Source organism: Lathyrus oleraceus, chromosome 3 (assembly GCF_024323335.1).
Source record: "Lathyrus oleraceus cultivar Zhongwan6 chromosome 3, CAAS_Psat_ZW6_1.0, whole genome shotgun sequence".
Classification (NCBI taxonomy): domain Eukaryota; kingdom Viridiplantae; phylum Streptophyta; class Magnoliopsida; order Fabales; family Fabaceae; genus Lathyrus; species Lathyrus oleraceus.
This window is the reverse complement of record NC_066581.1, coordinates 238908900-238980988: the sequence shown is the minus strand read 5'-3', so window position 1 is coordinate 238980988 and position 72089 is coordinate 238908900. Positions and strand designations below refer to the sequence as shown.

At 36.1% G+C, this 72089-nt stretch overlaps 2 protein-coding genes and 1 non-coding gene across 6 annotated transcripts; 1 reads left to right on the top strand and 2 right to left on the bottom strand.

Moving 5' to 3' along the window:
* Positions 1–13202: 13202 nt before the first annotated feature.
* LOC127126580 (peroxidase 44) lies at positions 13203–14590 on the bottom strand. The gene is made up of 2 exons (XM_051055529.1): positions 14351–14590; positions 13203–14113 (listed from the first exon to the last, which is right to left on the bottom strand). The coding sequence occupies exons 1-2, from the start codon at positions 14543–14545 to the stop codon at positions 13364–13366; spliced, it is 945 nt and encodes a 314-aa protein (XP_050911486.1). The 5' UTR covers positions 14546–14590; the 3' UTR covers positions 13203–13363.
* Positions 14591–18128: 3538 nt separating this feature from the next.
* Positions 18129–22324, bottom strand: LOC127126579 (tRNA-specific adenosine deaminase TAD2). 4 transcript variants are annotated; one of them, XM_051055527.1, is made up of 8 exons: positions 22044–22324; positions 20458–20634; positions 20092–20158; positions 19493–19559; positions 19105–19264; positions 18923–19019; positions 18739–18821; positions 18129–18517 (listed from the first exon to the last, which is right to left on the bottom strand). In XM_051055527.1, exons 3-8 carry the CDS (start codon positions 20115–20117, stop codon positions 18474–18476), a joined length of 477 nt encoding a protein of 158 aa, XP_050911484.1. In that variant the 5' UTR covers positions 20118–20158; positions 20458–20634; positions 22044–22324; the 3' UTR covers positions 18129–18473. The 4 variants fall into 4 exon arrangements, with proteins under 4 accessions (XP_050911484.1, XP_050911483.1, XP_050911481.1 ...); XM_051055526.1 differs by having other exon boundaries at positions 20092–20129; positions 20458–20587; XM_051055524.1 differs by having other exon boundaries at positions 20092–20129; positions 22044–22323.
* Positions 22325–55930: 33606 nt separating this feature from the next.
* LOC127133688 (small nucleolar RNA R71) lies at positions 55931–56037 on the top strand. Its single transcript, XR_007807638.1, has one exon. It is a non-coding gene; the product is annotated as a small nucleolar RNA R71 (small nucleolar RNA).
* The last annotated feature ends 16052 nt before the right edge of the window (positions 56038–72089 follow it).

The window sequence follows — 72089 nt, the reverse complement described above, 5'->3', positions numbered from 1 at the left end:
TAGGATTCTCTCAATGTCTTTGATGGGCCTTAATGTATATTAAATAAATGGGTGGCTGACAACCTTCCGTTCCTATTTGCGGCGAATTGGTTGACTAGCTTTTTCACCAGGTCTTGGTAGCTGGTGACTAAGAGCCTAGGGAGGCCCATGTACCATCTAAAGTGTGCATCCCTGAATATGTTAGATAAGAGCTTACGCTTTAGGGAGTCAGGGAATCTAATGATTTCCATTTAAGTGTTGCTAGTAACATTCATGCTCCCCTAATTTTTATCAAGAATTAATAGGGAAAGGTGATAAACATGTTAAAGTGCAAGACTTTGCATTCTTGTATTTTGACAAGGAAAGGGTAATGGCTTCTCCAAAAGGGAGAAAGTCAACATGGTTATTGTGGGCAACTCGTTCCAAATTTCGGTTTCTATCTTCCTATTATTCATGATTTGGAGGTCATAATCCCTTTCACACAGTTTGAGGTTGAAGTCTTGTCGACCGCCAATGTCGCCCCTTCCGAGATCACGCCTTACGTTTGGGGTATTATCATAGGATTTGGAATTATATGTCATCGGCTGGAGGTTACTCCAACCGTCAGGATATTATTTTCTATCTTTAGTGTTAGACCGATCCCTACAAGCATCCTAGTGACTTTCTTATCTTTCCAGGGAGATAGCTATTGGCGCCCTACTTCAACCCTTTTTCTGATTGGAAGGATATGTTTGTTAGAATTGGGGGTCTAGATGGCCCTTCAATGCTTACCTTTGGGGTGACAAGAAAGCCCCCCCCCCCCCTCTCTCACTTTCCATTGTTCTGGAACAGTGATTCAAAGATTTCCATCGGATTCTCCTCTTAAGATCTTACCCCCTTTTAATGGAAGGTGGTTTAGGATTTATCATGCTTCCAGTTCATGTCCTCTCATACCTTGATCTCCTTGGATATAACGGATGATATTAGGATATAAGAATATATCGGTGAGTCTATTATTGGATATTCTTCTTGTTTGTTCCTTGAATATTTTCTTAACTTCTTTCCTCTCTATCCTTTTCCTAGGAAAAATATCAACGAACCCTTTAACTGATATGAAGGAGCGCTTGAAGTGGAGGAGGGCCGAAGGAAGATTGTCCCTCGCCCTTCCATATCGTCTGATCAATCATATTTCAAAGGAGATCTCAACATGTATCGAGGATCACCTTATCTTTGATGAACCTCCTCACAAGACTCTCAAGCGAGGGGAAGACTCTTCTCGAGCTCTTAGGGACGAACAAGTAACAATCAATTAGGATAGTATAGATTGAGGCGAGACCCTCCTAATAGAGGATGGCTTCCACCCCTTTCTTATACCTTGGGAGGGACGCTTTTTTTGATGTCGTCAAGTTTACTAAGAGCCACCTGCCCTTCTTCGAGGATTTCCCTAAGGATTATCAAAAGCTTCATAACAGCTCATCTGAGGAGTTGTCCAATGTGGAAAACGCATGCATGTTAAGGATTTTTCTTATAGGGCGAGTTTGTAAGAACATATTATTCATCAACATGGTAAAACATATTAATACTCAAATTTGCTCATGAACAGGGTAAAAAAATTATTATGCATGATCAACATTCCTCATCAATAGGGTAATAGTAATATTCTATAACTCTCACATTCAACGGGGTCAATTCATAACCCATCAGGCAACTCAATACAACACATTATTTTTTACGTTCAACTCTAACATTCTCAAAGGACTCTAAACTCATCAAAAGGAAACAAACGGTCTCCGGAATCATAAAACTACTTAAAACTCGATGAACTCGATCGTGAAACTCGCCATCACCGACCCACCGATCGACTTTTTGGCTTTTCCTACTTTTTCAATTTTTTTTATTTTTTAGACTTTTTCGACTCTCTGAATTCTCACCCTATTGAACATATCTAAACTCATAGGCAACCTTCATACACAAACAATATATAATTATCAATAATGCATCAAGAAGGCATCAACAAGGTTATCAATCATAATATATATCAACTAAGAATTCATATCATATTATTCAAGAATAAAAGATAACATTTATCAATCGATCACCTCAAAGGGTTTTTCTCAAACGCTCTTTGGCCACAAACATCAATTTTCATATTAAATGAAAAGAGAGAAGACATAATGGTAATGAACCCTCATTATCCCTCTGTTTAGTCACCCATATATGAATAATCTCCCCATTACCTCAAAATTGCATAGTGATAAAACTCCTCCTTTTGGGATTCCCTATGATCTTCCAACGCTATCATAGGTTCCTTTCTGCCTCTTTTCCAACTTTTCACGTACTACTCAAATTTCCTTCTAACTTCTCTTTATAAATAAAAATAAACACAATCTCATAATCTCACCACACCCCCACCTTTTACTAATCTCACCTTTTCTTCCTTAATTTTAATTAAATTCCATATTTCTCCCCAAACTAATTATCTTCACAATTTCTATTATTTTAAATACTAAACTAATTCTTAATAAAAACGCAACCACAAAATAATTATAATATTGATTTAAGCATATCAAACTCAAATAGTTATAAAATAAATAATATTAAAATAATACTAATAATATTAAAATTAAAACTAGAGTGTTATAACTCTCACCCACTTAAAGAAATTATTGTCCTTGGAAATTATCTAAAGGAAACAGCTTCGGATAAGATCTGACTCTCCAGTTCCCACGCCACGCTTCCTCCAGCAGGTCCTCACCACACCACCTTCACTAAAGCAATCTATTTACCTCTCAAATGTTTCACTTCTGATTCTCGATTTGCAAGGGGGATGCCTCAATCGTCAAGTTCTCTCTCACTTGCACATCATCCAATTGGATCGCATGAGATAGACTAGGAATATACTTTTGAAGTTTAGAGAAATGAAAGACACCATAAAGATTCGAAAGAGATGGTAGTAAGATAATTCTATAGTCCATTTCTCCTACTCTTTGGAGGATATGATACGGACCAATAAAATGAGGTGTGAGCTTTCGAGACTTCTGCGCACGACCAACACCAGTCATCGAAGTGACTCTCAAGAACACATGATCCCCCTCTTAGAACTCAAGTGCCTTCATTCGATTGTCATGATAACTCTTCTGTCTACTCTACGATGCCTTCATCTTCTCCTGAATCATCTTAATCTTTTCAGTAGTCTACTGAATAATCTCAGGTCCAAGCATAACACTCTCTCCTAATTCATACCAACTTAAAGGTATCCTACATCCTCTACCATACAGTGTTTCAAAAGGCATCATTCAAATAATAGAATGGAAACTTTTGTTATAGGTAAACTCAATCAAATGCAAGTAAGTATCCCAACTACCTTCTTTCTCCAAGACACAAGCCCTCAATAGATCTTCCAAAGATTGGATAGTCTTTTTCGTCTAAGTCGGTATGCAGATGGTAAGCAGAACTCAAACTCATATTGTTTCCTAAAGCTTCCTGCAACCTCTCCCAAAATATTAGTGTGCACCTCAGATCTCTAACTGAAACAATACTCAAATAAATACCATGCATTTTCACAATCACACTGATGTAGATCTCTAACAACTTCTATAATGGGTAACTGATCTTTATTGGAATAAAATGCACTGACTTAGTCAGTCTATCCACTACAACCCAAATAAAATCATTTCCTCTTTTAGTCTTCAGAAAACCCACCACAAAAATCCATACAGGTGTTATCCCACTTCCACTCAGGAATACTCAAAGGTTGCACCAATCCTGAAGGCTTCTGATGTTGGATTTTTGACTTTTGACAAGTTAAGCAAGAATACATAAACTCGACTACATCCTTCTTCATATCTCAAACTACTCTTCAGATCTTGATACATTTTAGCAACTTTGGGATGAATACTCAAACTACTATTGTGACTTTCTTCAAGTATTCTCTTCTTAAGCTCTGGAAAATCTGGCATGCAAAATTTGTCTCGAAACCTCACGACTTCATTACCATCTACTCTGAAGTCTACCTCTCCACCTTGATTGATTAACACTAACCAATAAATTAATCCTAAGTCCAACTTCTGACCTCTCTTATCTCTTCTAGAATATTGTTAGTTAACTTTAGCATACCCAACATCACACTTCTTGGCGTCACCTCACACACCAAACCAAGATACCTAAACTTCTCGATCAAATCCATATCTCTAACCAACAACGCTAACATGTGAAATTATTTTTAACTCAAAGCATCTGCTACCACATTAGCTTTTCCAGGGTGGTAACTTAATTCAAAATAACATTCCTTCAAAAATTCCAACCACCTCATCTGCCTCATATTCAGCTCCTTCTGATCAAACAAATACTTCAAACTCTTATGATCACTGAAAACTTCTAACCTCGAACCATACAGATAGTGCCTTTAAAGTTTAAGCACAAAAACCATTGTTTCTAACTCTAAATCATGGGTAGGATAATTCCTCTCATGAGTCTTAAGTTATCTCAAAGCATACATTATAACCTAACAATTATGCATAAGCATGCCACCTATGTCAATCTTAGATGCATCATAATAAAATATTCCCTAGCATCTGGTAAGATCAAAATTAACGTTATCGTCAACCTCTTCTTCAACTCTTGGAAACTTTCTTCACACTGAACATCCCATACATAAGGTTGTCTTTCCAGGTCAATGGCAAATCTAACTTCGAAAAGCCTTCTATAAATCTTCTGTAGTAACCAGCCAAACCCACAAAACTTATGATCTATGTAACAGACCTAAGAATCTCCCACTGTAGCATGTCACCTACCTTGGGCTGATCAACCACTATTCCACCACTAGAGATTACATGACTAAGGAAACTCACTTCTCACAACCATAATTCACACTTGGACAACTTAGCATATAACTTCTTCTCTTGCAAAGTCTATAACAAAACTCGCAGAGGTCCTACATGCTCTTCGTCTGATTTAGAGTACAACAAAATATCATCTACGAACACCATAATAAACGCATCCAAGAAAAGATGAAAGATCCTATTCATATACTCCATGAAGACAATTGAGGCATTAGACACACTAAACGACATCATCGGGTACTCATAGTGACTGTATCGATTTATAAACATAGTCTTCAAAATATTTTTACCCTTCATTCGAACCTGATGATAGCTTGATCTCAAATCAATATTTATAATCACACAAGCTCCAACCAATTGATCCATAAGGTCGTGAATTCTAGGAAAATGATACTTGTTCTTGATAGTAACCTTATTCAGTTGTCAATAATCAACACACAACCTCATGTTACCATCCTTCTTCTTAACGAACAATATTGGCACTCCCCACAGAGATATACTAGGCTTGACAAACTTCTTCTCTAGCAGATCTTCTAATTGCTTCTTCAACTCGCCCAACTCTGATGTAGACATTTGATATGGTGTCATCGGCATAGGTCTAGTACCATGTACTAAATCTATGGTGAATTCAACTTCTCTCTCTGGAGGCAAGTCATAAACATCCTCAGAAAAAACATTAGGAAATTCACACACCACAGGCATATCATTAGCCATAACATATCTTTCCACTCTCAAGGAAGCGAACATCACGAGCACCTGATCATCTTCCCTCAATGACATCTCTACCTGACCGACAAACATGAATATTTAATATGTACTCTCTTTGGGTTCAGGAAACAACACATCCTCATCCAAAAACAAGCACTCTTTCAATCAACAACACACTGAACCAACCATCCACACTTGAAACATATCAGAGAAGCAGAAGCTCATCCCTCACTTATTTCAATCCCGATCCTGCTGGTAAGCGGTTAGGAAATAAAAACGAGCATCGATAGTGTTCACACGCATGTTGTATGCTAGAGAAATAATTAAAAAAGTCACACAACCTAGGCCGAATGGACCGACTTGCACTGATACCAACTATATAACACCCTAAACCCCAAATGCATATTTAATAAGATCATGCAAATTATTTATTTTAAAAATCAGCATAGGGTGTCACACGTCTCTCATAAAACATCTTTCTCAACATCAAATTAAGCAACGAAAATTAAAACTACTTAATCTCAACATAAAAATCTCATATTTTCATGAGACAACTTAGTTCCAATATAAGGAAATAAATCCAACAGATCTCAAGAAAACATCGAACGACTGACAAACCCGCCCCGATGTTACACTATCATAGAAAAATACAGAAATACTAATTATACTAAAAAATAATAAATAAAAATGAAGTAGGCATCTAAAAATGAAGTAGGCATCTACGTCAATCCTTCCCACAACAGAAGCTAATGGTCCTCTACCTGGTTATTTGTACCATTGGTACAACGAGCCACACAAACAAACAAAAAGGGGTGAGAAATATGTTAATAGTATTAACGGTATATATAAATAATTAGGATAGTTCAACAACAATATTCAACAACCACATACAATAGTTCACATACATAGAACAATCACATATGCAACTTTATATAATGCAATGGGACGCATCACTCATAACTCAACATGCATGTGGTACCAAGTTTTTGGATTTCAGAGTTATGTTACTGATTGATCTCTGGCTATGGTTCCTCATTTGAACCAGCGATTCAACTAATGAACATGAGGCCCGCCTCTGGTTCCTCATTTGAACCAACGATTCCACCAATGAATATGAGGCTCGTCTCTGGTTCTCATCTGAACCAACAATTTCACCAATGAATTTGATACCACCAATGAACATGATGCATGAAATGCAACTAACAAAATCAATATACTACTCAACAATGGTTCCTCATCTGGACCGACAACTACACCAATATCAAACCACCAATGTAGTTCCTCATCTGAACTACTCATCTTTACAATATATATTCAACATTACTCACCAATAGGGAAAATATTTAACGTATATGCTCAACAATACTCATTAACAGAGTAAACATATTATTACTCATGTAAGTTCTCCAACAAGGTAAGAAAATTATTATACATGCTCAACATTACTCATCAACAGAGTAAAACATATTATTACTCAAATATGCTTACCAACAGGGTAAGAAAATTATTATACAAGCTCAACATTACTCATCAACAGAGTAACAGTAATATTCTACAACTCTCACATTCAACATGGTCAACTCACAACCCATCAGGAAACTCAATACAATACATTATTATTTACCTTCAACTCTAAAATTGTAAAAAGGACTCTAAGCTCATCAAAAGGCAACGAACATTCGTCGAAAAAAAACCCATTAAAAACTCACCGAACTGGACCGTGAAACTGGCCATCGCCAACCTGTCGACCGACTTACCAACTTACAGACTTTTTGACTTTTTCAACTTTTTCGACTTTTTTTTACTTTTTCGACTTTTTCCCAATTTTTCGACTCTCTGAATTCTCTCCCTATTGAAAAAAATCTAAAGCCACACGCAACTGCCATACGTAAATAGAACACAATTATCAACAAGGCATCAACAAGGCTATCAAATCAGAGTATATATGAACTATGAATTCATATCATATTACTCAAGAACAAAAGGCAACATTTATCAATCGACCGCCTCAAAGGATTTTTCCCAAACCCTCTTTGACCACAAACATCAATTTACATATTAAAGGAAAAGGGAGAAGAAAGGAAGTTAAGGAACCCTCATCATCCCTCTATTTAGCCACCCGTATATGAATAACCCCTGCCTCAAAATTGCAGAGTGATGAAACTTCGCCTTTTGGGATTCACTCTGATCTTCCAGCGCTCTTTTAGGTTTCTTTCTGTCTCTTTCCCAACTTTTCACGTACTATTCAAATTTTCTACTAATCTCATAATATCACCACACCCCATCTTTTACTAATCCCACATTTTCTTCCTTAATTTTAATTAAATTCCATATTTCTCCCCAGACTAATTATTCTCATAATTTCTATTATTTTAAATATTAAACTAATTCTTAATAAAAAATCAACCATCTAAAAATTAAATAATACTCATTTAATTGAATAAAAGCATATCAAAATCAAATAGTTATAACATAAATAATATTAAAAATATTAAAATAATACTAATGATATTAAAATTAAAATTGGGGTGTTATAGGGTTCAGCGAGAGAAGCATGCAAAGTTATTGAGGACTTCAAGTCCAAACTCTCCAAGGCTTAGGAAGCTATTTTTCTACACCATGAGAGAGTAAAGATCTTAGGACATGAGAAAGATAATTTGAAGGTCTTACTAAAGAATATGTCATTGGAGGCACGAGTTCATACTTTTGTCGCCGCCAAACTAAAGGGCTCGTTAAATGAGGCCCTAAATTCTATTAAGAAGTTTTAGGAAGAAATATTCACACTCAAAGGCCACTTGGTAGAGAATTTTGATCTATACTTCGAGTGGGTGAAGGAGCATGTGGTATTTTTGTATCCAGGACTGGACTTAAACTAGATGGATTTATTTAAGGTAGTCCAGGGAGGCCAACTGGTAGATGAAGAGTATGTACCACTCACTGTAACAAATGGTTCTTAGGAAGGAAACACTCTTTCCCTCGGTGATCCTCTAGAGGACTGATGATTTTAGTGTCTTGCCCTTATATTTTTTACATCTTTGTAATATGTTGCCCATTTTTGGGTCTCTAATCAATAATATTCTCGTAACTTGTCTACTTATATTACCTTATCAAGAATTTACAATTTTTTATTTTACGTGAGAAAGTATCCTTCTGGAGATGCCTTTATTGTTCCCGTGGTGTCAAAGGTTTCCCTCAAGGGATTGTGTTTGTTGTGTAGGCTCCTCCAAGGGTAGTTAGTTTACTCACATAAATGGGTGGCAAGGATTCCTACATGAGGTTTCATCATGTAATAGGCTTGAGAGGCGACAAGATTCCTTCTTGACGATCCAACATGGAATTTCCTCGAGGGGCACAACAAATTCCTTTGTGAGGATACAACATGTAATCACCTCGAATGGCGGAAAGGATTCCTACATGAGGATCCAACATGTAATCGCCTCGAGGGGTGGCAAGGATTCCTTCATGTGGATCCAACATGTAATATCCTAGAGAGGTGTCAAGGATTCCTTCGTGAGGACTCAACATGTAATATTCTCGATGGGCCACAAGGATTCCTACATGAGGATCTAGCATGTAATTGCCTCAATGGGTAGAAAAGATTCCTTTATGAGGATCCAATATGTAACCGACTCGAGGGGCGACAAGGATTCCTAAGTGAGGATCCAACATGTAATCGCCTTGAAGGCGACTTTGATTCCTTCGTGAGGATCTAACATGTAATTGCCTCGAGGGGATGCAAGGGTTCTTTCATGAGGATCCAACATGTAATCACCTCGATGGGCAACAAGAATTCCTGCGTGAGGAAACAACGTGACATTTCCTCAAGGGGGGAAAGGATGGATTCATCAACATTTAGCATGTGATCACCTTGATGGGCGACAAGGACTCTTACGTGAGGACCCAACATGTAATTTCCTCGAGGTCCAATAAGAATTCCTACATGAGGGTCTAACATGTAATCACCTAGAAGGGAAACAAGGATTCCTACATGAGGATCCATCATGTAATCGCCTCGATGGGAAGCAAGAATTCCTATGTGAGGATCCAACTTGCAGTCGCATCAAGGGGCGACAAGGATTCATGTGTGAGGATCTAACATGTAATTTGCTCGAGGTAACCTGCATGTAAATCAACAATAATCCAAATTATTACTTAAGTCTAGTGAGGGTCTCATTAAAAACCGTGTGCCAACTTAATAACACAAGAAAAGATTACCCTTATAAAATGTCATTGTTCATAGAAAATGACCAAGAATAATAACTCACATAGGACATACATCAAATAAACTAAAATAAATGAGATCTACTAATTTGACCGCTGCTTCTTGGTGGAGATCTCCCTCACCATATTTCATTTTCTACTTTTGTGGAATGATGAGGTCTTCTTTCTTGGGAGTTTCACCTGGAGGTTTTACCTTCGTGACCATGATGTCCACACCTATTATTCTGACTTTCTTCAGCTTCAAGATCTCAACATAGCATTTTATAACTATCTTCGGGCCCACCGGTATAACGACCTCTCTCTTATCTGGGAGAGGTTACTTCATATATAGATACAAGATGAATAAGACGACTCCCAGCTGATTAAAGGTTGGTCGCCATATGATCATATTATACAATGAAAGTGCATCAATGACTAAATATCTTACCTTTATTTGCTTGACGTTTTCCTTCATCCCAAAAATAATCTTCAATGCTATGTAACCTTTTGCCTGCACCCACTCGTCTGAGAACCCTACGAAATATCCCTAGAAGGGTTTGATGTCATCTAAATCTAGGTAGAGCTTCTCAAATGCATCCCAGTAGAGGATGTCCGTAAAGCTTCCTTGATCAATTAGGACTCTCTTTAATTCCCATTTTTCACATCGAACGAAAATCACCATGGAGTCATTGTTGTGCGGGTGATCACCGATTTCATCCTCCACAGAGAAGGTAATCTTGTCCCTTGGAGCAACGACGTTCTCTGCTTTGAAACCAACATGAGGACTGTCGACGTAGAGGATTTGACGGGCGTATATTTTCCAATCAGAACTGGTTTATCCACCTTTGGTGAATCGTTCGGAGATGGTGTTGAGTGTGTGGAACAATCATGTTTCCCTCCTTCCCACTCTTTTCCCTTCAGAACCAAATCCTCTTGGTCCTTCATTAGGGTTACACTTAACATATTTCTTCAAATGTCCTTCCTGGATTAACTGATAAATCTCTTTCTTGAGCTGCAGGAAGTCCTTTATGTGGAGTCCCTTTACCATATGGAACTTACACCAATTGTTAAGCTTTGGTCCCATAATGCCTCCAGCTTCATTTCTTCAGAGATGTTATGCATGTGAAGGAATTCACGCCATATTTTCTCTCAGTGAGTGTTTAAAGGCGTAAAGCTCTCTCAATGGGATTTCCATTTTACTTGAAGGCAGTTATAACCCTCATAAGCAATGTATATTGGTTCCTCTGCGGGATATATGCACCAGGGGTGCGCTTATTTGCAACATGGACTTTCTTCTCAGCATTTCTCTTTTCACCCATGATGTAGCATTCTGCTTGCATAATTACCTATTACAAAGACGTTACAGGCCTTTGGGCGAGGGATTCGTCGAATTGTCCCGCCCTGAGCCCATTATGAAATTTTCCTACGAAAATTTCTTAGTTTGGATAGACGACATGTATTTTTTCTTATTTGAATCAGGCAATGTATTTCATCAATGTCTCTTATGGGCCTGGCTTATATTGAACAAACTAGTGGTTGTCATCTTCTGGTGCCTACTTGCGTCAAATTTGTGGACTAGTTTCTTCACCAAGTCTTGGTAGCCGGTGACTGAGTGCTTGGGGAGGCCCATGTACTATGTCAATCTTGCATCCATGAAGGTGCCATATAAGATATTTCACTTCAGAAAACTAGGGGCCACAATGATTTCCATTTGAGTGTTGACGAAGGCCACATGCTCCAACGGATCATTGGGCCTATCAAACAGCCAATGATGGTGGCATAACTTTGGGACAAGCGTCTCCCGTATCTCGCCTGAAAGAGGTTGATGATCCAACACCTCCATTTCATCCACCATATTCATTTCTTGTTGGCGTTATTAAATATGAGCGCCATTTTAACTTGCTAAATGTACAAATGCTTGACAACCCCTTGTGGCTTTCTGGTTGTTAGGGTACTAAGAGCTTGCTCACGTGAGGTGAGAAGCTAATTCTCATGTGTGTTATTGTGTTTAAGTTATCTTATCGCCCGTGAGCATTAGGATGCTGATGTATTTATCGTTCCATAGATATGAATCGAGTCTCCCTAAAATGTAGCAGCCACTACGAGAATGAATGGTTGATTCCCTGAAATATAAGAAGTATAGTTAAGTCTCACGATTCTCTAAGTAACGTCTATTGATCCAATAAAAGTTTTACACATGATTGAGTATTATGGACATAGAAACTGAATGTTTGAGCGACATATCCAAGAAAAAGGTGCTCGATTCAAAATAAGAGTGCTCAAACCATGATAAGGCAACTAAGGAAGACGAAGGACCAAGTGTGTATCGTTTGTCCCGCCCCTAGATATTCCAATTATACCACTACAATATATATATATATATATATATATATATATATATATATATATATATATATATATATATATATATATATATATATATATATTCCTCCCTCGTTCTCTCCTTCTCTCCTCTCAATCTTTATTTATATATATATATATATATATATATATATATATATAAATAAATAAAGAGAGAGAGGAGAGAGAGAATGAGGTAGGGAGAGAGAGGTGAAACTCAACAAAATAACTGCCATAAATGTGCCAATAAAAACTAACAAAGTAACTGCCATGAATGTGGCCAGTCTCATTAAAATTACACTTATTTGATTTCTTTTCACAAAGAACAAAATGACATATACTTAAATTTTAAAGCCTACTCCTAATCAAAAGCGAACTCAAGATTTTCAGAAGTTTAACTATTTTTTTCAATTTTTAAACTCAATTACATTTTTTATAATTTCAATTCAAAGTCCTTTACATTTCAAAAAAATTATCTTTCAAAGCGTTGTTTTTTTTTTAATTTCTTTAGTTTTCTCGCACTTTACATTTAAGTCATTTACAATTCCATGTCATTTATATATTTATTTTTTTTACTTTCATACTCTTTTAATTTAATTAACCGTTATTTTATTCTAAATTGTTTCATTTATTAGCAAACTAATCTTAAAATATTTTTAAGCCAATTTTAACCATAAAACTTGAATTTAATACAAAGATTTTTTAAACCAAACTATCAAACTCATAAGCTGCATATCAACTTGTTGAGACTCTCGTAATTACATAATTAAACATCTACTTATACTCAACCGTTTTGATAACAAATTAAGAACTTTACAAGTTTTAACCCAAAAAAAGAGAAAGAAAAAGTGTGGTTTTTAATTTTTTATTTAGAGTTGAAATTTAAAGAAAATAATCTATGGAAACCTAGAGCAAAACTAATATGGCCAATATTATATTGCACCCTTCATAATTTTTTTCGGATGCAAATCTTGTACAATGGAAGAATAATACACTCATTTTGCCAAAAGATAATACATCTATACATTCACTCTTGCTCTAGTTAATTTATATGCTTGCAAAAGAAGGAACACATGGGAACACACATTAATTTAATTTTGAAACAAAGTCCAAACAGAATTAAAAAAAAATATATAGAAAATATAATCTTTTCATTTCCAATTTTAGAGATGGACAAATATTGCTTGCTCCTAATCTCAATAAATATTATCTTCATTTTTTTTTATATCACGGTAAATTTGATAAAATCACGATATCAATTTGATTTTATCAAAATCACCGCGATACCAAAAAAACTAACTGCGTTTATTGAAAACCCTACAATTCTTGCGAATTTCGCCTTGATTTCCAACCAAAACCTCAACTTTTCCCATCTTTATTATAGCACTTGCAAAACTCTTACCAAACTTGTCACCATTTGAAGCAAAATTTGACACAAAAGTACTTGTGGATTTGTCCAAAGCAAGTTGCTGATCAATCTGCATTACACCTCTCTTAAGAAGAATCTGCTTGTAAAATTCGTTATCGACGACAAACGAAGTATTCTGATCCAAAAATGCAGCAGCATTGCTTGCCTTGCACAGCTCAACAAGCTTAGCATCCAATGCAGGATCCATTGTAGGATCAGGTTTCCCTCTAGTACTAGATAACCTACTAGAGAAAAAACCACAGTGTGCTACACCGACGGTATGTGCTCCCAAAAGTGTCACCATTTCTTCAACTGTGATTCCTTTTGCAGCAAAAAATTGTGTTAGGATTGTTACAGGAATGGTTGGTCCTGGTAAATTAACATCTTTGCTGTTGGAGACTAATCCGTCGCGTCTTCCGGTAGGAACGCTGTATTTTGGTCCTCCTGATAAGGCCACAGCGTCTCTTGTTGCAAGTGCTATGATGTCTGCACATGAAACTGTTGAAGGACATGTAGCTTCGATTGCTTCCTTTACATCGTCGATTAGATCATAGCCTCGAACACTTGCGTTTGCACCGGATTGTTTCTCTGATGTAGTGTTCTTGGTTGAGTCTATGAGGAGGGATGCATCACAACCCTAAACATGAACGAAAATGTTTGATACATATAAATAAAAATTTCAATAAATATTATATAAAAATTAAATCGAAATAATTTTGCAAAATATTAAACTTAGTTTTTGTCTCTATAATATCAGAGATTGGTTGTATAATAGAAGACTGAAATAGATAACTTTTTGTGCAAGTTATATAGTCACTAATTACACAAACTTTCAAACTAACACTATGAATCTATTTAACTAGTTAGTTCTTACTCTGACAAAACAATCATGAAAATGCATGCGAAGCAACGCGGCGGTTATCGTTTTGTCACGACTAAATCGCTTCTGCACAACTTGCTGCACAATCGACTCGGCTTTTCGGCAAGAAGAGGCGTAGAATCCTAATTGCAGATCAGCAAATGCTAAGGGAAGTACAAAGAAAAAGAGGATGATTGATATCAGCTTCATTTTGAGACTTATCTTGATATACTATTTGATTTAATGTTTCATAATACTTTCTTAATAGTTAATATACTCATATAAAGAAAATTTGATTTCTATATATAGGTAAAAGATCAAAGAGGCTTCTCATATTAGTTGAAATTGTCGCCTTTCATAATGAATTGCTGCTACTTGCTAGCTAATATGCTACAAAGTATGCAGCTAATAGAGCCAAACTAAACTATGGATTAAATGATAATACTTTCAAGAATGATTGAGTTAAATTTAGTAATACTGAAATTTGGAATAATTCATTATTCTTTTTCTTGCATACAAAATGGTAGCCTACGTAAATTGTTCACCATAAAATTACAAAAAATTTTTTTGTCGGATTCTTCAATTTCAACCTCTATTTAGAAAAACATATATAGGTATTTTAGTTTTATATGTATTCTTTTACAGCATTAGTCACTTTAAAAATAATGAATTAATAAATAAAAGTAAAAAGGAGATGAGTAAAGTTAACATTAGATGCAATTTGAGTTATACAAGTATTGAAGATGAATACCAAATGGCATTGTAGAATCCGCTGGAGATCAAAGCCTGCAATAACTTTGTATTCCTATCTTAATTTCAACTTCACTTCAAAATGAATATTGCAATTGGGTTATTTTCATGTCCTCAATTTTTTATTGTATAAGTTAAGTTTCAGTCACCAAATCAGATTAAACTTTTATTATTTATATAAGTCGGCAGATTGGAGACCGTTTAGCCTTGTTTTGTGTGTTCTGCAGAAGAGAAAGGATATAGAAGGCATAATTTAGTTTGGTCAACACTCTATCTGATAGAGTATATCACAACATGTTAAGATACTATACCGTACTCATATTTGCACTTTATAAAAAATTCGTACGAGTTCTCGTACTCGTATTTTATAGGTTTTTATACTATTTATCGTAGGTATTTTATGTGGGTGTCCATTAAATATATATAATTGTCATCCCTAAATACGGTTAAAAATTGAGTTGGTTAATAATATTTTGAGTGAATTTTATCATTAAATTACTGATAATTAATTAAACTTTAAAATATTTAAATAATTTTTTCATTACAAATATTTTGTTTTTCAAAATAATTTTGAGAAAAAATGCCAATTTATAAACAAAAGTCAATATTTCATATTTATTAAACAAATTTAAATTTTTGTGTCTTTTTTAAAATATATTTTATATGAAGATCTAAAAACAATTTTGATTGACATGGAGAAAATGAAAGAGAAAGTAAATTAAAAATGAAAGAGAAAGAAAATTAAAAATGAAAGAGAAAGCAAATTTTAAATATAAATTACAATTAATTTTACTTTGAAAAAATGAATTTTTAAAAATAAAATAGTTAAATGAAATAATGTTGATATTTTTTTATGATTTATAACAACGTAAATGAGTGTTGTTTTTTTTATAAATTAATAGTAGTATGCTTTTATAATATTGTTGTTCATTTATTTTACATCATTTTTTACAATGAACAATAAATGAGATCTTAATCGTAAACAATATCAATTACACACAAATTTAACTTCATAAATATATAAATAATACTTCCTTCGTCCTACACGGTGATTTCGTTAACCATTTCACACATATTAAGAAAAGAGAATAAATAAAAGACAGAATGATATTTTTATTAAAATGGATTCTTATTAAGTATTGAGAATAATGAAAGTGATATTAATTAGAGGATAGAATTGAAAAAAAATATATTAAAAATTAAAATAGATCATTCATTTTGGAACACTCTTTTATTTTAAATTGGGCACTCATCGTTAAAAGGAGGGAGTATATTAGAAGAAAAAACTATTAATTTTGCATTGAAATTTTAAAATGATATAATTTTAAATGGATTTTTTTTTTTTATGATTTTAAACAGAAGTAGTATTTCTCTAACTATAATTATTAAAAATATTTTAATAAATAATATTAATTTTATTATTAAAAACAACACAACTAATAAGAACAAAAATCAAACAAAACACTCTTTGAGAAATTGCTAATTTCTTTTTGAGAACACATCAGAGGCACCTGTACACACCATAACTTCATTGGCATATCAGTAGTAACCATTAAACATTGATTGAAAATTTTACAATTTTATAAATATAAGAACTAAAAATCGAAAAAAAGAGACTAAATTGTGTAGTAATAATAAACCAAGGGTTAAAGCCCCCAAAAAAATTATAAATGGAACAAAATATGTTTAGATCCATTATATAATTTCATAATTATATTGTTGACAAGTATTATAACTAGTCACATTGCTCCTTATAATTAACATATCCAAATATACACATATCAACAATCGGCAAAGTGAGTGACACTATCTATGGCATGGTTAAAATTTCAATAATAACTAGCTGTCAATACTATACAATGGTTTAATCATTGAAGAAACTATAGTGTATAAATTGCAAGTGTGGTTAACGTTTACCAAAATAATTCAGAGTCCAAAGTTTGGCTGTATTAAATGCATACCAATCATATCTTATTTTGTGGTAAATCCAATCCAATAATTCACAAATCAGATCTGAATGACAACCATTTTCTTCTTAATTTGTCATTAGCTATTAAACATCACAATTATTAAAGATTCCTTCTCTTAGGGTCTCTTTATGTTCTTGAAAAAATGAGGCTAATTGGTTAAGTTATAGTATGACTTGTAAACCCCGTATATGCTGTTTTCGGCTATTTTCGATATTGTGCAGGCTCTGAATTCAAAGTGCAATCAAGATCTTCCTCATTGGAGAGGTGTTGGTTGAATGGATGGAGCTACATAATATCATTATGCACATCAGTCTGATTCCTGTTTCAGTCGATAAGTTCTTGTGGTGGTTGAATGTCATTGCCTGTACTGATTATCATATTGAGGAACAGTTGTCTTTTGATTCTTAATATTGTGCGGAAATCGGCTGTTCCTAGTAACATTCAAATATTCATTTAGAGATTATCTTAATAGGCTCCAAACAAGAGACGAACTAGCCAAAAGAGGGATTATCAAAAGCACTCATGATCAATCAAGTATGTTGTTTATGCTTCGGGACTGCTGAATCTCATCTACACTTATCCGTTGCAACCCGTTTCTGGACTCTATTATGCGATTGGATCAGCATCAACCCGTGTCTGGACTCTATTCTGCAACTGGATCGGCATTGAAAGGCTTGATATCTCTTTAGGATTGTTTCGTTGTACATCTGAGAGGTACAACTTATAACGTCTTTTATTCTACTTTGTCTCCCTTAGAGCCATTCGGCTAATTAGAAATGAAATCCTTTTTAAAGGTGTTTGTAAAGGTGTAATCGAGATTGTATATTTAGCCAAGTGTTTAGTTTGGGATTGGTTCAGGACAAGAAAAGTTGGTTCATTGACTTGTTTGGAGTAGGTTTAGCCTTTTTTCGGATGGTTGTTTAGTGCATTCTTTGTTGATCCATTGTATTAGAGTTGAGCACCCTTGTACTCACAATAATTCATAATTAACATAAACTAGATACAAGTAATATCATAACAAACTCTAACTCATAATTAACATAAACTAGAAATAACAAACTGATCTCGCAATGTCATATACAAACACATCAATTCCTTGAAATTAATTTGAATGTAACCAATAAAGATTCTTTTAAAATTATAATATTTAATTTAATCAATCACATGTTTTAAAATAAAACATGTAGTTAATTCCCAACCCAACAATGGCTTTGCCCGCGAGTCCATTGGCAACAGTTACTGAACAGAAGACGGCGAGTCCATTGGCAACAGTTACTGAACAGAAGACGACGGAAGAAATACAAACTAGATGCAAGGCTTTCTAGGATTTATACCTAACCATTCGTAAAGAGGGAAGGAGGCTGCCCAAACCAACTCGCGCAAATAAACAAAATGCCTTCCCTTGGTGATATACAAATTCAAGTCGATGCCTGATGTGCTAGAGGCCTGTGGGGTTTTGGAGCTGCGATGAAATGAAAACATTAAATTGAAATTGAAATGATAAAAATAAAAATAAATGAACTCATCCCTTCGAAATCAAAACTCAAGCTTCTAGACCACATATCCTAATCTTGTTACAGTATTACTGCAATGATCTTTCTTATATGGAATGCATGACAAAAGTATCTTAAAGCTTTGGAAGGTTCTGTCAGCTAGAAAAAATATTGAAAAGAATCTTCTTACCTTTTGGATTTCCTTGCTCGTAGAATGTTCGAAAGAGAAGCACGGCTTCTGTTGCCATTATACCTCCAACACATTTGAAACCCCTTTTAATGAGAAGAAAATTAAGAATTACTCATTTATAAACTATAAAGGATGTAGTGGGGAGCTATATGGAGAAGCTCAAATGTTCAGTTAAGATGCATACTTATTAGGTGACACGGCGTCACTTAAATGCAATGATAGTATTGATCCACACCCTCCAAATTTATCATTTGAACAGCCATATATCACCTCCTTTATACCTGACAAATTATTAAATTAGAAAAGATAATATTAAGACAGATACTGCTATATAGATTTGACAATTGATGATATGGAGGAGCATACCTAAATTTGATAAAGCAGATGCGCACATTATGCATGGTTCACAAGTAACATAAAGACTGCAGTTTGAGAATTTTTTAGCAACTTCAGTCATTGAAAGTCCATTTTTCTGCCACTGTTCTAAAAGCACGTCTATAGCTTCCATTTCTGCATGTCTTGTAGCCTGTAAAATATTGATTTAGTAATAATAACAAAAAATTATTTAGCAATATTAACATCTCTATATCTTAAAAGACTAAACTTCCAGAATCCAAATTTCACAAAAGTTTCCAACTTAGAAAGGTATAAAACTCAATAGTAATCCATAGTTCTAAACTATTGATTATCAAAGGAGGTGCTTCGAAATATGATGACCATAGTAAAAACAGAAATGTGACACAGATCAGATTACATTTCGTGTCTCGGTAGTTCGATTTCTTCCTGAGGCTATAACCTTGCCATCCTCAACAATTACACAGCTGTCAACAGATATTAAAGTTTACATAAATATAATAGTCATTGATCAAATTCACTTTAACCAGTTTGATAACAAACAAATGACAGGATGAACACCCGAAAGTACAAGTAAATGTTGAATGCAATTTGTTTTCATAGTTATATCATGTTAATGGATAAATCAATATACCGTAATTATCAAACAAATTAATCTCTGACTTTGCATGAAAATCCATTCTATGATAACCACAAGTAGAACAACAAGACGAAAGAAATAGGGCATTCCTAGCAAACACCTTAATTTCCACGAAAAATACTACTACATCCCAAAATGATAATATCATTTCTGATATCAACCATCTAATTTCAAGCTTGAATTACCATATAAAATGCATTTCCATGACTTGATGCAAAGATCTAGTAGCACCAGGAATCAATGTTGATGATGGCCATTACACTATCCTAACACTTTCTAATTTAAACAAAAACATCACACAATGACAAGTTATACATCTACTGGCATTCAAGCATTTTGAAATTGCAAAGGTAGCTTACCCAACAGGTACTTCGAGAGCATCCATAGCTAACTTTGCCTGTCACATGAAATAAATGGAATTCAATTCTACAAAATAAAAGGTGTGAGAACACACATTAGAACCCAGACTACATGGTCCATAAATGGAAAGCAAAATCAGTACTTAGCATAAAGATGCTATGCAATTCCTCCACTCACACTAAGCACCTTTCATTATTTTTAATTTAATAGTTAGGAAGACCAGAAATTAAAGAAACCCATAACCCACTACACTATATTGTTAATTTATACGTATCAGTTGAGTTTATTACCCATGGAAACACAGCACAACTAGATGCATTATGCAGAAATGAGTGGTGAATACAAAGAGGTCTTAAAAATATTACCTGTTGTATTGCAAGTTCCATGAATACAAGACTGTCTGGAGAAGTCATCTTAAGCTGATTTAGTAGGAACGCAATGATGCAAAGAACAGTGGTTCAGGGGAAATTTTATCTTTTTCTAGAGGCTGGTGTTCTGAATATACAATATATCAGATATTATCGTATATTGACACAAGTGTTCTGCATATACACATAGTACAAGTTGCAAGTTAACTATGACATGTAAATATAAAATTAAAAGCTCTACAAAAATTGAGATTGTGAAGCTCTACAAGGCCGTAAAAATTGAGATCCTACCAAAGATTGGGAAGAAAACAAAAATTGTAAACTGTGATTGTGATACAGTTCATAAGATAAAATCATACAAAATGTCTATGAGCGGAAAAATTCATATATAAGAATGAAAAAGTATAATAAATAAGGAGAGAAAAAAAACATTAACTCACTACTACCACATAGGTTTTCAGTTCGACAAATCCAAACCGGTCTGGTTCATCCCTTATCTAACCAAAGTGGTTCTTTGAACCAGTTCACAGGTTCGATAACACTAACACCAAATTGTAACAAGATGAGCTAGCTTAACCAAACTGCTAATGCATCAATTGAACCAAACATTATTTCTATTACCACAGGTACGAAACGTTTTTTTACTCTGAAACGTTCAAAATATGCTTGTTTTGGTTTTTGACTAGTTCATAAGCTTGTCTTGAAATACAGATAAAACACATCATTCAATATCAAATCAACCTTGGTCATGCATTAACTAACACAAAGAAAAGAACTAAACATTAAGTTGAATATTCAGCATTCCTACAAACCCTGTAATCTGTATGTAATGTTTTGTTCCACTTTTGAGATGGAACAAACATATAATATAACAGAACAACTCATGTAATTTAATACTCCCTCCGTCTAATAAAAAAATGTTTCATTTTCACTTTTTCTCTGTCTCAAAATAAATGTCTATTTACCATACCAATATAATATTTATTATTTTTTTCATCACTATACCCTTATTTATTAACTTTCACTAAATTCAACTACCCCACTAACTATAATTAATAAGGACATTTTAGTAAACAACACTAACTTTATCATTAAAATCAACACATCGATTAATTTCCTTAAGAACCACACATAGCTCAAATCAAACATTTATTATGAGATGGAGTGAGTAGGCAGCATACAGATTTCAAATCTTTTTCACTACTTTTCTTGATTTTTCCTCTTCAAAAAGATTAATCATAAATTAAAGGATATCATGCCAAGCCTGCTCATACCACTATGAACAAACATAAATCCAGTGTATTAATGTGGACTATACTAAGCAAAACTAAAAATTTAATATAACAAATAACAAACAATAAGAATTCTTATAACTAAGAACAAAATAATATTTTTTCCAAATTCTCAGTTCTACTGCTACTATCACCTATCACAACTACCACAATCAACAATAACAACATTAGTATTATAGTGTTCAACTTGAAATTAAACAATACAAAACTAAATTTGCGTCAAAAATGAGTATTGGTCCTTTTCAATTTTCAAAACTTAAACTCAGAATTTCATGAAAGGGAAGCACTCACCCTATATGAGGAAATAAGGACCACGGCAGAGAAAGGTGTGGCGCAATGATGATAACTAAACAATTTCGCGGCGGCGAGGAAAGGATTGTCGGAGGATCTTCAAAATGGCCTTTGTTTCTCTATTGAAAGTTTGAGTGGCCGGAGACGGGGAGGGGAGACGGCGACGCCGTAGCTAGGGTTGAGGGAGAGGAAGATCGTTATTTTGATTTTGATTTTTTTTACCGAACACTTTGAGGACCTTTTTGTTTTGTTTGGTATTCTTACTCGTGTGTTGGACCAATAAGATATACTTTATGTATATTTGAGATTAAAGATACTGCTATGCTCTCTCAGGCTAAACTAATTTTACATTATCAATATACTATCATTCTATAAAATTATAATATTTTATTATTTTATATCAGTATTTTAAGATTAAATATCTGATTTGATGGAATACACATCCGTGATTGATTGATAATATATAAATATTTTACACTGTCATAATATTCTATTTTATTTTTATATATTTTACCATTTATTCTCATATTAAAATTATTTATATAAATAAAAATTTACTTTTGTATCCATAAATTTAAATTATTTTTACAAATTATTTTAAAATTGAAACACCTTAATTGAAAAAATATGAATTATTTAAAAGAACTATCTTTTGTAAATTGTTATCTGATGGTTAATTTTAATAAATCAATAATTTAAAAAAAAAAATTAGAAATGAAGAGTAATAAAAAATAAAATATATAAGGTTAATATTTATTCTCCTTCTGTCATACGAGTCATTTCTGAAAAATTCTCTTATAAAAAAGTTTAATAAAATCCCTCAACATTTGAAGATTTTCTCACTTTTGATCTTCATCGGACTAACTCATCAAAATAGCTTATGTGACAGTGTTTTCTATAATTTTTCCATTTAATATAATTTTTACATGTATATTTCTGTGTGTAAGATGACACAAATACCTCTAATTAAAAAACAAAATATGAGAAGAGTGAGTGAAACATCATTGAACGAAATGCACCTTATTATCATGCTAATTAGCATATTTAATGTGCTAAGTAACTATAGTTTACTTTTAATGGGTTTTTCTAAGGAAGCTCGGCAAAGGATTTTTACTGAGTTGGCTTATCATACTTGTCAGGTGTCAGCTGTTTTGAAATTCGATTTTGCTAGATGAGGAGAAACTTCCGTACCTTATTGTATACGTCGAGAGAGGGAGAAGCTCAAGGAACGAGTCAACAACCTTACAGTTGAGCGGAAACGGTACCTCAAGGAGATCCATAATGCTTCTAGTTCATTCCTGGCTATGGAGGTCGTCATGGAGCCTTTTGAGTACCCCGACATTGTGGTTGAAAAGGTGAAGCTTCTTGCCTGAGAATTAACTGAAAAAATAAGGACCTAGAAGAAGCAAACCGATCTTTAGATTCTACCCAAAAAAAGGATAGAAGAGCTCAAGAATTCTTTGAGAGAGTGTCGGGAAAATCAGAAGAAAACTAAGGATGAACTTCGTATGACACGCCAAGGGAATCTTTAACTCTCTAAAGAGTTCGCTAAGTCATTGCAAGAAGGTTTCTCCATTGATGTGGATGCCTTTGAGAGTGCTTTGAAATAGGTGGAATATTTTTATCCTATCATGCCAATCTTCTGAGATCGAGGTTGTCTTAATCAGACTATTGAGGATATGAATGTGGTTCCTTTGGAAGACTAGTATGTCCCCTTTTTTTGGGTTGACGTACTTATACCTGACATATGTACAACTTTGATGTTTTTGTCTTGTAAAGTATAAATACTCGAGTTTATTATTTATTCATATTTTACTTGATTTGTGGCATTATTTGTGGTTTCGTGTTTATTTCTTCGGGACTCGGCTTTTCCTCTGAGCTTGTGATTAAAGTTTATTGGAAGTCTATAGGGACCATACCCGACCAAGAGTGCCCCAAGGTGAAAATCTGGCTTGGGGTTTATGTATTGGCAAATCCATCGCGGCCTCTAGAGTGGCTAGCTACCAAGAGTGGGTGGGAGGTGGTGAGCCAGTTATTTTCCATTTTGAAGCTTATTTTCTTTGTATGTGTTGAATCATGAGGTTTCGATTGCTTTAGTCATACACCTGTGGCATTTTTGACGACACCCCTGAGTCTTTGTGATGGAACTTTGATCTCTCTAGATGTATCCTAGCCTCGTAGTTACATTTGATAATCACAAAGAAAATAGATAATTTAGTGGAAATTCTTTCTTTCTTTAATCAAACGATTGTAATACATTATGAAAATGTGCCAATTGTTTTTTACAAAGGGGACCAGAATTTAAAATAATGAAGTTTTTATGCCACTACTTGTTGGCTACGGGATACATATCAGTTGTTTCCAGATTTGCTTGGATTAGCCATTTTTGCTTGTCTGGTCGAGACAACTTGATTTACCTGCAGGAGGTTAGATGACCGTGTCTTTCAACTTCCTGATCAAGGAGGCCACTTTAATATCCGTGGAATTAGCTTCACCTTCTTTCTAGTTCTGTTGTAAGGCCTTGAAGATTCTATTCTCTCTAGAAAGGTTGGCGTTAATCATCATCGGCTCTTCCTAAACGTTGTGTTACTTTAGCTTAAGGTGGATCGGGGAAGCCACTGCATCCAATATTGTCGTGAAGGGTCGGCCTATGATGAACTTGTAGACACTCCTGCAAGGATCAACAAGGAATTAGGAATCAATAATCATGGTATCTCTACCTTCCCCCAGGGTGACCATAAGCTTTATGTATCCCCATGGACGGGTTACTGTAATACCCTAAACCCCGACTCTTAAAATAAAAGAGAAAATTCACCTCAAAAGGGTGTTTCATCAATGTATTTTAATACACTATCTTTTACTTTGTGCTAAGACTTTTATATGACTTCTCACATTATTTTAATTGCTTTTAATAGGTTTTTAGAAGTTAAGTTGAGTTCTGCTTATTTTCTGAATAAACTGTTATTTACACATTCTCGTTGTACAGGTCATAACTTGAGCTACAAAAATCGGATTAACACATTCTAATATGTCTTGGAAAGCTTAGAGGATAAGATACAAGTTTCATATTGAAGTCATAAGAAAATTCGAAGTGTGGAAGAGTTGAATAATTTTTTTTCAATTCAGACTTAAGAAAATACTTAATTTTTTAGCCGGTTTTGTACTTTTTTTTGGATCGGTTGCTATTAGCCCCGAATTCTCTTGCTCTATTTAAATAAATTAGTAGTATTAGGATTATTATTCAGCATTCATGAAATAAAGAATAGATCATACAAATTCTATGGAGAGTTAATTCCCAAGGATTAATCTACTATAACCGGTCTCATCCACTTTGAGGTTTTTCTTATAATTTCTAAAGCAATTCAAATTCCTTATCAATTCTTAATGTAAATTAGATTGCCTAATCTTGTTGTCATTGTTTGCTTAATTCAATGGCTGCTTATAGATTAGAATTGATTTATTTCAATTGATGTATGTTCTATAACCGCGTTTGCTTAATTCATGTATGCCTAATCTGTTTGCTTAATTCAGAAATTAGAAATACATATCATATATTAGCGTCAATGTGCTTATTATTGTTACAGTAATCGAAAAGGGAATCAAAATCGTTAGGACTTTGGAATTATATTGATCGATGATAAGTTGGGGACCGAACAGTAGATTAATTTATCAGTATTATTCGTAATCAAATTCTTTTAATTATGATCTTAATCGAAACCTACCCCCTCCCTTTTGCTTAATTATATTGGTTAAATACATTCAAAATCGCAAATTCCTCATTTTTCTATTTTATTTGATTTATTTTCTATTTTTATATCCTCAAAAATCCAAAAAAAAAATTGTAATTTTGTTATTTTATTTAATTTAATTTTTAATCATATTTTCATAATTTTTAAATTTTATTTTAATCGCTTTTCTATTTTTCCATTATTTTTCTCAATAGGGACATTGTTGGTATTTTTGTAATTGTTGCGTTACAGCGTTTTCTGATTTTATTTGATTATGTGTTAATTTGATAATTATCACATGGCTGATCAAATTAGAACATTAAGAGAATTTGCTTCACCTGATTCACTTTTTGCTGATTTCCCTTCTTTGTCTTATTTTGACGATACTTATACTTGTGATGTTTGTACTGATAGTCACTTATGTTCAGTTTGTATTGAAATTGAAGATGTTTTACAAGGTGATACTTCTATTGATATTTATTTATGAGATTTCTATTGACAAAGTTGATGTTGCAGATGTAAATGTAGTTATTGCTGCCAAAATTTGGACATTGATAGAGCAACCATCTGCTTTAGAGTTTAAGCCACCCCCTTCAAATTTAAAATATTCATTTTTAGAATTCAAAGAAAATTTGTGTGTAATAATTTTATCTAAACTTGAACATGAACATGAACATGAACAAAAAGTGTTGTAGATATTAAAGAAACATAAAAAGGAAATTGGGTGGATCTTGACGAACATTCCTAGTATTAGCCCGTCGATGGGTATGCATAGAATCTTACTTGAAGATGGAGCAAAAGCAACGAGGCAGCCCCAAAGGCATCCTAAACCCTTGATTTTGGATGTTATGAAAAATGAGATCTATATTGCATTATAGGACAAAAGAAGACCAATTTCACTTTTTCTTTTGACACTTTTACCTATAGAAGAATGTTCTTTTACCTTGGAATAAAAAACGAAGGCAATGATAAAAATTTCAAAGTTAATGGACACCGCCTCAAGTATTCCATGAGAGCTCCATATTGGAAGAGTAAACTATAGAAGAGCTCTTATTAGGAAAGACTACTTGTGCAGTCACCTATCCGTCTTGACTCTTCGGGTGTTCTTTCCTCTCTCTCTCTCTCTCTCTCTCTCTCTCTCTCTCTCTCTCTCTCTCTCTCTCTCTCTCTCTCTCTCTCTCTCTCTCTTATTTTATGCTTGTTTCTTTCATTGAGAATAATGTGTGTTTTAAGTATGGGGAGGGATGTCATTTACTTTTTTTGTTTGTTTTCTTCATTTTTGTTGTTTTGTTTTCTTCAAAAAAAATTATGCATATTTTTTCGTTGGTTTTTAGGGTTGAGTTATGTAAGTAATTTCTCCCTTCTTTTGACTAAAGATTTATGATTTGATGTGATTGAATTTCTTTGCATTCTTAGTATAGTAAAATAGACTAAATTCTAAATTATGCATCATTTGTGGTAGATCATTACCCTTGCTGAGAACATGCGCATTATAATGGATGACATATAAAATTCCATTTCTTTTTCTTTCTTGTATGGTTCACTTATGTTTATTAGTTACTCTAAAACTTAACTTGACTCATGTTGAAAGTTTTTGTTTACTCGTGCACACTGATATGATAAAGATATTTTGTTTTTGTTTTATTTTTAGTCAGTTAGCCAAAAAGTCAACCCTGAAAAATATCTTCTCTTGATTGAAAACTCATTTGAGCCTATTTATCTCATTGTTTGTTTATAACTCATTACGAGGCTAAAAGTGAAAAAGAATGGTATCACCATAATCAAAGGATTGAAAGAGTCTTGTTTAGAGTTACACGGGGTTGAATAATTATAGTTGTGATATTTCATTCAAAAGTTGGCATAAAATAGAAAAGGAAAAAAATAGAAAAAAAGAAGAAGAAGGATGACAATACATATTCCTTCTGGAAAAAAAAGAAGAAAAAACAACGACAAGGTTGTTGTTTGTAAGTGAATGAAGTTTTATTAAGTTCAACTCCCGCAATTTCCTTCAATTTTCTTTTGACCCTTTGAATTTTAACCTAGTACCCCTTAGGATCTATCTCACCCTTACCTTGATCAAGTTACAACTGAATAAAAGTCTTTTTGTTCTTTGTGTGCATGTATTTCAACTGTGGATGTTAGAGTCTTTTCAAGCTTATGGTAGTGGTAATTATCATGATGTAATCCGTAAATAAGTCAATTAACAAATAAAAAGAGTTAAAATTAAAATTGTGAGGCAAGATAAATAAAATCTAATTGTCTTTTTCAATAATTAAATATTTTTTTTACATTTGTTTTATATATACTTGTGGACTCTACCACCACAGAAAAATATATGAGTGTGAAATCTTGGACTTAGACACTATCTGATAAATAAATGATAAATTTCATATTTTAATTAGCCACACATATTTAACTTTAACTCTTGCCTCATTGAAAAAGGAAATAAACAACAATAATAATCTAGACCAAAAATGAAAACAATAATCATAATAATAAGAATTAAATACTATTAAGTTTTCTTATTTTCTACAGAAAATATTATAGAAAATAGTAGATAAAAGAAGTAAAATTTATATTTTTATTTGTATATATCTTTTTCATAAATTCATTTTCTATATTGATAAATTTATATTTATATTTGTTTCAACAATTTAGATATCTACATCGGTGTGTATCTCCAATTCCTCTAGCGAGAAATCTAATTTTTTTTTATTCTTTTAGGATATTTAATAACAAATCTAGTGGTCATATTGATTAAGCAATACAAGCATTCATACAATAAGATGTATAATCATCCTAAAAAAGGTTTTTTATATTCGTATTTGAATGTGTAAGTGCATATTACTAATTAGATTGTCAAATTATTTGCATGTTATAACTTTTTTTATATGTGCTTCTACCACAACTATTTGTAAAATTACATCAAACACCGACAATCATTTGTAATTTGTCCATATGATAATATGATTTATTAGTTTTGTTCGCTTGAAAATCAACCAAGCGAGTCTTTTAATGACACACTTCTAAGGTAAAATGTATCTTTCAAAATTTATTTTGAGATTTCTCTATTGTTTAACTTTATATATTTACTAAATATAATTAGATTTTTGTTAAATGTTATTTTTTTCATTAAGGATATATATATATATATATATATATATATATATATATATATATATATATATATATATATATATATATATATTAACTGAAATACATTGTCAGTGTAAAAGGGTTTTACACCATCACTTAATTATAGACGTTGGATATTAAAAGAAGTTTGACTTTTATTTTAAAAATCTATAAAGTAATACAAACTGGTGATGGTGGTGAACCGACGGTGTAAAACTTTTTACACTGACAGTGTATAGTAATTAATATCTCTCTCTCTCTTTATATATATATATATATATATATATATATATATATATATATATATATATATATATATATAATATATATATATATATATATATATATATATATATATATATATATATATATATATATATATATATATATATATATATATATATATATATATATATATATATATATATATATATATATATATATATATATATATATATATATATATATATATATATATATATATATATATATATATATATATATATATATATAATTCATATGAAATATCAATAAATTTAAGATAATTAACTTACCTTAATAGATATAAAATTAGGCTTTTTATCCATAATATAGCCAGGATGTTATAACTTCTCTTATTCCTAATGAAAAAATAATAATATTTAACAAAAATCTAATTATGTTTAGTAAACATATAAAGCTAAACAATAGAGAAATCTCAATATAAATTTTGAAAGATAAATTTTACCTTAGAAGACTATATATATATATATATATATATATATATATATATATATATATATATATATATATATATATATATATATATATATATATATATATATATATATATATATATATATATATATATATATATATATATATATATATATATATATATATATATATATATATATATATATATATATATATGTGTGTGTGTGTGTGTCTTTTATTTTTTTAATTTGTAGGTACATCAACAAGACAATAGTTGGGCTTGTGGTTATTATGTAATAAAAAATATGTTTGACATTATCCAGATGAGTATATTTCAAGGATTACATGAGATAATAACAAAACATTTCAATGTTTAATATGTAAATCATATCACTTCATATTTTAACATGTTCTTATTTATTTTATTTTATTGTTTGTATTTATAGATATATGATGATCCATCATCCTATGACAAGGGGAAAAAAATAGGAAATTCAATAAAATATGGCGTTTTATAAGAATTAATATTGAATTATTAATTAACATTGTTTTTAATATAATTTTGTTTTTGAATTTGAAGTTACACTCTTTGGTATAATTTGTTAAATTTAAACCAAAATTTGTGAGTTTAATTTTGATCCGTTGAAATAATAATAAAATATTTACAGGTATCATATGTGACCTCAACTTTATTTAAGATTAAATGGTTACGTTATGTATTTTTTCTCATCCAATTTAGAGAACAATATTTGTTGATGGCTCATTTAAAATCAAATCACACTTGAAGTCATTTATGACACTAACTTCAATAAATAACAGGTGTGATACATACTCAAAAACAAGAGGAGTGAAAGGTTGATTTCTAACCGATTAACTGTTAAACTTTTAACACCTAATTTTAGAGAAAATTGATTACTAATTAAACTCCTTTCTATTAAACTTTAACACTGGTTTTTGAAAAAAAAAAATATGTATGATTTATAAGTATTTACACCTCTTTGAAGGAGAAAAATGTGTCGAATGTTAGTTTTAAGACCAATATGTAACACTTATAATACCAGTTTATCACCGGTGTTAAATCGATTTACCATATCTTTTTTAAAATCGGTGTCAAAATCATACTTACAATACCGATAACAACAACACCGAAAAAATTGGTATTAAATCTCTAAAAAAATGGTGTTAAATCTCTTATCTACACTAGTGTAGACAATCTAAACAATTGAGAGTTGAGAAAATTTTATCATGTGAGAATCTTGTTGCTTATGATGTGTTCTTTAGTAAACTGTATGCTTATTTGCTTTTACTAACACGAAAAGTTACCAACTAACATCATATTCTTGAAACTTATAATTAGGAGTTTTCTTGTCATTTTTTATCTTGAAAACCTTTGAAGTTGCATGTTCTATTTTATTCTTGTTTTTCTGTTATGAATTTGGAATTTGGAATTTTGCTCGGAGTGCAAAAGTTTAAGTATGAGGGAATTTGATCAGTGTATTTTAATAGACTATTTTTTACTTTGTGTTAAGACTTTTATATGACTTCTCACATTATTTTAATTGTTTTTAATAGGTTTTTGGAAGTTAAGTTAAGTTCTGCTTATTTTCTAAATAAGCACTTATTTTCTGAATAAACCATTATTTACACATTCTCGTTGTACATATCATAACTTGAGCTACAAAAATCGGATTATACATTCTAATACGTGTTGGAAAACTAAGAGGATAATATACAAATTTTGTGTTGAAATAAGAAGCAAATTCAGAGTGAAGAAGAGTCGCATAATTCATTTTCAATTCATACTTAAGAAAATATTTAGTTTTTGGGTCAGTTTTGTATTTTGTTGGAATCAGTTGCTATTAGAACTCAATTCCCTTGCTCTATTTAAACAAATTAATAGTTTTAGGATTATTATTAAGCATTCACGAAATAGAGAATAGATCATACAAATTATATGAAGATTTATCTCCCAAGGATTAATCTACTATAACCGGTCTCCATCCACTTTGAAGTGTTTCTTATAATTTCCAAAACAATTCAAAAGGTCACTGACGTCAAAAAATGCTAAAAAAAGTCTCAAAATTTTATTATATCATTTATAACTCAAAAGAGTTCTCAAAAAGCTCAAAAACTACTCAGAACATCTCTTAACTCTCAAAATGATTTAAATAATTCCATGGAGTTCTCAAGAAAACTGTAAACAACTCACCGACAAAACTTGACAATCCTAGGGTAACCCTTGAGTATTCAAAATACTCTAAAATGCTCCACTGACAACTTTCACGAGGGATAACTCTACTGAACTCCTTAGGGATTTCCGGTTTGACTCAAATAATAGTAAAATTAACTCTAAAATAGTATTTTTATCTCAACTTATCAAAAAGGTTATCACAACAAAATTGCTCGAATTTCGCCAACCTGACCATCAAACTTGAAAACCGCCAAAACCATCGCCTCGCCCATAGTCCGCCCGCATAGTCTCTCACCGTACCGTTGTACAGTCGTAGTTATAACACCATAAACCACAAAACTTATAAATAAAGCATTACACTGCAATTTAAGGTGTCGCCCATGACAATCCTTCTAAAACACGTCACATCATTTAAAACTACGCAGCGGAAAAACACTTTCATAACAACTTCATAAATAAAGTTATAACTTCAAAACAACAAAGTAACATCAACCTCAAAAACATAATAACTTTGGTTCTTATTGTTACACCAACAGAGCAATAAACACTAATGTATTAAAAAAGCAAAAAAAATAAAATAAAAGCGAAAAGTAACTTCAACAAGCCAGCTTCCAACACACTACAACAAGGATCACTTCTGAGTATTTGCAAGATGTCCATGGTGGACAACATGGAGCAAAGGGTGTGAGAAACAACATTTAATATAAATAGTGTAAATAATGTTAAGGTAGAGAATATACAACAAACACAAATTCATTACATAATCAATAACATGGTCTCACACCTATTGACAGCAACATGCACAACTTTTCAAAAAATCAACAACATCATGAACAATTAACTACATATACAAACATGTATGTAATATACTCCACAACTGACTCAGTATGCATGCAGTATCATCTATGAACACTCAGGTTCATCTCGCTCCTGAATCCCACCATAGGACCAGAGCACACCAAATCGTTACCATCACTATAGGTAACGCTTCACTAGTTCTCATCTAGAACCAACTACTTGCTCATGAATCTTCACCATAGGACTAGAGCACACCAAAACTGGATTGAAGTCTATACACCATGATGCATGACTCCCAATAACATGCACTATCACCAAACGGTTCACCAAAATTATCACCATGCATATTTCAATGTTTATGCACAACATCATATATAATACGTAACAATTAAACAATGTTATGACGATCAACAAAATAACACCAATAGCAGCAACTCATCAAATTCATATTGAGAAGCATTCAATCATATTAATTCATTATAATCATCAACGTATCATTAGGAAACGTAATGATTAGAGGCCTTTCGAACCTCCGATTTTGATTCCGTAAGAAGACAAACACTCAGGATAATTTATACATCAATTATATTACATAAAACATGATAATTTCCCACATACTAACAGCTATGTTCACTAATTAATCATGATTTATAGTAATTCATCAAAATTTTCAACAATAATTTCATCATCAATCATGAACACAACTCAAGCATTCAAACATTCATCAATGGCATAATTTTATACATGCATATTCATGATAATTCAAACATAAATTCATTCATAGAAGTACATGTATACACATAATCAATCAACAAATTCTAGAATTCTAACACAACAAAAATTCATCAAAGTAAATCATGGAACCCTAATGAGAGCAATGACCTCTCTTTTCTATCCCATCATGTAATACACACATATCGAGAGCCCTTTCTCCCCTCTTACGTTAGATTTCCAGCAACAATCTTAAAACAAGCAGTTCATATGAATCCTCCCTTCAAAACCTAGTTCTCCTTCCCAAAATCTCTTGTTCTTCTTGCCTCTTTGCTTTCACGTACTCATAAAAGGTTTCTAAAAAAATCTATTTTTTCTCAACTTTAAGAATATATAATATTCTAATTGTTTCTCAAAATTACAGTTTTTGTCGAATCTATTCCCAACTTCTCTCCTCTTGCCACATACTTCCCTCAAATCACACAATTGGCCCAATTCATTATTTTTACCAATTTTCTCAATTTATTTCTATTATTAATTAAAATATAAATTATTCTACCAAGTTGATACGTCTCACCACACCGTACCATTACCACGACACCCCAACAACACATATAATCATATAATTTTATTTACAAACACATCAAACACCAAATAATTAAATGAAATTACAAATAATTCAATTTGAATAATAATTTGGGGTGTTATAACTCTCTGATCGTGTGAATTCGCAAGTGCAGGAATCGCGTCAAAGTAATATAAAAGAATATCGATCCCACAGAGACCAAATCGTCAATATATCGATTACTATCGTTACGGTGTTTATCTAAGGCGGTATAAAAGAGATATTGGGTTTGCAAAAACAACGGTAAATAATAAATGCAGTGTAGATAAAGACAAGTTTGAATGTATATCATGTCAATTAAGTGATATTTCGATTGTCTAAATAGAACTACTTATGAGGCAATATTTTCTACTCTTGAAAAGAATCCATTTAACAGGAACTGTCGCTTTCGCGTATTCAGAACCGAGTTTACCCTTAAATTAAGGCCTTCTATTGTCACTTATAAAAGGTGTGCAGAACGCTAAAGTAGTAAACTTATTTTTAAGAAATAAGACTCATAAACTCAGTGAAAAAGTGATTTTGATTTGGAAAGTTTTACCCAAGGAGTTTCCTGATCTTAAATCTATCAACGCATTCGAAAACAGTTTCAAAAATAGTTTTTCCATAAAGTGATAAAAATCCCTAGTTAACTAAGCCAGGGTGCTTTCTCACTCCTTGAATAGTTAAAACTAACCAAGTTTGTTTTAGAAAACTCGAGTTAAAAATCAAAACAGCCTTTAAAATATTTCTACAGATTCAATACGTGAAACATCTCTTTAACCGCGATCCTTACATTCTAACCTTTAAAAGATTTAGCCAGACATGGTAACACAAACAAACACAACGGTATTGATCATGATGAAAAGTTTGTTTTAGAATGTGAGTCGTAAAGAGCGAGTAAAGTGCGTAACGTAAATAAAGTAAAGCGAGACGGCAAATAAATAAAATAAAGCGTAGACATAAATAAATAAAGTAAAGCGAGTGCGGAAAATAAATAAAGTAAAGCAAGTGCGGAAAGTAAATAAATGTAAAGCGTAGACAGAAAATAAATAAAGTAAAGCGAGTGCGGAAAATAAATAAAATAAAGCGAGACAAGTAAATAAATAAATAAAAGCGATAAATAAGAACCTGCTCCAAACGGAGGGCTTTAAATCTGGTACAAGAAAAGTAAACCTCTGACTCCTAAAGATAAAGACGACAGCAACTCGAAGTGACCCAACTCAATCTCACTAAGGTGCGATAACCCCCCGATGTGACGGATTACCGCTTTTACAAATGATAAATATAGGCTTAGTGTTGTAAACTAAGTTGGATGATTTGAAAATGAAACGGAACGAACTATTTATAGAGGATTTCAGCAGCTTGCAAAGACCATGGTGCCCTCCAACTTCTCCTTAGTGGGAACGTGATTTCCAAAGGTGGCGCCCGCCATCCCTTCATGGCGCCCGCCATGTGTGTAAATGGGAAAGATCATGGTAACATGGCGGTTACCTCCTAGTTGAGGGATGATGAGTCATGGCTTCTCCTATAGCGGTCGCCATGTGCAACGCCATGTGTATAATTTTTGCCGAAAAACCCTAATTTTAGGTCTTTTTTCTTCGTTTCTTCTAAAAGGGTCCGAAAGTGCTAAATATCTGAAAACAACATAAAAGAGAGCATAATACAAACAAAATGATAATAAAGTCCTAATAAACATGTGAAATCCGAGTAAAAAACACGGTGTAATTCAGTGTGATCAAATTCTCCCACACTTAAACCTTTGCTTGTCCTCAAGCAAAACTCTTTATAGTTTATGCAAGAAAAATAGTATCAACTAGAGTTAATTCAAGGCAAAAAGACTTATAAGTTCATTCAAGGAATGTATCGATAGGTACTAACGAATCGAACTAAGGATATTGTAGTGACACTTCCCGCAATTGCGGTCATAGGCTTCGTTCCTATACAAATCAATCCACATTACCCCACCATACCTAGGCCTTCTTTTCGTTTTCTTAAAGTCCTTTTCATTCAGGTGCAATCACATTAAGCCCGTTATCCGTACATACTCATAGTAAAGTGACCGGTTAGTGATTATGATCTTAAGCATGGGGCTCTGGTACATAAGTTGGTGTAACCCCTTTATTTAACCTAATTTGCAGTTGTGGGGGATTGGATCGTAATCCACCCTACCAAGTTCAGCACCAGGTACCTCTGAACCAACCAACAAATAGGCTTATTATTTTTCATTTTTCTAAGCATGGGGATCTGGTACATAAGTTTGTGTAACCCCTTTATTTAACCCAATTTGCAGTTGTGGACGATTGGATTGTAATTCACCCTACCAAGTTCAGCACCAGATACCTCTGAACCAACTAACAAATAGGCTTATTTATAGATATACATTTTTTTTCTTCTGCATATTTCACATATGTCTTTGTTTTGCTGGGTTAAATGACCGTGTGAGAGTCACCTAGCCCGAGTTTTCATATGACTTGAGAATGAAGCAGGAATTTTTGTGATCATTCACTTATTTTCATCGGTCCCTTACGTAGAGCATGCTTAAGCCGGAGCTGACTGCAAGGATAAACTACTTAAGGACTTATTTGGAACAAAATTTTGGGGCCACAGCATATGGGGTATCAGGATCGACTCTTATAATCATGAAGCCTAAGGTGTTAAGACAATACCTATTTTTAGAAAAAGTTTTCCCAAGTCTTTTACATCTCGTCATAAACCTGTCTTATAGCCTGAATGTTCAAGGTGTACTGTTTTCTTTGCTATTTTTTTTTTTGGTAAGGTTAAAGAAATGGGAGAAATGCGGATACACTACACAGATGACTCGTCAAACACATGCTATTTTATTGAAAAGAAAAACAAACAACTAAAATAAATAAAACATACTAAATAAAGGAAAGCGATAAAAATAAAGGAAAATGATAAAAAGCGATAAAAATCTCCTCCCACACTTAAACCGAACATTGTCCTCAATGTTTCGATATGAGATGGGGTAGGAGTAACCTAGAAGAGAGAGTGAGAGGACTAAGGGTGATCACCGGTACCGTCACCGTCACCGCCCTGGTCAGAATGCTTGGGTCGATGACGTCTGCTACAAGTACTAAGTCCTTCTTGCAGCTGCTAAGAGCGACCTAAGAGAGGTCCTTGGGTGGCCTCGATAAGAGCGAAGTGACGCTCATTAGCCTGTCGCTTGCGATGCTTCTCATTAGTGATCGCAAGTAAGGACTCGGTGATAGTCCGATGTGCTTACTCACTACGCTGTTAGGAAGCTACCATAAAACTCATATTATTTGTCAGTTGTTGGTTTATGGTATTCAGAAGGGTGTCACGCCTTTCCTCACGAGCCAGGTGCTCGCGCCACATCTCCTCGGTGATGTAGAAACCAGGAGTGATACCTGCAAAATGGTTAGAGGAAGAAGGTGCGGTGTGTGCAGGTGATGCAGTAGGAATATCATGAGCAGGTGACTGGTCACGCCGGTCATACTCATCATCGGTCCCTTGCTCATCGTCCATAGGAATGTTAGGTGGCAAAGGACCGGTAAAGGGTGGAGCATCAAAATCATATGTCCAGTTCCTTGCATGTCGCACATCTGTATGCTGAGAGCAAGGTAGAACAACACTGGGTACAACTGCACCATGGATCATTAGGTGAAAACCACCTTCTTGTCGCACCTTGCATAATTTCATATCTTTCAAAAACTTTAAGTTAATGGTTGGGTGAAGGAGTGGTTCCAAGGTGGCTAACTCAACGTTGAGATTTGACGCTCTAGTAATGGAGGTAATCAAACCACCGAAAGAGATGGTTCCTCCCTTTTTCAGAATGGCAGACATATGGGCCAACATAAAAGGAACAAGATTGATCATGCAATTAGTGAGACAACCCTGTACAAACAGCAACTTACGAGCATTTACTTTGTTAGAATTCTCCCGGCCAAATACGATACATGTCAAAATGTATCTAAAAATACGTATGGCTGGGTTATGAATATTAGAAGCTAAAATGCCTTCAAATGAAGTCACAACCACATTAGATAATCTATTCCAAAAAGTAAATGCCTCGAGTGCCCATTCAGCATCCAAGGGCGTCTCACAGATATCACCCTCACTGTAAAGCATTCCTAGAAAACCCGCTAAAGCATCGGTAGTGTACTCGTATTCCACATTAAACATTCTAAAACAAATGGTACCTACCGTGCTAGCAGTGTTAGGGTAAGCAGTGTAAACTAGGGAACTTAAAAATTCCCTAGTGAGCCTATCATAGGTGGGTGCTTTACTAGCAAAAATATCGTGTAATCATAAAGTATCAAGCATGTAGAAAACACTATGGTATGTTCCTAAAGTGTACAAACAGTCTTCGTCGACATACCTGGTGGCGAGGATCTCCCGAGATTGCAATTTTTGCAAAATCTTGTTTTGTCGCTCTCCGGGTTTTCCTCCACGAAGCATGATGTTGTTGAACTCCATTCCGGCCATTAATGGTGATTGTTGAGAAAAATGGGTATTTATAGAAAGGGAATGAAAATGGAGTTTTAGTGGGTTTTTGGTGGAGAGATGAAAAAGTGAAGTTTGGAAATGGTAATGGCTTGGAGTCAAAATGAGAAAGTTGAGATTTTTTTGGGAACTTGGGTGGAGTTGGGAGGAGGAGAAAATGGGTTTGGAGAGGTTGAAGAAGGTGAAAATGGTGAAAATGAGGATTCTGCCCGTTAAAGTTCCAGACGTCATGGCGCCCGCGATGTCTTCGGATTTAGTTGGGCCGGATTTGGTCATTGCTACTTGGGTCTCAATCATTTTTTCTTCATTTTTGTAACGGGGGGGGGGGGGGGGGGGGGGGGGGGGGGGGGGGGTGCACATAGGTTTCTATGAATGCTGTTTTTTTTATTTAAGCTTGATAAAATAAAATAAAACGAAATAAAATAAAACAAAATAAAATAAAACAAAGTAAAATAAAACAAAACAAAATAAAATAAAATAAAACAAAATAAAATAGTAAAGTAAAATAAAACAAAATAAAATAAAATGGACATAAAAACATAATAATAATAATAATAATAATGCATATATATATATATATATATATATATATATATATATATATATATATATGTGTGTGTGTGTGTGTGTGTGTGTGTGTGTGTGTGTGTGTGTGTGTGTGTGTGTGTGTGCGTGTGTGTGCGTGTGTGTGTGTGTGTGTGTGTGTGTGTGTGTGTGAAAAGTTAATAATAAGTCACGGGTCCAGAGATCTTAGGAAAGATAAAGCAAGCATAATGTCAAAGGAAACAATAAAAAATAAGCATGAATAATAAATAACGGAAAAATAGGGAAATTCAAATGGTATTTCTCGGTTGGTGGTGGCATCAATGCTCAGGGTATAGTGGAGTCTCCCCGACTTCTTATCCTCGAAGCTCTGCGATCTGGCGTCGGAGGTCGGCGATCTCATCATTCAGTATATCAGTTTCAGTGTCATGCGAGGCGACTGATACTTCGACCTGCAAAGCAACATCAGCAAGCTCCTGGCGAAGCTGGGCTATCTACATGCGAAGCTTAACCAATTCAGACTGCATGCTCGTATTCTAGAGATTTGGATTGTTGATGCAGACTTTGATTCTGATAGGTCGATTTTCGGTGCGTCTACTGTCTCTCCCTTCCCTTTTATGGCGTAGGCCCAGTTGGCCTGATCAATAACACAAGTTACCTGAGGGTCCGGTAAAGTGAAGTAGTGAATAGTCTCACCCTCGATTAATAGCCTGTATTGATCCGGTTGGAAAGAAGATCTCCTCATGAGGCCACGGTCCAAACAGAAGTCAATATCCATCAAGGTGTAGCTACAATAAGACGTCAGGTGAGATAGTCTTCTATCAAGTCACAAGATTGAGGCTATATGAGTCACTGTGCTTCTAACGTGTATAGGGATCATAGCGGAGCGAGCATTAAGATATAGACTCTTGATCAGGAAAGCTCCGCAATCTACTGGGCGTGACTGAGTGGTACAGTACATGAAGAAGATCACTTCAGCACTCACATGCGTATCAGGGTCACTCTTCCCCAGGAAGGTGTGGCCAATGATTATCTTAAAGTATCTGAAAGCAGGGTTGTGAATCTTGTTGGAGATTTGGATGGAAGGGTCAGGATTACCTCCACACGTAATGTCACTCCAAAATTTCTCGACGTCTCGGCTCAGGAAATAGCTCATGGGGAGCTCAGATGAAGCATCATAGGCAGTCTGAAATCCAAGAAAGTCACCGAAACGCTTGTGGTTGAAGGTGTATTCTTCCCCAAACAACCTGAAATTAATGTATCCACCATCGTTGGCGTGACCAACATAGGGCTCGTAGGCCAGCGAGCTCAAGAACTCCAAAGTCAGGTTCCTATAAGTCACATGCATAACATCAGTATATTCATCCCATTGTAATTGATTGCACAAATGCCTGACACTAGGCTCAATGCCTAATGCCTCCATGCAGCTCAAGTTGGGATATCTCGTGGGCAGAATTGGTCGCTGGGAAAGCATGGCGTAGCGCTGCTCTTGAATTGGGTCACGAAAGATTACTGGCATAATGTCGATATTCTCCATTCCTGCAAAGTTAGATTAGAAACAGAGGACACCTGAAATCGCAAATATTATAACTTTTAGTCTCCACATAGATATACATATATATAAAACAAATAAAAATATAAATTGAAAATAGTAAAAGTAAAGGAAAAGAAATCATGGGTTGCCTCCCATGCAGCGCTTGTTTAACGTCGTTAGCTTGACGATTCGAACTTTATATGTTAGAGGTAGGAACTGGAGGGTCGATCAGAGTTTGGTCATGACATTCTGTGGGGATGCCACCTCCTTGGTATTACTTCAGTCTTTGTCCATTTACCACAAACGGATTATAGGAATTGTTCCGGATTTCAACTGCTCATGATTTTAGGATTTTGGAAACCTCAAAGGGGCCTGTCCATCTCGAACGCAACTTACCTGGAAAAGGTCGTAATCTCGAATTGAAGAGGAGAACAGAGTCGCCTATATTAAATTCCTTTTTCACAATCCTTTTGTCGTGCCAAGCTTTGGTTCTTTCTTTATATATAACGGCATTCTCGTAAGCGTTCTGGCAGAGTTCCTCCAATTTGTGAATATCAAGGATTCGCTTCTTGCCAGATGCTAGGTAATCCAAATTCAGGGTCTTGATGGCCCAATATGCCTTGTGCTTGAGTTCAAAAGGTAAGTGGCATGACTTCCCGTAGACCAACTGGTATGGTGTAGTTCCAATAGGGGTTTTGTAAGCAGTTATGTAAGCCCACGGTGCTTCTATTAGCTTTTCAGACCAATCTTTCCTGGATATCGATACAGTTTTCTCCAAGATCTGCTTAATCTCTCTGTTAGATACTTCCACTTGACCATTAGTCTGGGGGTGATATGGTGTTGCTACTCTGTGTTTTACTTCATATTTCCTTAAGAGTTTATTAAATATCCTGGATATAAAATGTGATCCACCATTGTAACACCCCAATTAAAATAAGATAATTATTTAATTTAAATTAATATTTTATTTATTAATTTAATTGAATAATTGGAATTTTGGATTATTATTATTATTTTGGGAATAATAATTATTGGAATAATTATTTATTGGAATATATAAGTTGGAATAAAAAGTCCCAATTTTGGAACAAGGGTTTTCACGTGAAAAGGAAAAGAGAAGCGGCTGAAAGAGAAAAAGGGCAAAAGGCAGAACAAGAGAAGAGGAAGAGCTTGAAGCTGCAGAATTTGCCGGATTAACTCAGGTAAGGGGGGTTATCGTCGATTTAACGGGTATTATATGATAATATGTCATGGGTAGTGATAGACCTTGAATTACTTCTGAATTGGATGATTATGGTGAATTTGTGAACCTTTGGGAGGAATGAAATTTGGGAAGAATCGAGAGGAAATTCGTAGGAATTTGATGTAAACGTGTTAGGTTTGGTGTAATCAAATAAGACATGAATTGTGTTGACAATGAGGACGATTAATTGATGTAAATTGGACTATGGAAGGTTGGATCGGATAGGTTTCGTAATAGGGAAAACCATTGTAGATCTGAAATCTGGTTTCTGTAGCAGAGGGTTCTGTTCGCGCGCGATTCGCGGCGCGAAGCCCCGTTCGCGGCGCGAACTGTCAAATCCAGAAGGGTTCTGTGACGCACCGTTCGCGGCGCGAACCCTCCTGCGCGGCGCGAACTGTGCTGTGCAGAAGTGGATATTAAATTGTGATTTCTGTGCTGTGGTGGTGCAGTTTTGGCTGTTTAGGCTGAGTGATGTGATTTAGCTGAGGACCGATGTATTAGGGATCATTTCCCGTTGTTTTGAGAGGCATAGGTATTAGTAGGGTGTGCTAATACTATGATTGATTGTGTGGCATGATATGATATGCTTTCGTGATAATTGTGTTGATGATATGTGATGGTGTGCATTATGCTGTAAATGTATCAGTTATGTATGCATTGTGAATAGACTGTTGTATGACTTATGGTGTGAGCATATTGTCTATTCTTGAGTTGTTGTTGATGCTGCATTGCTAGATGATTAGCATGCATGGCATAGCCTGTGGGGCTGTAGCTAATTCCCATGGTGAGGAATTAGTGAGTGAATTCTTGTTGAATTGTTGTTGATGTTTGCATACTAGATGAGTAGTGTGCATAGTCTAGCCTTTGGGCTGTAGCTAATTCCCATGGTGAGGAATTAGTGAGTGAGTCACTAGGTCTCAAATGAGTGGGACTAGTGAGCTTAGTAGCCGTATCCGGAGGGATCGGTGAGCTTGAACTGTAAGTTCAAGAAGAGTCGGTACCGCATATGTTGAGTCTCATTGCATAATGAATGTATGGCATATAATATGATGGGATGTATTCCAGTATTATATGTGTGCTGTGTATTGTGTTGTTAATGTTGAGTATGGTTGGAGATTATACATATGTGATATGTTGTGGTTGAGTATGATATTTGAATTGATGCTGCCGTTATTGAGTGTGTAGTCTGGTTAGGGTGATTTGATGCGTTAGTTACTTAACATTACATAATGTTGTATAATGCTTATTATATTGATTGAGGAACTCACCCTTACACCTATTTTTCAGGTAACGAGCAGTGAGTTGAGTAGGAGCTAGTGCTTGGAGTCTAGTGTAGTCTCCTAGTGGGTCATGCTCTGATAGATGTAACATCGGGATGGGATGTTTGAATATTTTATTGATTGGTTGTGAACCATTTTGCATGTAATATGTTACATGTTTGGGATAATTGAGTTGTTTTCTATCCGCTGCGTATTATGCAGATACTTTATAATTTGAGTTAAATAAATGAGCATGACAGGAAATTATGATGATCGTTGTGAGATGATTGTGTGACACCCTTCGGGGCATAATTACTCTGATTGATTTATTATTATTTTAATTACATAATTTGGGGTATTTAGAAGGGTGTTACATTAGTGGTATCAGAGCATAGTCGGTCGTGTCGAGTCGTAATTATTTTGTTTCCCTGTACGGGATAGGTGTTGTGTAACCCTATCAGTACTTATTTGTTTTGGCTTATTGGGTTTTCAGAATAGAGATGGCTGGAAGAGGTAGAGATGATGCTGCGATTGCTGAGGCTCTGGGTATGCTGGCTGGAGTACTTGGAGGGAACCCGAATGTTGTGGGAATGGGAGCTTCTCGTCAACTGAGTGAGTTCCAGAAGAACAATCCTCCAATGTTTAAGGGAGCATACGACCCAGATGGTGCTCAGAAGTGGTTGAAAGAGATAGAGAGAATCTTCCGAGTAACTGAGTGTGCTGATAACCAGAAGGTCAGGTTCGGTACGCATATGCTATCAGAAGAAGCTGATGATTGGTGGGTTGCTACCCGCACTGAGTTGGAATCTGTTGAGAATGCTGAGATCACTTGGGTAGTGTTCAGAGAGAGATTCCTGAGGAAGTACTTTCCAGAGGATGTCAGAGGAAAGAAGGAGATAGAGTTCTTGGAATTGAAGCAGGGTAACAGGTCTGTTACGGAGTATGCTGCTAAGTTCACAGAGCTGTCGAAGTACTACACTCCCTATGCTGAGGCTGCTGGGGAATTTTCTAAGTGTGTAAAGTTTGAGAACGGGCTGCGTCCCGAGATCAAGCAGGCGATTGGGTATCAACGGATTAGAGTGTTTTCTGATTTAGTCGACTGTTGCAGGATTTTTGAACAGGATTCCAAGGCCAGAGCTGAGAGCTACCAGCAGAGAGTCGATAGGAAGGGCAAGAATCAGATTGATCGTGGAAAACCGTATGCAGCTGGCAAGGGTTTTCAGAGGCAGAGTGGGATGAAGAGGCCTAGTGGGGGAGATTCTAGTGCTCCTGTTAAGTGTTACAGATGTGGTCGGGCTGGACATCGTGTTCATGAGTGTACCAGTGCTGAGATGAAATGTTTCAAGTGTGGAAAAGGTGGTCATTTGGCTGCAGAGTGCCGGTTGAAGACTGTGACTTGTTTCAACTGTGGAGAGTTGGGTCATATCAGTCCACAGTGTCCAAAGCCAAAGAAAGAGAATCAGTCAGGAGGCAAGGTTTTTGCTTTATCGGGTTCTGAGACTTCTGCAGATGATCGTTTGATCCGAGGTACGTGTTGTATTAATGGCTTTCCTCTTGTAGCTATTATTGACACAGGTGCGACTCATTCTTTTATATCTTTGGATTGTGCTGTGAAACTTAAGTTAGAGATATCTGAGATGTTTGGTAGTATGGTGATTGATACTCCTGCGAAGGGTTCAGTGACTACTACTTCTGTTTGTTTAAGTTGTCCCTTGAGTATTTTTGGTAGAGAATTTGAGATAGACCTTGTGTGTCTCCCGTTAGTGCAAATTGATGTTATCTTGGGTATGAATTGGTTGGTGTTTAACCGAGTTTCTATCAATTGTTTTGATAAGACTGTGGTATTTCCTGAAGTTGAGGAAGAGAAGAGTTTGTTTTTATCAGCAAGGCAAGTGAATGAGGAAGTAGCCGATGGGGCAGAGCTGTTTATGCTATTAGCGACTTTGGAGGCTAAAGGTAAAATGGTGATTGGCGATTTAGCCGTGGTGTGTGATTTTCCTGATGTGTTTCCTGAAGAAGTGAATGAATTACCGCCAGAGCGTGAAGTTGAGTTCTCAATTGAATTGGTACCTGGTACTAGACCGATATCGATGGCTCCTTATCGTATGTCTGCTGTTGAGTTAACTGAATTGAAGAGTCAGTTGGAAGATTTGTTGGATAAGAAATTTATTCGTCCTAGTGTGTCACCGTGGGGTGCACCAGTGTTGTTGGTTAAGAAGAAAGAAGGTACTATGAGGTTGTGTGTGGACTACAGGCAACTGAATAAAGTGACGATCAAGAATCGGTATCCGTTACCAAGGATTGATGATTTGATGGACCAGTTGGTTGGTGCAAGCGTGTTCAGCAAAATAGATTTGAGATCTGGGTATCATCAGATACGTGTGAAAACTGAGGATATTCAGAAGACTGCTTTCAGAACAAGGTATGGACATTATGAGTATTCTGTAATGCCTTTTGGTGTGACTAATGCGCCTGGAGTATTTATGGAGTATATGAATAGGATTTTCCATCCGTACCTGGATAAGTTTGTTGTGGTGTTTATTGATGACATTTTGGTGTATTCGAAATCTGAAGAAGAACATGCTGAGCATTTGAGAATGGTTTTGGGAGTTCTACGAGAAAAGAAGTTATTTGCTAAACTATCCAAGTGTGAATTTTGGTTAGAAGAGGTTAGTTTTCTTGGTCATGTGATTTCGAGAGGTGGTGTTGCTGTTGATCCTTCTAAGATAGAAGCGGTATCTAAGTGGGAAGCTCCTAAGTCTGTTGCTGAGATTCGAAGTTTCCTTGGTTTGGCTGGTTATTATAGGAAGTTTATTGAAGGATTTTCTAAGTTGGCGTTACCATTGACGATGTTGACTAGAAAGGGGCAAGCGTTTGTTTGGGACTCAAAATGTGAGGAAGGTTTCCAAAAGTTAAAGAGACGGTTAACTACTGCTCCTATTCTGATATTACCAAGTTCGTCGGAATTATTTGAGGTTTATTGTGATGCTTCATTGTTGGGTTTAGGTGGTGTGTTAATGCAGAATAAGCAGGTTATAGCTTATGCTTCGAGACAGCTAAGGGTTCATGAGAGGAACTATCCGACGCATGATTTAGAGTTGGCAGCTGTGGTATTTGTTCTTAAGTTATGGAGGCATTACTTATATGGGTCAAGATTTGAAGTTTTCAGTGACCATAAGAGTTTAAAGTATTTGTTTGATCAGAAAGAGTTGAATATGAGACAGAGAAGATGGTTAGAATTTTTGAAGGATTATGATTTTGGTTTGAATTATCATCCGGGTAAAGCAAATGTAGTGGCCGATGCTTTGAGTCGGAAATCGTTACATATGTCTATGTTAATGGTTAAGGAATTGGATTTAATTGAGCAGTTTAGAGACTTGAGTTTGGTGTGTGAGAGTACTCACAATAGTGTTAAATTGGGAATGTTGAAACTAACAAGTGGTATTTTGGATGAGATCAGAGAGGGTCAGAAATCCGATATGCTTTTGGTTGATAAGTTGACTTTAGTAAATCAAGGTCAGGGTGGTGAATTCAGAGTTGATGGGAATGGTATTTTGAAATTTGGTAATCGGGTGTGCATTCCGGATGTTACCGAGCTTAGGAAAAGTATTCTCGAGGAAGGACATCGTAGTGGTTTGAGTATTCATCCTGGAGCTACGAAGATGTATCATGATTTGAAGAAGTTGTTTTGGTGGCCAGGAATGAAAAGAGAAATTGCGAGTTTTGTTTATTCCTGTTTGACTTGTCAGAAGTCGAAGATTGAGCATCAGAAGCCGTCTGGGCTAATGCAACCGTTGGCTATTCCAGAGTGGAAGTGGGACAGTATCAGTATGGATTTTGTGTCGGGTTTACCGAGGACGATTAAGAATTTTGAGGCTATTTGGGTGATTGTTGATAGATTGACAAAATCGGCTCATTTCATTCCGATCAGAATGGATTATCCGTTAGAGAGATTAGCCGAGTTGTATATTGAGAAGATTGTAAGCTTGCATGGTATTCCGTCGAGTATTGTTTCGGACAGAGATCCTAGATTTACATCGAAGTTCTGGGAAGGTTTACAGAAGGCTTTGGGAACTAAGTTGAGATTGAGTTCTGCATATCATCCGCAGACTGATGGTCAGACTGAGAGGACGATTCAGTCACTAGAGGATCTTTTGAGAGCTTGTGTTTTGGAAAAAGGAGGTGCTTGGGATTGTTATTTACCTTTGATTGAGTTTACCTACAACAACAGTTTTCATTCGAGTATTGGTATGGCACCGTTTGAAGCTTTGTATGGTAGGAGATGTCGGACACCTTTATGTTGGTATGAGTCCGGCGAGAGTGCTGTGGTTGGACCGGAAATTGTTCAACAAACTACGGAAAAGATTAAGATGATTCAGGATAAGATGAGAATTGCTCAGAGTCGTCAGAAGAGTTATCATGATAAGAGGAGGAAGTCACTTGAGTTCCAAGAGGGAGATCATGTGTTTATTCGTGTTACTCCGATAACTGGTGTTGGTCGAGCTTTGAAGTCAAAGAAGTTGACTCCTCGATTTATTGGTCCTTATCAGATTTTGGAGAGGATAGGGAAGGTAGCCTATCGCATCGCTTTACCGCCGTCGCTTGCGAATTTGCATGATGTTTTTCATGTGTCTCAGTTGAGGAGATACATTCATGATCCGTCGCATGTTGTCCAAGTAGATGATGTACAGGTGAGAGATAACCTGACTGTTGAAACATCACCTATGAGGATCGAGGATCGAGAGTTGAAGCAGTTGCGGGGTAAAGAGATTGCCTTGGTGAAGGTAGCTTGGGGAGGACCAGCAGGTGGCAATGTGACTTGGGAACTGGAGAGTCAGATGAAGGAGTCTTATCCAGAGTTGTTCGCTTGAGGTATGTTTTCGAGGACGAAAACTCTTTTAGTGGGGGAGAGTTGTAACACCCCAATTAAAATAAGATAATTATTTAATTTAAATTAATATTTTATTTATTAATTTAATTGAATAATTGGAATTTTGGATTATTATTATTATTTTGGGAATAATAATTATTGGAATAATTATTTATTGGAATATATAAGTTGGAATAAAAAGTCCCAATTTTGGAACAAGGGTTTTCACGTGAAAAGGAAAAGAGAAGCGGCTGAAAGAGAAAAAGGGCAAAAGGCAGAACAAGAGAAGAGGAAGAGCTTGAAGCTGCAGAATTTGCCGGATTAACTCAGGTAAGGGGGGTTATCGTCGATTTAACGGGTATTATATGATAATATGTCATGGGTAGTGATAGACCTTGAATTACTTCTGAATTGGATGATTATGGTGAATTTGTGAACCTTTGGGAGGAATGAAATTTGGGAAGAATCGAGAGGAAATTCGTAGGAATTTGATGTAAACGTGTTAGGTTTGGTGTAATCAAATAAGACATGAATTGTGTTGACAATGAGGACGATTAATTGATGTAAATTGGACTATGGAAGGTTGGATCGGATAGGTTTCGTAATAGGGAAAACCATTGTAGATCTGAAATCTGGTTTCTGTAGCAGAGGGTTCTGTTCGCGCGCGATTCGCGGCGCGAAGCCCCGTTCGCGGCGCGAACTGTCAAATCCAGAAGGGTTCTGTGACGCACCGTTCGCGGCGCGAACCCTCCTGCGCGGCGCGAACTGTGCTGTGCAGAAGTGGATATTAAATTGTGATTTCTGTGCTGTGGTGGTGCAGTTTTGGCTGTTTAGGCTGAGTGATGTGATTTAGCTGAGGACCGATGTATTAGGGATCATTTCCCGTTGTTTTGAGAGGCATAGGTATTAGTAGGGTGTGCTAATACTATGATTGATTGTGTGGCATGATATGATATGCTTTCGTGATAATTGTGTTGATGATATGTGATGGTGTGCATTATGCTGTAAATGTATCAGTTATGTATGCATTGTGAATAGACTGTTGTATGACTTATGGTGTGAGCATATTGTCTATTCTTGAGTTGTTGTTGATGCTGCATTGCTAGATGATTAGCATGCATGGCATAGCCTGTGGGGCTGTAGCTAATTCCCATGGTGAGGAATTAGTGAGTGAATTCTTGTTGAATTGTTGTTGATGTTTGCATACTAGATGAGTAGTGTGCATAGTCTAGCCTTTGGGCTGTAGCTAATTCCCATGGTGAGGAATTAGTGAGTGAGTCACTAGGTCTCAAATGAGTGGGACTAGTGAGCTTAGTAGCCGTATCCGGAGGGATCGGTGAGCTTGAACTGTAAGTTCAAGAAGAGTCGGTACCGCATATGTTGAGTCTCATTGCATAATGAATGTATGGCATATAATATGATGGGATGTATTCCAGTATTATATGTGTGCTGTGTATTGTGTTGTTAATGTTGAGTATGGTTGGAGATTATACATATGTGATATGTTGTGGTTGAGTATGATATTTGAATTGATGCTGCCGTTATTGAGTGTGTAGTCTGGTTAGGGTGATTTGATGCGTTAGTTACTTAACATTACATAATGTTGTATAATGCTTATTATATTGATTGACGAACTCACCCTTACACCTATTTTTCAGGTAACGAGCAGTGAGTTGAGTAGGAGCTAGTGCTTGGAGTCTAGTGTAGTCTCCTAGTGGGTCATGCTCTGATAGATGTAACATCGGGATGGGATGTTTGAATATTTTATTGATTGGTTGTGAACCATTTTGCATGTAATATGTTACATGTTTGGGATAATTGAGTTGTTTTCTATCCGCTGCGTATTATGCAGATACTTTATAATTTGAGTTAAATAAATGAGCATGACAGGAAATTATGATGATCGTTGTGAGATGATTGTGTGACACCCTTCGGGGCATAATTACTCTGATTGATTTATTATTATTTTAATTACATAATTTGGGGTATTTAGAAGGGTGTTACATTAGTGGTATCAGAGCATAGTCGGTCGTGTCGAGTCGTAATTATTTTGTTTCCCTGTACGGGATAGGTGTTGTGTAACCCTATCAGTACTTATTTGTTTTGGCTTATTGGGTTTTCAGAATAGAGATGGCTGGAAGAGGTAGAGATGATGCTGCGATTGCTGAGGCTCTGGGTATGCTGGCTGGAGTACTTGGAGGGAACCCGAATGTTGTGGGAATGGGAGCTTCTCGTCAACTGAGTGAGTTCCAGAAGAACAATCCTCCAATGTTTAAGGGAGCATACGACCCAGATGGTGCTCAGAAGTGGTTGAAAGAGATAGAGAGAATCTTCCGAGTAACTGAGTGTGCTGATAACCAGAAGGTCAGGTTCGGTACGCATATGCTATCAGAAGAAGCTGATGATTGGTGGGTTGCTACCCGCACTGAGTTGGAATCTGTTGAGAATGCTGAGATCACTTGGGTAGTGTTCAGAGAGAGATTCCTGAGGAAGTACTTTCCAGAGGATGTCAGAGGAAAGAAGGAGATAGAGTTCTTGGAATTGAAGCAGGGTAACAGGTCTGTTACGGAGTATGCTGCTAAGTTCACAGAGCTGTCGAAGTACTACACTCCCTATGCTGAGGCTGCTGGGGAATTTTCTAAGTGTGTAAAGTTTGAGAACGGGCTGCGTCCCGAGATCAAGCAGGCGATTGGGTATCAACGGATTAGAGTGTTTTCTGATTTAGTCGACTGTTGCAGGATTTTTGAACAGGATTCCAAGGCCAGAGCTGAGAGCTACCAGCAGAGAGTCGATAGGAAGGGCAAGAATCAGATTGATCGTGGAAAACCGTATGCAGCTGGCAAGGGTTTTCAGAGGCAGAGTGGGATGAAGAGGCCTAGTGGGGGAGATTCTAGTGCTCCTGTTAAGTGTTACAGATGTGGTCGGGCTGGACATCGTGTTCATGAGTGTACCAGTGCTGAGATGAAATGTTTCAAGTGTGGAAAAGGTGGTCATTTGGCTGCAGAGTGCCGGTTGAAGACTGTGACTTGTTTCAACTGTGGAGAGTTGGGTCATATCAGTCCACAGTGTCCAAAGCCAAAGAAAGAGAATCAGTCAGGAGGCAAGGTTTTTGCTTTATCGGGTTCTGAGACTTCTGCAGATGATCGTTTGATCCGAGGTACGTGTTGTATTAATGGCTTTCCTCTTGTAGCTATTATTGACACAGGTGCGACTCATTCTTTTATATCTTTGGATTGTGCTGTGAAACTTAAGTTAGAGATATCTGAGATGTTTGGTAGTATGGTGATTGATACTCCTGCGAAGGGTTCAGTGACTACTACTTCTGTTTGTTTAAGTTGTCCCTTGAGTATTTTTGGTAGAGAATTTGAGATAGACCTTGTGTGTCTCCCGTTAGTGCAAATTGATGTTATCTTGGGTATGAATTGGTTGGTGTTTAACCGAGTTTCTATCAATTGTTTTGATAAGACTGTGGTATTTCCTGAAGTTGAGGAAGAGAAGAGTTTGTTTTTATCAGCAAGGCAAGTGAATGAGGAAGTAGCCGATGGGGCAGAGCTGTTTATGCTATTAGCGACTTTGGAGGCTAAAGGTAAAATGGTGATTGGCGATTTAGCCGTGGTGTGTGATTTTCCTGATGTGTTTCCTGAAGAAGTGAATGAATTACCGCCAGAGCGTGAAGTTGAGTTCTCAATTGAATTGGTACCTGGTACTAGACCGATATCGATGGCTCCTTATCGTATGTCTGCTGTTGAGTTAACTGAATTGAAGAGTCAGTTGGAAGATTTGTTGGATAAGAAATTTATTCGTCCTAGTGTGTCACCGTGGGGTGCACCAGTGTTGTTGGTTAAGAAGAAAGAAGGTACTATGAGGTTGTGTGTGGACTACAGGCAACTGAATAAAGTGACGATCAAGAATCGGTATCCGTTACCAAGGATTGATGATTTGATGGACCAGTTGGTTGGTGCAAGCGTGTTCAGCAAAATAGATTTGAGATCTGGGTATCATCAGATACGTGTGAAAACTGAGGATATTCAGAAGACTGCTTTCAGAACAAGGTATGGACATTATGAGTATTCTGTAATGCCTTTTGGTGTGACTAATGCGCCTGGAGTATTTATGGAGTATATGAATAGGATTTTCCATCCGTACCTGGATAAGTTTGTTGTGGTGTTTATTGATGACATTTTGGTGTATTCGAAATCTGAAGAAGAACATGCTGAGCATTTGAGAATGGTTTTGGGAGTTCTACGAGAAAAGAAGTTATTTGCTAAACTATCCAAGTGTGAATTTTGGTTAGAAGAGGTTAGTTTTCTTGGTCATGTGATTTCGAGAGGTGGTGTTGCTGTTGATCCTTCTAAGATAGAAGCGGTATCTAAGTGGGAAGCTCCTAAGTCTGTTGCTGAGATTCGAAGTTTCCTTGGTTTGGCTGGTTATTATAGGAAGTTTATTGAAGGATTTTCTAAGTTGGCGTTACCATTGACGATGTTGACTAGAAAGGGGCAAGCGTTTGTTTGGGACTCAAAATGTGAGGAAGGTTTCCAAAAGTTAAAGAGACGGTTAACTACTGCTCCTATTCTGATATTACCAAGTTCGTCGGAATTATTTGAGGTTTATTGTGATGCTTCATTGTTGGGTTTAGGTGGTGTGTTAATGCAGAATAAGCAGGTTATAGCTTATGCTTCGAGACAGCTAAGGGTTCATGAGAGGAACTATCCGACGCATGATTTAGAGTTGGCAGCTGTGGTATTTGTTCTTAAGTTATGGAGGCATTACTTATATGGGTCAAGATTTGAAGTTTTCAGTGACCATAAGTTGAATTCTTGTAGCAAAAGGATCCACCTGAGTAATCTAGGTTTTGCATCCTTTTTGCTTAGAAGGTAACGGATAGCTGCATGGTCTGTATAGACTATAATCTTAGATCCTACAAGATAAGACCTAAATTTATCGATTGCGAAAACTGCAACTAGGAGTTCCTTCTCTGTTGTTGTATAATTTAATTGAGCGACATCTAGGATTCTACTAGCGTAATATATTACATGTAGTTTCTTATCTTTTCTTTGCCCTAGAACAGCTCCTATAGCGAAATCGCTAGCATCACACATTATTTCGAAGGGTTTAGTCCAATTCGGGGTTTGTAGAATGGGTGCTGAAATTAATGCTTGTTTTAAATGGTTAAAGGCTTCGATACATTTTTCATCGAAAATGAATTCAATATCTTTCATCAGAAGGTCGGTCAGGGGTTTTGTTATTTTAGAGAAATCTTTTATGAAGCGTCGGTAGAAACCGGCGTGTCCAAGGAAACTACGGACTTCTCTAACTGTCTTAAGAGGGTTAAGGTTTTCTATAACTTCTATCTTTGCTTTATCGACCTCAATGCCTCTTTCAGATATTATATGCCCTAACACTATGCCTTCTTTAACCATAAAGTGGCACTTCTCCCAGTTTAACACAAGGTTAACTTCTACGCATCTCTCTAGGATTTTATCAAGGTTAATAAGGCAGTCTTCAAAGTCTAATCCACACACCGAGAAGTCGTCCATGAATACTTCCATAATTACATTGAGGTAATATGCGAAGATTGACATCATACAACATTGGAAATTAGCTGGCGCATTATAGAGTCCAAACGGCATTCGTCTGTAAGCAAACGTTCCATAAGGACAGGTAAAGGTTGTTTTCTCTTGATCCTCGGGGTGTATGGGTATTTGGAAAAATCCAGAATATCCATCAAGATAACAAAAGTAAAAGTGTCTGGCAAGATGCTCATGCATTTGATCTATGAATGGAAGGGGGAAATGGTCTTTCCTATTTACCTTATTGAGCTTCCTATAATCTATGCACATACACCATCCGCCTTCTATGCGTTTAGCTACACGCTCGCCTTTCTCGTTCTGCACGACTGTGATGCCTCCCTTCTTGGGTACCACATGTACAGGACTAATCCATTTACTATCAGAGATCTGATAGATTATACCAGCCTCTAGCACTTTAAGGACTTCCTTCTTCACCACCTCGCTCATTACAGGGTTGATTCTTCTCTGATGTTCTCTGGAAGGTTTTGAACCCTCCTCTAGCGAGATCCTGTGCATACAAACGGATGAGATTATACCTTTTAGATAAGAGATGTTGTACCCTAAGGCAGAGGAGTATCTTTTTAAAACATTCAAGAGTCGATTCGTCTCGTCTTGGTTTAAGGTGGCACTAACTATTACTGGGCGGTTCATTTCTTCATCCAAAAACTCATATCTTAGGTTCTTGGGTAGTTCCTTAAGTTCTTGAGCTGGTTTTTGAGGATTTGGTGAAGGTTCTGGAGTAAGATCCAGACATTCGTTAGTGTGAGGTTCCGTTTCCTCTAGCTCGTCATCCTTTTCATTCGGGTTTGAAAATGGCTCGATCTCGGGTTCTTCTCGATCAAATTCTCTTATGCACTCATCTATGATATCTATCACATAACATGCGTCTCCTAGAATTGGTGCCGTCAGGAATTTTGAAAGAATGGACTCAATCTTTTCATCCCCTACTTCGAAGGTTAATTTTCCTCTTTTAACATCTATTATAGCTCCGGCTGTTGATAAGAATGGTCTACCTAAAAGGATAGGGATATCTTCGTCTTCTTTGATATCCATGACCACGAAGTCTGTTGGGATATAAAGTTGACCGATCCTAACCGGGATGTCTTCTAAAATGCCTACAGGATACTTAATAGACCTATCGGCTAATTGGAGGGACATCTTAGTTGGTTGTAACTCTCCTAAGTTTAACCTTTTACGTATAGCTAAAGGCATTAAACTTGCACTAGCACCTAAGTTTAGGAAAGCTTTGTCGATCACATGACTCCCTAAAATGCAAGGTATAGAAAAACTACCAGGGTCTTTCTCCTTCTTAGCGAGTTTATCCTCGGAAATAAAATTGCATTCCAAGGGTTTTGGATCGTCGAGCCTACGCTTGTTGGTTAATATGTCTTTGAGAAATTTGGTGTAAGACGAAATTTGGGTGATAGTTTCGGTGAAAGGAATCTCTACATGAAGCTTCTCTATTACTTTTATAAATTTTTGGTATTGGTTATTGACTTTGGTTTGTTTAAGTCTTTGCGGATATGGGATTGCTGGTTTGTACGAGGGTGGTGGTTTGTAAGTTTTATCCTTGGCTTCTCCTTCTTGGTTGGTTTGTTTATCGGGTTCTACCGGTTCCTCTTCTTGGGTGGTAGGTATATTTTCTTAGAAATTTTGGACTCACTCATCGTTGGGTTATGAGGCCCTTCGTAAGCGGTCCCACTTCGTAACGAGATAGCGTTAGCTTGCCTTCGAGGGTTTGGTTGAGGTTGTCCAGGGAATTATCCTCCAGGTGTAGTTTGTGGGGCTTGATTTTGTGCTACCTGTGAGATCTGGGTTTCAAGCATCTTGTTGTAAGTGATTATCTGATCAACCTTGGTTCCTAATTGCATTATAAGTTCGTTTACGTGAATGTTCTGGTTTAGAAATTCTTTATTTTGCTGAGTCTGGCCCGATATAAAGCTCTCCATGATCTTCTCAAGGTTAGACTTCTGGGGCACAACTTGCATAGGTTGGTTTGGTTTTTGGGCTTGATAACCTTGCGATCTCTGAGGTGCATGGTTTTGGATAGGGTTCTGGTTTTTATAGGAGAAATTCAAATGATTCTTCCATCCAAGGTTGTAAGTGTTTGAAAATGGGTTACCTTGGGCGTAGTTCACTTGGTCGGTGTTCAGGTCATTCAAAAGGTTACACTCCGCCGATTCGTGTCCTTTAGATCCATAGAGTTTGCATTCTGTGTGGGCTACTACTGCGGTGTTAGTGTTTGTAGACATATGTTCGATCCTAAGGGCTAAAGCGTCCATTTTCGCCTGCATCATGTCTAGAGAGCTTACCTCATGTATTCCACCTTGGGTCTCCTTTTTCTCTATTGATGCTCATTCAGTTCCCCATTGGTAATGGTTTTGGGCCATATCCTCAATTAGGTCACAAGCTTCAGGGTAAGGTTTGTTCATCAGCGCGCCACCTGCGGCAGCGTCGATGCTCATCTTTGTGTTGTAATGGAGTCCATTGTAGAAGGTATGAATGATCAGCCATTGTTCTAGGCCATGGTGTGGGCAGACTCTTAATAGCTCTTTATATCTCTCCCAAGATTCGAAAAGCGATTCTCCTTGGTTTTGAGTAAATCTAGTTATTTGGTTTCGAAGAACAGTAGTCTTACTAGGGGGAAAATATCTAGCAAGGAATACTTTCCTAAGGTCTTCCCAGGTAGTTATTGAATTAACTAGAAGTGAATCTAACCATGAATGTGCTCTATCCTTGAGGGAGAAAGGAAATAATCTCAAACGGATCGCATCGGGTGAAGCACTATTAGATTTAAAGGTGTCGGCTAGTTGGATAAAAACTTTTAAATGTTGATTTGGGTTCTCAGTAGCGAGACCCGTGTATTGGTTCAGTTTCACTAATTGCAATAAAGACGGTTTTAGTTCGAAATTGTTAGCAGGAATAAGGGGTTTACTATACTCGAACTAGGTTCCTCGTCAGAGGGTTGGGCAAATTCCTTAAGAGGTCTCCGGTCGCGATTCTCGGCCATAACTTTCTTAATTCGTATGAGTAAGAGGCGTGTACGAGTGTAACATCCAGGTTCCGCTAAAGGATCTACTAAATTTTTGGTACTATGGGTTCTTCGCATTTACCTTCTAATAATGCCTTAGTCTAGATGGTGTAACAACAGGGTACGAAATTTGACGAAGTTGGTCCCCGACAACGGCGCCAAAAACTTGATCGTGTGAATTCGCAAGTGCACGAATCGCAGAGACCAAATTGTCAATCTATCGATTACTATCGTTACGGTGTTTATCTAAGGCAGTATAAAAGAGATATTGGGTTTGCAAAAACAACGGTAAATAATAAATGCAGTGCAGATAAAGACAGGTTTGAATGTATATCACGTCAGTTAAGTGATGTTTCGATTGTCTAAATAGAACTACTTATGAGACAATAATTTCTACTCTTGAAAAGAATCCGTTTAACACGAACTGTCGCTTACGCGTATTCAAAACCGAGTTTACCCTTAAATTAAGGTCTTTTATTGTCACTTATAAAAGGTGTGCAGAACGCTAAAGTAGTAAACTTATTTTTAATAAATAAGACTCATAAACTTAGTGGAAAAGTGATTTTGATTTGGAAAAAAGTTTTACCCAAGGAGTTCCTGATCTTAAATCTATCAACGTGTCCGAAAACAGTTTCAAAAATAGTTTTTCCTTAAAGTGATAAAAATCCCTAGTTAACTAAGCCAGGGTGCTTTCACACTCCTTGAATAGTTAAAACTAACCAAGTTTGTTTTAGAAAACTCAAGTCAAAAATCAAAACAACCTTTAAAATATTTCTACAGATTCAATATGTGAAACATCTCTTTAACCGCAATCCTTACATTCTAACCTTTAAAAGATTTATCCAGACATGGTAACACAAACAAACACAACGGTATTGATCATGATGAAAAGTTTATTTTAGAATGTGAGGCGTAAAGAGCGAGTAAAGTGCGTAAAGTAAATAAAGTAAAGCGAGACGACAAATAAATAAAATAAAGCGTAGAAAGAAAATAAATAAAGTAAAGCGAGTGCGGAAAATAAATAAAGTAAAGCGAGTGCGGAAAGTAAATAAATGTAAAGCGTAGACAGAAAATAAATAAAGTAAAGTGAGTGCAGAAAGTAAATAAATGTAAAGCATAGACAGAAAATAAATAAAGTAAAGCGAGTGCGAAAAATAAATAAAATAAAGCGAGACAAGTAAATAAATAAATAAAAGCGATAAAATAAGAATCTGCTCCAAACAGAGGGCTTTAAATCTGGTACAAGAAAAATAAACCTCCGACTCCTGAAGATAAAGACGACAGCAACTCGAAGTGACCTAACTCAATCTCACTAAGGTGCGATAACCCCTCGATGTGACGGATTACCGCTTTTACAAATGATAAATATAGGCTTAGTGTTGTAAACTAAGTTGGATGATTTGAAAATGAAATGGAACGAACTATTTATAGAGGATTTCAGCAGCTCGCAAAGACCATGGTTCCCTCCAACTTCTCCTTAGTGGGAATGTGATTTCCAAAGGTGGCGCCCGCCATCCCTTCATGGCGCCCGCCATGTGTTTAAATGGGAAAGATCATGGGAACATGGCGGTTACCTCCTGGTTGAGGGCTGATGAGTCATGGCTTCTCCTATAGCGGCTGCCATATGCAACGCCATGTGTACAATTTTCGCCAAAACACCTTAATTTTAGGTCTTTTTGCTTCGTTTCTTCTAAAAGGGTCCAAAAGTGTTAAATATCTGAAAACAACATAAAAGAGAGCATAATACAAACAAAATGATAATAAAGTCCTAATAAACATGTGAAATCCGAGTCAAAAACACGGTGTAATTCAATGTGATCACTCTCCCCCACTTAAAGAATTTGTACCCACGAAATTACCGAAAGGAAACAGAGTCAGATATGATTCTTGCATTTGGCTCTCCAACTCTCAAGTCATGCTTCCACTAGCTGGTCCTCCCCACACTACCTTCACTAAGGCAATCTCTTTACCATGCAACCGCTTTACTTCCAGATCCTTTATCTGTATGGGAAATGCCTCAGTAGTTAGGTTTTCTCTCACTTGTATATTGTCCACTTGGATCACATGAGACGGGTCCAGAATGTATCTCCTCAAATGAGACATATGAAACACATCATAAAGATTAGCAAGTGGCGATGAAAAGGAAATCTGATAGGTCACCTCTCCTATCCTCTGCAAGTTCTGGTATGGACCAAAAATACCTGACGTGAGCTTTCGAAACTTTAAAGCTTGACCAACACCGGTTACTCGAGTAACCCACAATAACACAGGATACCCCTCTTGGAACTCAAGTGATTTCCCCCTCTTATCATGGTAACTCTTCCGGAGACTCTGCTAAGCTTTCATATTCTCTTGGATCATCTTGATCTTCTCAGAAGTTTGTTGCACAATCTCAAGTGCAATCACTACCCCTCATCTGATTCATACCAATACAAAGGTGTCATACACCTCATACCATACAATGCCTCAAACAGGGCCATTCCAATACTCTGACAGAAACTGTTATTGCAAGTGAACTCAATCAACGAAGAGTAGTTATTCTAAGCACCTCATTTTTCTAGCACACAAGTCCTCAATAGATACTCCAAGGATTAGATAGTCCTCTATGTCTAACTGTCTATCTGCGGATCATAAATAGAACTCAACTTCAGCTTAGTACCCAATATTTCCTGCAAACTCTATCAAAACCTTGATGTAAATCTCAGATCTCTATCTGACATAATGGTCGACAAAATACCTAACAGTCTAATGATATTCTCAATATACAACTCAGCCAGCTTCTATAATGGATGACCAATCTTAATCATATGGAAATTTTACGATTTAGTGAGCCTATCAACAATCACCCAAATGGAATCACATCCCTTCGTAGTCTTTGACAAACTTATCACAAAATCCATGGAAATGCTATCCCATTTCCACTCGGGAATACTCAATAGTTTCATCAGACCCAACGGCTTATGATGTTCAATATTCGACTTCTGGAAAGTCAAACAAGCATTAACGAATTCAACTAATTCCTTCTTCATTCCTGGCTACCAAAATAATTTCTTCAGGTCTTGATACATTTTAGTGGCACCAGGATAAATACTCAGACCACTTCATAACCTTTCTTAAGGATACTCTTCTTAAGCTCAGGTACATTTGGTACATAAACCTTGTAGCTGAACCTCATCACACCATTCATGTCAATTCTAAACTCACCTCTTTTACCTTGATTGATTAACACAAGTTGGTGAACTAATCCCATATTGATCTTCTAGCCTCTCTGGTTTCTTCAAGGATACCACCAGTCAACTTCAACATTCCCAATTTCACACTATTGAGAGTCTCTTCACATACCATACTCATGTCTCTGAATTGTTCAATCAATTCCAACTCTCGAACCATCAACATCGACATATGCAACTACTTCTGCTCAAAGCATCAGCTACAACATTGGCTTTACCAGGATGAAAACTCTAGTCAAAATCATAATCCTTTAGAAATTTGAGCCATCTTATCTGCCTCATATTTAACTCTTTCTGATTGAATAGGTACTTCAAACTCCCGTGTTCACTAAACACCTCGAATATGGAGCCAAACATATAATGTCTCCAAATTTTTAACACGAACACCACTACTGCCAACTCTATATCATGTGTAGGATTATTCCTTTCATGAAATCTCAACTGTCTAGAAGCATAAGACACAACTTGACCATTTTGCATCAGCACACCACCTAGACCCATCTTATGAGCATCATAATATACCATAAAGGACTCACTTGGATTCAACAAAATCAACATTGGAGCATACGTCAACTTCCTCTTGAGATCTTGGAAACTCTCTTCGTAATTCTCATCCCAAATATAGGCTTGACCCTTTATAGTCAACTGATTCAACGATAATGCTAACTTCGAAAAGCCTTCAATAAACTTCTTGTAGTACCCATCCAAACCAAGGAAACTTATAATCTCCGTAATAGACTTCAGAGTCTCCCAATGCAACACTGTATCTATCTTCGAAAAATCAACCACAATACCACCACTAGGAATCACATGACCAAGGAAACTCACTTCTCTCAACCAGAACTTTCACTTAGGCAACTTCACATACAAATTATTCTCTTTCGAAGTTCGTGACACAAACCTCAGGTGTTCTACATGCTCTTCATTAGACTTTGAATATATCAAGATGTCATTAATAAACACAACCACGAACTGATCAAAGTACAGATGGAATATTCTATTCATGTACTCCATGAACACTCCAAGCGCATTAGACACACCAAATGACATCACTGGATACTCATAATGATCGTAGCTTATTCTGAATGCAGTCTTCAAAATATCTTATGGTTTCATGCAAATTTGATGATAACCCAAATGCAAATCAATCTTGCAAAATACACAAATACCTACCAACTAATCCATAGAATCATCAATCCTCGAAAGTGGATACTTGTTCTTGATAGTCACTTTATTCAAATATCGATAATCAACACACAATATTATGCTACTTTCTTATTAACTAGCAACAATGGTCCATCCCACGCTGAAACACTCAGCCGAACAAACTTTTTCTCGAGCAGATCTTCCAATTGCTTCTACAGTTTGATCAATTCTGAAGTAGACATTTATATGGAGCCATCGACATAGGACTAGTACCAGGTACTAAGTCTCTAGCAAACTCCATCTCACGCTCCAGCGGCAAGTCACCGATATCATATGGTAACACTTCTAGAAAACCACACACCACTGGTAGCTTGCCAATTACAACTTTACTTTCCACCTTCATAAAAGCTAATATCATAAATACCTCAACCTCGTCCTTCACGAGCCCATCCACTTGTTTAGCAGACACACAAAAACTCATTACTTGCATCCAACACTAGAAACGACACCATCTTATCCAATAACATGCACTCTTGCCATCAGCAACATGACAAACTAACTCTCCCCACCTGAAACATATCAGAGAATCAATAGCTTCTCCCCCACTTGTTTCAATCCCGCACCTACAGGCAAGCAGTGAGAAAAACAAATGAGCATTGACAGTGTTTCACACACATGTCGCATACAAGGGAAACGCATGTCGCATACAAGGGAACAAATAACATGTCAAAAACCTATTCGGATGGACCAGCGTGCTCTGATACCACTATGTAACACCCTAAACTCATAAACTTAAAAATAAAACATTACACGATAATTTAAGGATTCACCAATGACAATCCTTCGAAAACACAAAAAATCATTTGAAACTATGTAGCGACAACACACTTTCATAAAAACTTCATAAATAAAGTTATAACTTCAAAACAACAAAGCAACATCAACCTCAAAAACATAATAACTCTTGTCCCCGATGTTACACGATCAGAGCAATAAACCACTAATGTATTAAAATGCAAAAATATAAAAGCTAAGAGTAGCTACGACAAGCCACCTTCCAACACACTACAACAAGGATCACTTCTGAGCATATGCAAGAAGTTCATGGTGGACAACATGAATCAAAAGGGGTGAGAAACAACATTCAATATAAGTTAGAGAATATACAATAAGAACACATTCTTTACACAATCAACAACAACATGGTCTCATACCCATTCACAATAACATGTATATTTTCTCAACCAATCAACAACATCATGAGCAATCGACTAAATATTCAAACATGTATGCAATTTACTACACAACAGACTAATTATGCATGTGGTACCTGTTGGTGTAAGCCCTAGAGGCCAATACTCTTGGTACTTGTATCGAATTATTTATTAATAATAAAAGGCTTTTTCTTTATTACGTTTGTTTAATAAAGTCCCTAGAATAGCTAGTCTGTTTAATGTATCAAGTATGACTTAATCATGAGATCACATTAAACCTAAGGACACTATTCTTAAAGTATCCTTAGTCGAGATTTATTGTGAAGTGGGATGACATTAAAGCATTAAGACTATTATGTATATAGACTGATGATCACATCTCATGGATCATGGATAAGGAGTTATCAAGTCTTAAACATAGGTATGAATATTAAGAGTAATATTTATACCGGATTGACCCGCTATGAGAATACTATATAGAAAGTTATGCAAAGTGTCATAAGTTATTCTCATGGTGATAATGGTGTATACCACTCTTCGAGCTGAAACCACTATGGACCCTAGATGTAGAGTCGAGTGCTTTATTGCTGATCAAACATTGTCCGTAACTGGATAACCATAAAGACAGTTGATGAGTACTCCACGAAGCATGCTGAGGGACATGAGTGACCTAGATGGAATTTGCCCATCCTGCATAACAGGATAAATGTCTATGGGCCCAATATTGAACTGGACAAGGATGACACAGTCTATGCCTTGTGTTCAATATAGACATAAGGGCAAAAGGGTAATTATACACATAAGTATTATCACAGAAGGAATTGTCAGATCACATGACATTTTCGTGTCTTGGGTAGCAGTGATGTGTTGCTAGATACCGCTCACTGTTTATTATGTTAAATACATGATTTAATATAATTGCCAATGCCGCGAAAACCTACAGGGTCACACACAAAGGACGGATTGATGATAGATAGAGTAACTAAGGAACACCCTAATGTACGGTGCCCTTAAGTGAATTGTAGAACATCGTAAAGGTACGGTGTACTTAAGTAGAATACGAAATATGGTAAGGTACCATGAGCTTAAGTGATTTTGGGCATATTATAAGATATGGGCCAAAATACACTTAAGTGGGCTTTTTAGCTTGAAGCCCACACAAGTGGTTCTATAAATAGAACCCTTGTGCAAAAGCATTCATCGCGGTTGCATTATTTTCGTTTCTCTCTCTCTCTCTCACTCAAAGTCTTCATTCGTACCAGCTAGCACTGTGATTGAAGAAATCTGTTCGTGTGGACTGAGTAGAGACGTTGTCACCGTTCAACGTTCGTGATCGCTCCGTGGATCTGCATCAAAGGTTTTGATCGTCACAAGAGATCTGCACCAAAGGTTTTAATCGTCACAAGAGGTAAATATTCTATCACTGATCATGACCATTCGTAAGGATCTCTAAAGGAGAAAATTTTAATTTCCGCTGCGTTTTGGATCGCAATTTTCCTTCAGTGGTATCAGAGCCACTTACGAAACCATGAATCGGATAGCTATTTATTTTCTGTATTAATATGATTAAAAGACAGAATAAATCAATTAATTAAACGGGTAATTAAATTTGGCATCATGAGTGTATGAGTTGGATGATTGATATTGACTATGCTTCGGAACCGACATTAGTATGGTGAAGCAGCGATACATCGATCGTCCATAGGTTACACAATAGAGACCGATCAACTTATATATGATATAAGTAATCCTAATGCAAAGTACGGTATATATGATATACTATTTTTGTTTCGTTCATTCAAACACTAAATGGTTGTTTTCCTTTGAGCGATCAATGGTCATTTGCTTCGGAATCCGACATTAGTATGGTGAAGCAATGACCTGTTGATCAATCATACTGAATCAACAATCGAGGTGTGTTTGACGGTCTGAAATTGGTGCATTAGAGTTAGTGACGGCGCAAGGGTTGTGCCGTCAAGGAGTTGTGAATTGAGGGCTTGTTGGAACACGTCTGCTGACTGTTTCAAAGCGCTGGTTTTTGGTCGCGTGACGATCGCCATGGGCTTGTGACGATCGTAACAAGCTGGACGTGATGGCCGTCACGTGATTTGTGACGGTCGTCACATTCACAGATCCAGAATTCTAGGCGTTTCTGTTTTTGGCCGCGTGACGTTCGTCATGGGCCTGTGACGGTCGTAACATGCTTGTGACGGTCGTCACACTCACAGAGTCAGAATTCTCGGGGTTTCTATTTTGTGACTGCGTAGTATGATCGGTCGCCGAAATTTAATTTGGCTTTAATAAATTAAAGGAATTAAAATTAATAATAATAATAATGTGTTTATCATTATTGCCTTATGGTGATCAGTTATGGCCTTAGTCTTCCTTCATTTTGTTTTGGGTTTTTTAAATACGACCTGCGTGTCGTGCCTCTCCTTTTAATCTCTTAATGTAACTTCTTTTCTCATCTCAATCCCTCGTATGTAAAACGAGTTTCTTCTGTAATGTAATGTTATGAAGGAAGAGAAGAAGACAATTTCAATATCAAAGGAGGACAACCTTGAAGATCAAAGGAGGACAGCCTTGAAGATCTTGCTTGGAGAAGCTTAGATCGTTATTAGGTTAGCTTAGGTTCTCTCATTGGCTTGGGAGAACAATTGCGCTAGGGGCCATAACTGTTTCATTATGTATGTTGATGCATATGTATGTATGTTGATGCATGTGAATATATGTTGATGCATGTGAGAGACGATTTATATGATAAATAAGCCGGTGAGATCATAACAATTACAATTCCCTCAAATTAAATATTAAGTTTATGCTTTCCAAGTTTTAGCACTCATCAAGACTAGTATCGGATAATGTAGGTTTCGCCTACGCGAGGTGCATGTTCTATATTAGTAAGGTGCGATGGGATAATTGTAATATCCAATTGCTAAAACAATGGGTCAAACTTAACTAAATAAATTATAATAAGATTATATATGTTTAGAAGCAAGAGTTGGGAATGATCCATATGATGGATTGGAATAAGGAGTTATTCACCCAACTGAAATTTTCGAGAGTTATATGAGATACAATTGGAAGGAGTTCCTACCTAAATAACCTAGTTTTATGTAATCCGCCTACGCGGACTTAGAACAAAGTGAAATATGGATCTCGACCCACTAGAAAATCTTCCAACGGGATTTTCCGAATCAAATGATGAGGGTCATTTGTTTTGAGTAAAATAGTGGGAGCATATTTAATTAAAGGCCTAATTAAATATGTTATTGATACTTATTAATTCTTATGTAGATTACCATGACAACAAACACCTCTAACAACATCTTGCGATCAATCCTTGACAAGGAAAAATTGTCTGGGACAAATTTCCTGGATTGGCACCGAAACCTGAGGATTGTCCTCAAACATGATAAAAAGTTGTATGTCTTGGAGAAACCTGTTCCTGAAGAGGAACCTCCTAGTTCTGCACCTAAGGCAGAAAGAGATGCTTATAAGAAGCATGTCGATGATGCCAATGAAACTGCTTGTCTCATGCTAGCTACCATGAACTCAGAATTGCAAAAGCAACATGAGAACATGGCAGCGTTCGATATGATCGAACACTTGAAGATGCTCTATCAAGAGCAAGCAAGGCATGAGAGGCTTGAAGTTTCAAAAGCCCTTTTTCAAAGCAAGTTAGCTGAGGGAGCCCCTGTAAGTCCCCATGTGCTCAAGATGATTGGGTATGTGGAGAACCTTGAAAGGTTGGGTTTTCCCCTCGGAAAGGAACTTGCGACTGATTTGATCTTGCAATCGTTGCCAGATAGATTCAGTCAATTTGTCCTAAATTTCAATATGAATGATATGGATAAATCTCTTCCTGAACTGCTAGGCATGTTAAGAACAGCTGAGCAGAATCTGAAGACAAAAGGGAAGTCCATTCTGATAATCGGAAATGTAAAGAGACAGAACAAAAGGCCCACCAAGCAGGGTGATAAAGGGAAAGGCAAGGAAGTTGCCAAACCCAAACCCACTGTTACTGCTTTGAAGCCTAGTGGAGGCATAGCAAAGGCAGGCACCTGCTTCCATTGCGGTAAGACCGGACACTGGAAGAGAAACTGCCCAAAGTACCTGGAAGATACGAAGAATGGAGTAGAGACTTCAACTTCAGGTATTTTTGTTATTGAAATAAATTTATCTACTTTTGCATCATGGGTATTAGATACTGGATGCGGTTCTCACATTTGTACAAATGTGCAGGGGCTAAAAAGAAGTAGAGATTTGGCAAAAGGTGAAGTTGACCTACGAGTTGGCAATGGAGCAAAGGTTGTTGCTTTAGCCGTAGGAACTTATATATTAACTTTACCTAATGGTTTAATAATTCAGTTAGAGAACTGTTATTATGTACCTGCAATTAGCAGGAATATTATTTCCATTTCTTATTTGGACAAGTTTGGTTTTTAATTTATAATAAAGAACAATTGTTGCTCAATTTATTTGAATGATATATTCTATGCTACTGCACAAATGAGAAATGGACTGTATGTCCTTGATCTCGAAATGCCTATATATAACATTAATACTAAAAGGATGAAACCTAACGAGTTAAATCCAACTTACCTTTGGCATTGTCGATTAGGCCACATAAATGAGAAACATATTTCCAAACTCCATAAAGATGGACTCTTGGACTCTTTTGATTATGAATCATATGAGACATGCAGATCTTGTTTAATTGGAAAGATGACAAAGTCTCCATTCACAGGAAAAGGTGAAAGAGCGAATGATCTTTTGGGCCTAATACATACTGATGTATGTGGACCACTGAACATACCAGCCAGAGGAGGTTTTCAGTACTTCATCACATTCACTGATGATTTCAGTAGATATGGTTATGTGTATTTAATGAAACACAAATCAGAGTCCTTTGAAAAGTTCAAGGAATTCAAGAATGAAGTACAAAACCAACTAGGTAAGAATATTAAAACTCTTCGATCAGATCGAGGTGGTGAGTATTTAAGCCTAGAGTTTGATGACCATCTGAAAGAGTGTGGGATCCTATCCCAACTTACTCCTCCTGGAACACCCCAATGGAATGGTGTATCTGAGAGAAGAAATCGAACCCTGTTAGACATGGTCCGATCCATGATGAGTCACGCCGATCTTCCAAACTCCTTTTGGGGACATGCACTATTGACAACAGCTTACACACTTAACCGTGTTCCATCCAAAAAGGTTGAGAAGACACCATATGAGATATGGAGTGGTAAGAAACCACATATGTCTTACATAAAGATTTGGGGTTGTGAGGTTTATGTGAAACGACAAATTTCAACTAAGCTTGAGCCCAAATCTGACAAATGCTTATTTGTGGGGTATCCTAAAGAAACAAGAGGGTATTACTTCTACAATCCTTCCGAGGGCAAAGTGTTTGTCACTCGAACTGGAGTTTTCCTAGAAAAGGATTTTATTTCCAAAGGAACCAGTGGGAGGAAAGTAGAGCTTGAAGAAATTCAAGAATCACAAAGCATAGATACACCTATGGAGGAATTAGAGCAGGAAACACAAGAAGTTGTGGAAGAGCAACCTGCTCAAGTAGAACAAGACCAGTGTAGGTCAAGCAGGATACGTCAATTACCTGAGAGATATGGATATCTCATAACTGATCAAGGTGATGTATTACTCATGGATCAAGATGAGCCTGTGACCTACCAAGAGGCCATAACTGGTCCCGAGTCTAAGAAGTGGCTAGAAGCCATGAAATCTGAAATGGATTCCATGTACACAAACCAAGTTTGGACCTTGGTAAAGCCTCCTGTAGGAGTTAACCCTATAGGATGCAAGTGGGTCTTCAAAAAGAAGACTGCCATGGATGGTAAGGTACATACCTATAAGGCAAGACTGGTTGCAAAAGGATATAAACAAATTCATGGGATTGACTATGATGAAACCTTTTCACCAGTTGCAATGCTTAAATCTGTTCGGATTTTACTTGCTATCGCTGCATATCATGATTATGAAATATGGCAGATGGATGTCAAAACTGCTTTCCTTAATGGAAATCTTCTTGAGGATGTGTACATGACACATCCTGAAGGATTTGACATACCAGAGGAAGCCCAAAAGATATGTAAGTTACAAAGATCAATCTATGGATTGAAGCAAGCTTCCAGAAGCTGGAATCTTCGTTTTGATGAAACAGTAAAACAATATGGATTCATCAAGAACGAAGATGAACCTTGTGTCTACAAGAAGGTTAGTGGGAGCATGATCGTTTTCCTGGTATTATATGTATATGACATATTACTCATTGGAAACGATATCCCTACCCTACAACAAGTAAAGTCTTGGTTGGGGAAATACTTTTATATGAAGGACCTAGGTGAAACAACCTATATATTAGGAATCAGAATCTATAGAGATAGATCACAAAAACTGCTTGGCCTAAGTCAGAGTACATACATAGACAAAGTGTTGAGACGCTTTAATATGCATGATTCCAAGAAAGGATTCATACCTATGCAACATGGCATGTGTCTATCAAAAACACAATCCCCTTTAACTAAGGAAGAAAGGGATCGCATGAATAAGATTCCATATGCATCTGCAATAGGATCTATCATGTATGCCATGTTATGTACTCGACTAGATGTCTCGTATGCTTTAAGTGCAACGAGTAGGTACCAATCTGATCCTGCTGATGCTCACTGGGTAGCTGTCAAGAATATCGTTAAGTATTTAAGAAGGACTAAGGACTCATTCTTGATATATGGAGGTCAGGAAGAGTTGGTTGTAATTGGATACACCGATGCTAGCTTCCAGACAGATAAGGATGACTTTAGATCGCAATCTGGTTATGTGTTTTGCTTAAACGGTGGCACTGTGAGCTGGAAAAGTTCAAAGCAAGATACAGTTGCTGATTCTACAATTGAGGCCGAGTATATTGCTGCCTCAAGTGCAGCAAAGGAAGCTGTTTGGATCAAAAAGTTCATTAGTGAACTTGGCATAGTTCCTAGCATTGTGGATCCCATTGGTCTCTACTGTGATAACAATGGTGCTATCGTACAAGCCAAGGAGCCTAAATCTCACCAACGATCCAAACAAATACTTAGGCGTTATCATCTCATTTGAGAGATAATAGATAGAGGAGATGTGAAAATATGCAGAGTACCTACACTTGACAATATTGTTGACCCACTGACAAAGCCTCTTGCGCAGCAGAAGCATGATGGCCATACTAGATCTATGGGTATTAAGGGTATGCCTGATTGTCTCTAGTGCTAGTGGGAGATTGTTGGTGTAAGCCCTAGAGGCCAATACTCTTGGTACTTGTATCGAATTATTTATTAATAATAAAAGGCTTTTTCTTTATTACATTTGTTTAATAAAGTCCCTAGAATAGCTAGTCTGTTTAATGTATCAAGTATGACTTAATCATGAGATCACATTAAACCTAAGGACACTATTCTTAAAGTATCCGTAGTCGAGCTTTATTGTGAAGTGGGATGACATTAAAGCATTAAGACTATTATGTATATAGACTGATGATCACATCTCATGGATCATGGATAAGGAGTTATCAAGTCTTAAACATAGGTATGAATATTAAGAGTAATATTTATACCGGATTGACCCGCTATGAGAATACTATATAGAAAGTTATGCAAAGTGTCATAAGTTATTCTCATGGTGATAATGGTGTATACCACTCTTCGAGCTGAAACCACTATGGACCCTAGATGTAGAGTCGAGTGCTTTATTGCTGATCAAACGTTGTCCGTAACTGGATAACCATAAAGACAGTTGATGGGTACTCCACGAAGCATGTTGAGGGACATGAGTGACCTAGATGGAATTTGCCCATCCTGCATAACAGGATAAATGTCTATGGGCCCAATATCGAACTGGACAAGGATGACACGGTCTATGCCTTGTGTTCAATATAGACATAAGGGCAAAAGGGTAATTATACACATAAGTATTATCATAGAAGGAATTGTCAGATCACATGACATTTTCGTGTCTTGGGTAGCAGTGATGTGTTGCTAGATACCGCTCACTGTTTATTATGTTAAATACATGATTTAATATAATTGCCAATGCCGCGAAAACCTACAGGGTCACACACAAAGGACGGATTGATGAGAGATAGAGTAACTGAGGAACACCCTAATGTACGGTGCCCTTAAGTGAATTGTAGAACATCGTAAAGGTACGGTGTACTTAAGTAGAATACGAAATATGGTAAGGTACCATGAGCTTAAGTGATTTTGGGCATATTATAAGATATGGGCCAAAATACACTTAAGTGGGCTTTTTAGCTTGAAGCCCACACAAGTGGTTCTATAAATAGAACCCTTGTACAGAAGCATTCATCGCGGTTGCATTATTTTCGTTTCTCTCTCTCTCTCTCTCTCTCTCTCTCTCTCTCTCTCTCTCTCACTCAAAGCCTTCATTCGTACCAGCTAGCACTGTGATTGAAGGAATCTGTTCTTGTGGACTGAGTAGAGACGTTGTCATCTTTCAACGTTCGTGATCGCTCCGTGGATCTACATCAAAGGTTTTGATCGTCACAAGAGATCTGCACCAAAGGTTTCAATCGTCACAAGAAGTAAATATTCTATCACTGATCATGACCATTCGTAAGGATCTCTAAAGGAGAAAATTTTAATTTCCGTTGCGTTTTGGATCGCAATTTTCCTTCAGTACCATTTATGAACACTCGAATACATCTCGCTCCTGAATCCCTGCCATAGGATCAGAGCACATCAAATTGTTATCATCACCATGGGTAATGCTTTATCAATTCCCATATGGAACCAATTACTCGCTCCTAAATCCTCATCATAGGTCCAGAGCACACCAAAACTTGATTGAAGTTTGTACGCCATGATGCATGACTCTAAATAACATGCATTATCACCAAAAGGTTCACCAAAATGATCACCATGCATATTTCCCCGTTTGTGCATAACATAATTCACAAGACACAACAATTAAACAATGTTATGATGATCAACAAAACAACACCAATAATAATAACTCAACAATGCATATTCACAAGCATTCAATCACATTAATTCATTATAATCATCAACACATCATTAGGAAACGTAACGATTTGTTAACCGATCATACAAGTCATCACATACATCCCTACAGTAGGCACATGACTACAACTAAATTATTTCACCATGCATAACCATGAGGTATCTCTGCGTGTTACCTTTCCAATGCTTCAAACGATGTATCATTTGGACCTACGGAACTAAAGTTATGATAAAAACAGTATGTTGGCTCAATTTGCCTTTCTGATTCGAATCAAGTGTAAAATCTGATTCGAATCAAACCGGGCAGGGGCTACTCATAAGGCTCAATTCATCTCAAATCCCTTTTGGTTTTCAGAGCAACTCAGACAAAACAAACAAAATTCATCGATAATTTCCGATAAGATTTTGCTCGAACCTTATTTGGCCAAACATTTCATAGATCGTAAGAAATAAGGGAGAACACTACATTATCCATGGAGCTTATGGGAGGATAAGGATTCCTCACCATCTTGGCTGCCCAATTTACCCATCAATAAGGAAATTCTCCCTTACCTCGAAATTTAATCTTTCTAGCCAAACCTTCATGTTCCTAGGATCGCTCTCCAACTCTGCGTATTCCAAACCTTCAAATTGACCACTTTCCAATTTTTTAGTTTTTTTTCACGCCTCCTAGTTCTGTCTGTCACTTTTAGAATTCATATTAAACTAAATAAATTGGGTTTCACCCCCATCACTTACACTTTCCTCTGACTCTGAATTTCTAACGTGAAATCTCAATTTCTATTTTATTCCAAAAAAGTTATATTTTCTAATTAAATGTCACACTTTTGTTTTATTTAAATAAAAATTATACTTATATAATTATTTAATAAAAATCCATAAAAATATGAATTATCTCTAATAATTCTAACTACTCAAGTTATTATTAAATAATTAAAATTATCTAATTACCTCTAATAATTTAATAAAATCCTATTTTATATTTTTGCTCTTAAACTCTATATTTCCAATAATTATTAAAAT

Bases quoted from the DNA above. Each gene is read 5' to 3' on its own strand.
- LOC127126580 (XM_051055529.1), bottom strand. From the start codon at position 14,545: ATGAAGCTGATATCAATCATCCTCTTTTTCTTTGTACTTCCCTTAGCA. The intron at 14,114-14,350 runs GTAAGAACTAAC...GTTCATGTTTAG, and splicing joins TTCATGATTGTTTTGTCAGA to GGTTGTGATGCATCCCTCCT.
- LOC127126579 (XM_051055526.1), bottom strand. From the start codon at position 20,505: ATGACTTCTCCAGACAGTCTTGTATTCATGGAACTTGCAATACAACAG. The intron at 18,822-18,922 runs GTATGCATCTTA...TCTCATTAAAAG, and splicing joins GACGCCGTGTCACCTAATAA to GGGTTTCAAATGTGTTGGAG. The intron at 18,518-18,738 runs GTAAGAAGATTC...ATTTCATCGCAG, and splicing joins CGAGCAAGGAAATCCAAAAG to CTCCAAAACCCCACAGGCCT.